This window comes from Aegilops tauschii, chromosome 2 (assembly GCF_002575655.3).
Source record: "Aegilops tauschii subsp. strangulata cultivar AL8/78 chromosome 2, Aet v6.0, whole genome shotgun sequence".
Classification (NCBI taxonomy): domain Eukaryota; kingdom Viridiplantae; phylum Streptophyta; class Magnoliopsida; order Poales; family Poaceae; genus Aegilops; species Aegilops tauschii.
The window spans coordinates 493,223,808-493,295,896 of NC_053036.3; the positions used below are offsets into that span (position 1 = coordinate 493,223,808).

The 72,089-nt window shown below is 46.2% G+C and overlaps 2 protein-coding genes across 3 annotated transcripts in view; one reads left to right on the top strand and one right to left on the bottom strand.

Moving 5' to 3' along the window:
* The first annotated feature begins 12,210 nt into the window (after nt 1-12,210).
* Nucleotides 12,211-37,091, top strand: LOC123497132 (uncharacterized). Its single transcript, XM_073507275.1, has 6 exons — nt 12,211-12,709; nt 12,794-12,907; nt 13,405-13,503; nt 14,218-14,304; nt 14,396-14,608; nt 37,017-37,091. Exons 1-6 carry the CDS (start codon nt 12,218-12,220, stop codon nt 37,089-37,091), a joined length of 1,080 nt encoding a protein of 359 aa, XP_073363376.1. The 5' UTR covers nt 12,211-12,217.
* Nucleotides 37,092-69,551: 32,460 nt separating this feature from the next.
* LOC109761838 (uncharacterized) overlaps nt 69,552-72,089 on the bottom strand; it is a 3,906-nt gene continuing 1,368 nt past the window's right edge. Inside the window, exons 2-4 of one of the 2 annotated variants that reach the window (XM_020320665.4) lie at nt 71,564-71,795; nt 70,458-70,534; nt 69,552-69,912 (exon numbers count right to left, since the gene is read on the bottom strand). In XM_020320665.4, the coding sequence (XP_020176254.1) occupies nt 69,877-69,912; nt 70,458-70,534; nt 71,564-71,795 (345 nt within the window). In that variant the 3' untranslated portion in view covers nt 69,552-69,876. Of the gene's footprint in view, nt 69,918-70,457; nt 70,535-71,563; nt 71,796-72,089 lie in introns of both variants that reach the window. The other variant, XM_020320664.4, reaches the window with a different exon arrangement.

Genomic DNA, 72,089 nt, shown 5'->3' on the forward strand with positions numbered 1-72,089 from the left:
TTTTTGAATTATGGCGTGGGTCTTAAGAAAATTATGTGAAAAGAATGTAATAAGAACTGTATATACATGTACTGATGTAAGTTTTCTCATTTTAAATGTTTTCCTTTCGGGTCTGTTAATCTAGAGAAGATATGTATCCTTTTCTTCTATAGCATTGTCCACATAGGATTAGGAACAGTGCCTGATATCGAGTCGCGAGTGGATTGTCCCACTACCAGAATAACTGCTTGCGCCGACGGCCTCATCTATGCCGACGGCCCCCGTTGGCATAGATGGACCTATGCCAATGGCCAAGGACAGGCCGTAGGCGTAGAAAAGCCGTCGGCATACATCCATCTATGCCGACGGGGCCGTCGGCATAGACGAGGCCGTCGGGACCGCTCGAGATACGCCTACGGAGACCGTCGGCATAGGCGCGGCCGTCGACATAGCCCGGGCCCACCTACCCGGTCAGCGCTGACCGTTTGACGGCATTGAAACTACGCCGACGGAAGGTAACGGCGGCCGTCGGCATATCTATGACAGAGGTATGCCTACGGCATAGCCGTCGGCATAGACCTGGCCCATGCCCCTCTGCCACGTCATCGATCCGTGCATATGTTTATTTAATTTTATTTTTAATTTTGCTTTATACTATCTATGGCAAAGGTATGCCTACGGCATAGCCGTCGGCATAGGCCCCTCTGCCACGTCATCGATCCGTGTGCCATGCCACATCATCGATCCGTGGGACTGCATCTCCGTGTGTGCACAGATATGCCGACGGCCTTGCCGTCGGCATACATTTATTTTACTTTATTTTTTTATTTTTACTTTATTTTTTATATTTACTTTATTTTAGATTTTGTTTTTGCATAAGATAATTATGCCTTATCTAAAAAACATACCCCGATGGTATATCGATTGCCCCTCGTTACGAACGTCGCTATCGCCGTGTCACGGAGGGGGGCAACGGTCGACACGGAGGGAATTCTGGTTGGTGGGGGGATTTGGGGTGTAGCTATGTCACCGAAACATCGCACGGGTCCCGATGCATATGTGAAAGTGTTCAGGCATGCGTAGACGCCCGTCTTGGGGCTCCACGGTGTGCCCCTCTGCACGCAAGGCAGTGTCACCGTCACTTGGAATGGGCCAAACCCCGGAGACGCGTGCCGCCTCTTCGGACATGCCACCACACCGTACGGCATGTATGAGGTCTCGGTGCGACGCTCGGGTGGCATTGCTACCCCCGTAGGCCCCCCGTCCCGCCTAACCCTGTAGCGTTTGACCACTGGATCTAGCCCTTTGACTTTGCACGGACGGGCTTTGAGAAGTGGACCTATCCACCCGGTTGTGTTAGGTCAGCCCATAGGAACACTTTGGAGCAACATCCGGGCCAGACCCACAGCAAGATTCCCTCCGTGTAGACCCGACGGGTCCGTTTCCCCCCTCCAGGTGCCGGCGACGGCGCCGTCCGTGAGGGGGGCACACCCCGGAGAAGCGTGCCGGGCGTTTGCACCCACCACAACACTTCCAGACTTGTGAGAGGCCGCCTACGCAAGATTTGGCAGCATGCTAGCCCCCGGAGGCCGCCGGCCACAGTCGTAGACACGCGAAGAGCAATCCGCGTAGAGGGAATTGTTTAGAGACTACTCCATCACGAACAATTATGAAAAATTACCATCAGTCTTACAGCACATGTGCCCACGTTGTGTAAAAAACTCATGATTTTATCGCGCTCCGAGTATTTAATAATATTCACGCCGCATCGTTACCGCAGAACGTCTACTACCGTGTCATCGCTGTCCGTGAGGGGGGGGGGGCACACCCCGGAGACGCGTGCCGCCTCTTCGGACATGCCACCACACCACCCCGCATGTATGAGGGCCCGGTGCGACGCTCGGGTGGCATTGCTACCCCCCAGGGCCCCCGTCCCGCCTAACCCTGTAGCGTTTGACCACGGGATCTAGCTCTTTGACTTTGCACGAACGGGCTTTGAGCAGTGGACCTATCCACCCGGTTGTGTTAGGTCAGCCCATAGGAACACTTTGGAGCAACATCCGGGCCAGACCCACAGTAAGATCCCCTCCGTGTAGACCCGACGCGTCCGTTTCCCCCCTCCAGGTGCCGGCGGCGGCGCCGTCCGTGAGGGAGGGCACACCCGGAGACGCGTGCCGGGCGTTTGCACCCGCCACAACACTTCCAGACTTGTGAGAGGCTGCCTACGCATGATTTGGCGGCATTGCTACCCTCCTGGGCCCCGTCCCGCCGTGTAGACCTCACGGGCGTCGCTGCCGCCATGTCTCGGAGGGGGGAAACGGCCACCACAGCTTACACACGACAAACTGACAAAAAGTAATAATTGAATTTATAAAAACACCGGCATCCATCATGGAAAATGGACTATCACGCTGAAACCTTCAGACCCGGGCACCGGGCTGGTAACTGAACATTTCACCGTAATTGTCCATTTTCTTAACAGAAGTCTAATGAATACCGGAGCTCACGTCGTATGGATTAGCCAACTATTTAAACAGGTCATGTTGCTTGTCTTTGGGCCAAGTGGGACTATTTTTTACGTTGTGCTGAGAGTCACACATATGCCGCAAAAAAAGGAAAGTATCTATGCCGACGGCTACGGCTTAGCCGTCGGCATAGCAGCGCACACGGCCACAGATCGATGGCGTGGCAAAGGGCCAGGCCTATGCCGACGGCCAGGCCGTCGGCATAGGTTGACCTTATCCGCTGCGGTTCGCCCCCGACCACCCATTCCCCATCTCCCCCTTTCCCCCGACCCACACCCGCGCCGCCGCCCACCACCTCCGCCGCCCGCCCTGAGCATGCCACCGGCGGCCCTGAGCCCGCCGCCGCCCGCGCCGCACCAACCCCGCGCCGCCCCGCACCGAACCCGCGCCGCCCCTCCCCGACCCCGCGCCGGCCGCCCGCACCGACCCTGCGTCGCCCCGCCCCGACCCCGCACCGCCCCTCCCCGACCCCGCGCCGGCCGCCCCGCCCCGACCCCGCGCCTCCCCGCCCCAACTCCGGCCGGCCCTCTCGAAGGTGAAAATTTTATGTATTTTTTAGTGTTTTTTAGTAATTTTGTAGCTAGTTAGATAGATAGTTAGATAGGTATTTAGGTAGGTATTTAGATAGGTATTTAGATAGTTAGATACATAGTTAGATAGATAGTTATATAGATAGTTAGATAGGTAGATAGTTAGATAGATAGTGAGATAGGTAGTAAAAAAAATTGGTTAGATGAGATGCTATATGTTGCATATCTTGAAACAAATTTGGTTCGATGAGATGAATCAATGATTATGACGAATAAGTGATAATGATGATGATGAATATGTGATGACGATGATGAATATATTGTTAATGTTGTTAGTTTTTTTGCCTACATGATGCAAAAATAAATGAATGCATGTTTAAATGTTTTAAATTTGCTCTATGAGTTGTGATGTTCTAATTTTTTGTAGCGATGGAATTTGCAGGCTTTGTGGTTTCGCATTTCATCGGAGTGACCATTGTCCGACGCCTTGGTCCCCCTGAGCATCCCTCTGCTGTTCGACTACTTCCTCTACAGCCAAGGGTGAGCTACAAGTCCATCTCCTCTATTTTTTCATATCACTAGATTTCATTCTCAAGTCAACTGGCGTAACCTAGGCGTCTCCCGTCCGAAAGGGTTGCATCGATAAATATGCATTCAATTGCATATTTATCACCGCAGCTCTTTCGGATTGTCCAGCGTTTTCCATGGACAGCCCGAGGATGTGTAGATTGGGTATGTTCTCCATGTTCTACCCCGTTCCGAGACAGGATTTCGGTGGCGCCTCCCCATTGTTCTCCGGAGCACATTCTCTCGGCTATTTGTCGAGACGTGTATCTGGAGAACAGCGGGGAGGTGCTGCCGAAATTTTGTCTCGGAACGGGGTAGAATGGAGAACGTACTCAATCTACACATCCTCGGGTGGGATTAGGACCCATCTTTACCTATTAGAGATGTAGGTGGATTCAACGCGGTAGAAACTGAAAATTTGATGTGATTAATTTAAGTGAATCCTTAATTATGTTGTGTGGCTTGCAAAAAAGCAGAGGATGGCAGATAATCAGTGGATGTACAGTGGTTTTATCCGTCGGAATCGAGTAACATCAGAGTGGATCGCGAAAACCGATGTGTATTTGAAGGAGATATTCCGTCGTCCAATGAGAATTATCCCACCATGCCCCTGTGCGAGATGTGCCAGATGTCACCGTAGAAATCAGACGGACATGGGTGAGCACCTTCGCACGCACGGATATATGCCAAACTTTGACATGTCGCCGATAAACATAGCCGAGCAGGACCGTGGTAGAGAGGAGGTGCTGCGACAACGCATTGATGGATATGAGGACGACGGGGTCAGGGACATGCTAGATGATGTCATTGTTGCAGAAATGGCAAATGCGACACCTTCAGAGAATGAGCCGGAGGAGCCGGAGGCAACCGCAAAGGCCTTCTTGGAGGTCTTGGCCTCGTCGAAGAAACCTCTTTATGCGGGTGCAAAAATATCTCAGCTGGATGCCATCTCGCAACTGATTGCAGTCAAGGCTGAGTACGGCTGTAGCCAGAAATGCTTCGAAGCATTCTTGGGAGTATGGGCTAACAGCCTCCCTGAGGGTCATGAACTGCCAAAAAGCATGTACGATACAAAGAAAATCATGAAGGCACTCTCTATGGATTATGAGAAAATAGATGTTTGCCCGAAGAATTGCCTTTTGTTTAGGCACGAGTATGCGGATGACAAGTACTGTAGGAAGTGCAGTTTGTCTCGGTACATTGAGGTGGTCGGTGAGGATGGTGAGAAAAAGCAGCTAACCATCCCCGTTAAGGTTCTTCGGTATCTTGATTTTATAAAAAGACTGCAGCGGCTTTTCATCACGAAGGAGTCTGCGAAAATGATGAAGTGGCACAAGGAAGGTATAAGGTACAATCCAAAAAAAGTCGTACATCCATCGGAAGGGGAAGCATGGAAGTCATTCGATGAAGAATACCCCGAGGAAGCAGCCGAGGCTGGGAATGTCAGAATAACCATATCAGGTGATGGGTTGAATCCATATGGTATGTCGTCCAATCAATACAGCTGTTGGCCCGTGTTTGTAATTCCGCTCAATCTTCCTCCCGGTGCCCTACTGCAACGGAAGACCATGTTCTTGTCGCTCATCATTCCGGGGCCTGAATACCCGGGGAAGCAATTGGGTGTGTTTATGCAGCCGCTGGTGGATGATTTGCACCATTCTTGGTACTTTCCGAGGTTGACATACGACCGGGATCTGCAGAGAAATTTCTTGATGAAAGTTTGGTTGCACTATTGCATGCATGACTTTCCCGGCTATGCTCTATTCTACGGATGGTGTACAAGTGGGAAGATGCCATGCCCAGTGTGCATGCAGGCTCTGCGAATGATTTGGCTGAGTAAGGGTGGAAGGTATGTAGCCTTTGACCTGCATCGACAGTTCCTCCCTCCAGACCATCCAGACAGGGAAGACAAGAAGAAATTCACGAAAGGCCGGGTTGTTCATGAAGTAATCGAGATTCCAACATTTTTGGGGGCAGATGTTCTTGCTCAGCTAAAAGCTCTCAAGCCTAAAGGCAAAGGCAAAGCCAAAGACAAAGCCAAAGGCTTCGAGGGATATGGTGAGACGCACAACTGGACTCACATTACCCCCTTCTCGCAGCTTCCCTATTTCAAGGACCTCAAACTTCCTTACAATATTGATGTGATGCACACCGAAAAGAATGTGGCAGAGTCCCTTTTCCACACGATCCTCAACATTCCTGATAAGACGAAGGATAACGTTAAAGCTAGAGCCGATCAACAGAGAATTTGTGATAGACCATTCCTGAACATGAAGCCTCCCACAGGCGGTCGAAAAAACTGGTTCAAGCCAGATGCTGACTTTGTCCTTAAACCGCTAGAAAAAAAAGGAAGTACTTATCTGGCTGAAACAAATTTTGAAGTTCACCGATGGTTATGCATCGAATATAAGTAAGGGAGTCAATCTTTCAACGGGAAAAGTGACCGGCCTGATGAGTCATGACTACCATGTATGGATTGAGCGGATAATGCCGGTGATGGTTCGAGGCTATGTCCCCGAGCATGTCTGGCGAGTGCTTGCCGAGCTTAGCCATTTCTTTCGCACGCTCTGTGCTAAAGAAGTAAGTAAAGAGGTGATTGAAAAATTGCATAAGAAGGCACCGGAGTTGATAGTCAAGCTAGAGAAGATCTTTCCGACAGGCTTCTTTACTCCGATGACACATCTCATTCTGCACCTCGCGAACAAGGTATTGTTGGGGGGGGGGGCTGTGCAGAATCGCTGGCAGTACGGCCCTGAGAGACAGAACAAGCATCTCCGACGGAAATGTGGAAACAAAGCTAAGGTTGAAGCTTCCATAGCTGAGGCAGTTATCCTAGAGGAGGTGTCAGACCTCAGGACAGCATACTATCCAGACCACGTTCCCCATCTGCATAACAAGGTGCCTCGATACAATATAGAAGAGCCCAAGTATCAACCCAGGCTCCATCTATTCAACGCGCAAGGTGGGAGGGCTGGGGCCTCGAAATCTTATAACATGCCACGACAAGAGTGGGAGGACCTCATGTTCTATATCTTACACAACATCAAGGAAGTTGAGGAAGTGTGGATGAGGTAATACCACTACACCATTCCTTTATGTCTTCCACATCATCATGTTCCATGTCACTTAGTCCCGGTCTAACACCGCTTTTTCTTTTTTAGTGATTTCGTTCAAGAGGAATGGACGGGAATGAATCCTCCTACTGAGGCGGAGGCACTTACTCTTCTCCGTCATGGAAACCCTGGACGTAAAAATTTTGTTGCTTGGTTCATGGAGAAAGTAATTTTCCACACTCCCCTATTAAATACCTAGTTCAACATTTATTAGTTAACCGAACTAATGCACGCAGCAATTTCAATTATACTTGTAGGGAAAAGATCCGAACATATCTATGGATGATGAATTGAGATGGGTTTCCATGGGTTTTGACCCTGCCGTCATGACATGGAAAAAGTATGATGTGAATGGGTATCGCTTCCATACAGAGGAGCACCAAAACAGCCGGCCCGATCCCAAAACTATAAATACCGGAGTGTACACCCCCGGTCAAAATTCAGTAGACTACTACGGAAGGGTACAAAATATATACGAGGTTAAATTCCGCTAGGGGCGTGAGACCCTAAGTCTGCCTGTGTTCAAATACCGATGGTTCGATCCGCGGGAGGGGGTAAAACATACGCCTTCCATTGTTTTGGTCGAAGTTAAACCATCAACCGTCTATGCCGGAGCCGATCTCTTCATTGCGGCTACCCAAGCTACACAAGTATATTATCTGCCTTACCGATGCCAGAAAGAGTATCTAAAGGGTTGGGAAGTTGTGTTCAAGGTGTCGCCACATGGTAAGCTACCGGACACGAATGAAGACGATTACTACAACATTAACCCCATGACATACGAGGGAGTGTTCTATCAAGAGCAACCTGATGATGATGATAATGATGTGGTTAGAAACGATGACGCTAGACCATTGGGTGATGATGATGTGGATCCAAACGTCGACGATGCACGGAATGATGGTGAGACCATTATCAATGAAAATGACATACTTATGCTAGAAAAGTTAAACGAAGACGCTGACGACGAGGAAGAGCCTCCACCTCCGTCAGACAACGAAGATGATATGATTGATAGTGATGATGAGACGGACCGAGAAAGAGGTTACAACAGTGATGATTCATATGGGTTCTAGCAGATGTACGTTTCAAGTCTTTTTTTTCTATAGTTTAGCAATATGCCTTTTTATGCATTTTTATTAATGTGTTTATTATCATGCCTTTTCCTTCATTTCATTAATTTACTAATTGCTTATTCTCTTTTCAATGCAGGTTCGTGGAACATGGGCAAGGGCAAGGCCGACGGCGTGGGTTTCCTACGCAAGGTCGTCGGCCTGCCTAGTCGGAGTGGTCGAGCACGTAATCCTCCCCCTCGGCTACTTGACGATGACTCCTCACAGGGAGGTCGAGGGAGAGGTGCCCCTATAGGAGGAGGGGGCGGGGGAGAGCCTCTAGAGGGCGAGGTGGTGGTGGGAGAGCCACTACAGGGGGTCGCGGCCAGAAAGAGCGCACCCTCACCGACTTAGGGGTGTTGTCTTCGAGGCCCTCCTCTAGTGAGGTACCCTCCTCTAGTGAGGTACCCTCTGGCGAGGAGGAGGACGAGGAGGAGGAGGAGGAGGTTCGGGATGGGGCCGAGGAGGAGGTGGAGGAGGAGGCATGCGAGGAGGAGGACGAGGAGGAGGAGGAGGAGGAGGTTGGGGAGGGGGAGGCAGGCGAGGAGGAGGGTGGTGGCGGGGATGATGGTGGTGACGGGAAGGGGGTTGACAACAAGGGGTGGCTGCGTGGTAACGCAAAGCTACCAAAGCAGGTTCCTGCTACTGAGGAGCAGAAGTGGCTCATTGAGCCCACGGGGAAAGAGTAAGTGCCACTTTATAATAATTTCATTATTTTGCTTGTCACATGCTTATTCTGGTTGTTATTTATTTTGCTTGTCACATGCTAATAGTTCATTCTTTTGCAGCAACTGGATATATTCTAAAGGGGTCCGTATTTCCAACGGCCTCATCACCGTCTTGCTGAAGTTATACTGGCCGGGGTTGTACTGTCCGGATCCAGTCAGGAACCCGGACCGTTGGGTTTTGGCCACGAGCTGGGACCACTGGGAAGCGGACCTCCAGCGGACCATGAGACCCATGCCAAGGCCGTGATCACTACTTTCTGGGTGAGTTCTCTTCAGAAGCACAAGTCCATTCTAGTTTCATGAATGATTTAACTCATGGCTTCTTCCATTCTTGTTTCATGCATGATTGTAGAAATTCTATCGAGTTCTTCCGGAGCACAGGGCCAGAGCGGACCAGATCGTGCTGCGCCAATGCAAGAAGAAGGCCCGCCAGATGCAGTACGAGGTGCGCTATGTGGCCATCTCGACATACTACCACGACTATCTTGGTGTGAAGATGACCAAGGAAGAAGCGCGGAGGATGGGCATTACCTTGGAGAGGGACGATTTCTTGGCGGTAAGTATAAAAGATTTTTCATTATGCTTTCATTACCTTGTGGTACATTTCACCGTTTCGTGTTGACATGCCATTATGCTTTTATTATGTAGGTGTGTCCAAATTGGTGTTATGGAAAAGACGAGTCCTGGGCGGCATTGGTGGATCTTTGGTGTGATGAGGCTGGAGCCTGGGCGGCTATGAGAATAAAAAATAAGGCTAACCGAGGGAAGGAGGGAGTACATGCTCAGGGAAACCGAAACCACTATCTCCACAAGGCAGTTAATGTATGACTAACCCCATTAAACATTCTTCTTCTTCTATTTACCATCACTTTCTTATGTATGACTAACCTCTGTTTGGTGGTGCAGGAGGAGAAACTGAAGTGGCCGCTCTCAGACATGCAAGCATGGGAGATCGCCCATACGCGGAAGGACCCCAAGCCTGGCGAGCCCAAGTACTATGGCGAGAAGACCGCGGGGAGGAAGAAGGCCTACTCCGAAGGGTATTTGAAGTTACATCCTGACACACTTGACCCCATTGCGGCGGATCTGGACGAGAGGGTGGTGGTGGGCATGGGGCCCAAGGAGCACGGTCGGGAGGCGGTTCTCGATGCTGTGATCACTCCTACTATCTCCTACACACAGCTCCGTCGGATCGACCCGAGCCTGAGCCAGCGCACGAGCCAACCAGTGACCAGTGCACAATCACAGTCCCTCTTTCAGGAGCAACAATCTGTAAGTATTTTCCCTCTTATCTTCATTGCTCACTTTATTTTCCGCATTTAGTAGTTTGATGAGTTCCATCATGTCATACCGTAGGCCTACCTGGAGTACACACGCCAGGAGACCATGGCGTGGCATGAGAGGCTTTATGAACACCAGGTGCAGAGGGATCGCCAGATGCAGCAGGCTTTTCAGGAAATGGCGGCCGGCAGGTGTCCTCAGTTGCAACCAGCACAATGTCCTCCAGCACGACCAGTGCTGCTGACCTTTGAGGAGTTTGTGGCACAGAACGCTGGCCCCTCGCCGGTTAGTTCATCCCCAATCTATTCACCCAAAGCATGTCATGCCTTTCAACACAGTCATATATCCCGTTAATATGTCTTTTCAACATCCAGGGAATAGGTGGATCTACCGTTGGTGGTGGTCTTCGCAGCACTCCCGAGACACGGAGCCCGACCACTCCGATCCACGGAGGCGGAGGCGGAGGTGGAGGCTGTCTTGGCGGTAGCGCTGCCGCTAGCAGTGACGACCTGGGCTTCGGCGGTCTTGGCGGTGACGACCTCCGCGGTGCTCGATGTCCTGGCGCTTAAGCCTTTGGGTCACATTGTGGCGGTCTTGGTGGTGATGATACTTATATGCTAGTGATGTTTCTTATTGTTGTTTGTGAGATTCTTATATGCTTTGGTGGTGATGATACTTATATGTTTATGCTTTGTGATGCTTATTATGATGTGTGATGATGAATTTGTTGTGTGATGCTGCTCCTTATTGTTATGTGATGCATATATTGTTGTGATCCTTATATATGCTGTATATATTCAAATGAATTGAGCTGAAACAAAACAGAAAAAGAAAAAGAAAAAGCAGACAGAAACTATGCCAACGGCTAGGCCGTCGGCATAGAGCTGGCGTGAGCTCCCAGTGGCTGACACGTGGCAGGTCTATGCCGACGGCCTAGCCGTCGGCACAGTTTCAAACTAAGCCGACGGCTAGGCCGTCGACATAGCCCTGCCCAAGGAGAGCCCAGTTGCTGCCACGTGGCAGGCCTATGCCGACGGCCTGGCTGTCGGCTTAGTTTGAAACTGTGCCGACGGCAAGGCCGTCGGCATAGACCTGCCCCAGGGGTGACGCCTGCTCACCACGTGGCAAGCCTATGCCGACGACCTAGCCGTCGGCATAGTTTCAAACTAAGCCGACGGCCAGGCCGTTGGCATAGGCCTGCCACGTGGCGAGCAGGCGTTGGTCAGCACTTGACGGCGGCCGCCGTTAGGAGGTAACGTTGCCGACGGCCCTGGCCGTCGGCATAGATGTACGGACACCGTCGGGATAGGTCCTATGCCGACGGCCTTTATATGCCGACGGCCACCCGGGCTACGCAGACGGATATGTTGCCGACGACCCAGTCAGGGCTATGCCGACGGCCCTGGCCGTCGGCATAGGGTGCGATTCCGGTAGTGTCCGTTCTGCCTAACAGCCGAACGAGAGACAAAAAGAGAGAAACAGATCGCCCAGCCCCAGCCCCCGATTCCTCCCCCTCTCCCTCTCCCTCGCCTGCCAATATTGACACAAACTACTAATACCATAGAATGATATATGATCATTAGGTGAAATTCATTATCTTCCTGTAGTTTCTTTCCCTACACTGAACCAGATATCGGCACCAGAAACACATGATCCCAAGAGGCTATCAATGAGATGACAGGGGATGACGCGCTAGAATCATACCTTTCATGCGACCAAAAACTGGAAGAATTGTTAGGTCATATAGAAAATGACAGCATCCCATAATGCGACCAAAAACTAGACGAATTCCAAGTTATTTGGTTTACACTAATAGATAGATTAGCACACCTGTGATTTCCAGCTAAAATGGTTGGCACAGGATGTTTTCTAGCTAAGAATTCGAAGTTATTTTGTAGTAGTACAATAGTAGATTTGATTTTATTCAATGCATTTATTTCGAAATAATTTCCAGCCAAAAATGGGCAGGCACTGAATGTATTTCCAGCTAAGAATACCAAGTTTATTTGCTTTTACACTAGTGGATTACTACTACTTTTTATTTGCTGCATTTATTTCAAAATGATTAGCACAATTATATCACGACTCTTCTATTGGATGCACTGCCAATGTCAGCCTTCCAGAAAAATCAACTGTAATTACGAATTAAAACTTGCTAAATACTGGGGTATATGCAAATATACTAGATTGGAGCACTATTCCGTCAATAAGCCGCCGTTGGATAGCTTCCCGACGTGGAGTGTTCCCATACCGACCGTCCAGTCAACACTCCCCTCTGGCGTCTCGCAAAATATTCGGCTGCCAAAAAAATACTTCAGATTTAGACGAGGCGCCTCTTCGTCCGTTTCCATTCGCTACCAACCCAGACACAAAGCCCCAACCATGCCATCACGGCCACGCGCTCCAGGTTCCACCGCCAACTCCATCGCCGCTGAGATGGGTGCCCAGGGAATCCCTGCCCGGGGCGGCTCCCCTCCCCCTCCCGTCACCACCAAGCACGACGCGTCCAGCACTGGCGAAGCCCAAAGCGGCCCCGTCCGCTCCCCGGCCCCGGAAGAAAGCGACCGCCCGGTGGAGGAGGAGAACTCCCCCGCGGAAATCCCTTGGTACGATAAAATTGAGAACATAGATGAGGAGTACCGCCTGTACTTGAGTTGCATGCGCGTGGTGAATGGCCACCAGATGGTGGTCGTGCCGGAGGGTGGGCTGGACGCGAAGCTGGTTCCACGGAAGAAGGATGGGAAGAGAGCAGCTTCCCGTGCTACTTCAGGGATTGGGAAGAAGGAGGAGGGGAAGGGGAAGGTGGCGGCGATCGCCGCGGGTGGGCATGCGCTGAAGTCTCCCGCGGGCGATTCCACTACGCATCCGCAAAAGGTAAAACCGCTTCCGTTTCCCCTCTCAACTGAGAAGTTGCCGCTCGCCTAATGCAGAGTAAGCACATGTTACCTGTGCGAACAGATTCAGAAGGAGAAGAAGAATGGATGGAGCAATGGTGCTAAGAAGATCAAAGTGGCGGAGAAAGAAGAGAACCCGTCGGCAGAGCCGCATCGGGAAAGACTCAACACTGCTTGGGTAAGAATTTCTTATGTTTTTTCAATTGTTTTTTCCGGCCAGCACTGTTTGTTAGTACTAGAGCTGTGGTTTGTGGTTTATATTTGTGCATGGTTGTGGGTAGACATGCAACATAAGAGTCTATAAGTATGCTAGAATAATACTCCCTCCGTCTCATAATACAAGACGTTTTTGACACTAGTGTAGTGTCAAGAAACGTCTTACAGGACGGAGGGAGTAGTTAATATAGTATGTCTTATACCAATGTGCCTAAATGATGTTGATGCAAACCTACAACATGTATGAAACTAAAAGTACTTAGGACCATGGCGTGTATTCATCAGGAATTAATCTGGTAGTTGCTGGTATCAATATAAAAGTACATACACCTATGAAGTACTTAACATACCTTGTCTCAGTAAGTAGCCGAGTTAGGATTTAAGACTATACTAAAGAAGATATACATTTCAAACTAAAAGAAAGAGAATTTATTTGGCTAAAAAGAATTATTTTTGGAGAAGGAGAAGGGGAATGTGGAGCCGAAGCTGCCTATGGAAACACTGAATACTGTGAAGAGGAAAAGGAAATCAAGTGATGTCCAAAACGCTACTGCTTCGGTGAGAATTTTCTATGCCTTTATGTTTTTCCCAGCCTGCACTATTTGTCAGTAGAGCTTTGGTTTATAACTTTATATATGTGGTTGTCGGTAGATGTATCTTGTACCACATAAGAGTCTACAAATATGCTAGAACAGTAGTATATCTTGTACCAGTGTGCCAAGCTGATATTGATGCTTCCTGCAACATGTGTGAAAAGTACAATACTGCATTCTAAATCACGTTAGTTATGAATAAATGAAATTTGTTGTATACTTGTTAAATATGGAGGGGCATTCATGGTCAATGTTGAATTTTGGATTGCGGACGGGCCTTATTCATTGGAACAAAGGGAGTATTAAAGAAGAGAAATGCATTTCAAACTAAAAATAAAAGACTTTTTTTGGCTAAATAGAATGAACTTAACTATTTTTTTTCTACTCTGTAATTTTTTTCCTCTTACATATTATCCACAAATTACAACCCTTTCCTAATACTGAAACAGTAAAGAAATGTTAGCATCAAGGATATGAAAACTAAAAGTATTTAGGAGCATGGTGTGTATCTGTTAATAATTATCTAGGGCTCATTGGTATCAATATTTAAAAGTACAGACACATATGGGGTACTTAACATACCTTGTCTCGGTAAGTAGCCCAGCCAGGATTAAGACTATATTAAAGAAGAGATGCATTTCAAACTAAAACAAAAAAAATTGCTAAATATTTTGTTTAGAAGGGGAAGGAGAAGGTACCGACGATCATCACGGGTGAGTCTGCGCGGAAGTCTCGTGTGTGCGATTCCACTACACATCAGCAACAGGTAAAATCAATTCCGCTTCCCATCTCCAGTTAAATATGTTGTCGTGTACTAAAGCAGAGTAAGCACATGTTACATACACATGTGCAAATAGGTTCAGAAGGAGAAGAATGGACGCAAAAATGGTTCTAAGAAGATGAAGTTGGTGGAGGAAGAAGGGAAGCCGTCGAAGGAGCTGCCTGTGGAAACACTGAATATTGTGAAGAGGAAAAGGAAATCAAGTAATGTACAAAATGCCGAGTCTCGTACTGCTTCGGTAAGAATTTCCTATGCATTCTTTTTCAGCCTGCACTATTTGTTAGTAGATGTAGATATGTGGTTTATAAATTTATATATGTGGTTGTCGGTAGACGTATCTGTTGGGGAACGTAGTAATTTCAAAAAAATTCCTACGCACACGCAAGATCATGGTGATGCATAGCAACGAGAGGGGAGAGTGTTGTCCACGTACCCTCGTAGACCGATAGCGGAAGCGTTAACACAACGCGGTTGATGTAGTCGTACGTCTTCACGATCCGACCGATCAAGTACCGAACGCACGGCACCTCCGAGTTCAGCACACGTTCAGCTCGATGACGTCCCTCGAACTCCGATCCAGCCGAGTGTTGAGGGAGAGTTTCGTCAGCACGACGGCGTGGTGACGATGATGATGTTCTACCGACGCAGGGCTTCGCCTAAGCACCGCTACGATATTATCGAGGTGTAATATGGTGGAAGGGGGCACCGCACACGGTTAAGAGATCAATAAATCAATTGTTTTGTCTATGGGGTGCCCCCTTGCCCCCGTATATAAAGGAGCAAGGGGAGGCCGCCGGCCAAGAAGGAGGGCGCGCCAAGGGGGGAGTCCTACTCCCACCGGGAGTAGGACTCCTCCTTTCCTTGTTGGAATAGGAGAAGGGAAGGGAGAAGGAGAAAGAAGGAAGGGGGCGCCCCCCCCCCCTCCCTAGTCCAATTCGGACTAGTCCATGGGGAGGGGTGCGGCCAACCTTTGGGGCCTTTCTCTCCTTTCCCGTATGGCCCATTAAGGCCCAATACGAATTCCCGTAACTCTCCGGTACTCCGAAAAATACCCGAATCACTCGGAACCTTTCCGAAGTCCGAATATAGTCGTCCAATATATCGATCTTTACGTCTCGGCCATTTCGAGACTCCTCGTCATGTCCCCGATCTCATCCGGGACTCCGAACTCCTTCGGTACATCAAAACACATAAACTCATAATATAACCGTCATCTAACTTTAAGCGTGCGGACCCTACGGGTTCGAGAACTATGTAGACATGACCGAGACACCTCTCCGGTCAATAACCAATAGCGGAACCTGGATGCTCATATTGGCTCCCACATATTCTACGAAGATCTTTATCGGTCAAACCGCATAACAACATACGTTGTTCCCTTTGTCATCGGTATGTTACTTGCCCGAGATTCGATCGTCGGTATCTCAATACCTAGTTCAATCTCGTTACCGGCAAGTCTCTTTACTCGTTCCGTAATACATCATCCCGCAACTAACTCATTAGTTACAATGCTTGCAAGGCTTATAGTGATGTGCATTACCGAGTGGGCCCAGAGATACCTCTCCGACAATCGGAGTGACAAATCCTAATCTCGAAATACGCCAACCCAACAAGTACCTTTGGAGACACCTGCAGAGCACCTTTATAATCACCCAGTTACGTTGTGACGTTTGGTAGCACACAAAGTGTTCCTCCGGTAAACGGGAGTTGCATAATCTCATAGTCATAGGAACATGTATAAGTCATGAAGAAAGCAATAGCAACATACTAAACGATCGAGTGCTAAGCTAACGGAATGGGTCAAGTCAATCACGTCATTCTCCTAATGAAGTGATCCCGTTAATCAAATGACAACTCATGTCTATGGCTAGGAAACATAACCATCTTTGATTAACGAGCTAGTCAAGTAGAGGCATACTAGTGACACTCTGTTTGTCTATGTATTCACACATGTATTATGTTTCCGGTTAATACAATTCTAGCATGAATAATAAACATTTATCATGATATAAGGAAATAAATAATACTTTATTATTACCTCTAGGGCATATTTCCTTCAGTCTCCCACTTGCACTAGAGTCAATAATCTAGTTCACATCGCCATGTGATTTAACATCAGTAGTTCACATCACCATGTGATTAACACCCATAGTTCACATCGTCATGTGACCAACACCCAAAGGGTTTACTAGAGTCAATAATCTAGTTCACATCGCTTATGTGATTAACACTCAAAGGGTACTAAGGTGTGATCATGTTTTGCTTGTGAGATAATTTTAGTCAACGGGTCTGTCACATTCAGATCCGTAAGTATTTTGCAAATTTCTATGTCTACAATGCTCTGCACGGAGCTACTCTAGCTAATTTCTCCCACTTTAAATATGTATCTATACCGAGACTTAGAGTCATCTAGATTAGTGTCAAAACTTGCATCGACGTAACCCTTTACGACGAACCTTTTGTCACTTCCATAATCGAGAAACATATCCTTATTCCACTAAGGATAATTTTGACCGCTGTCCAGTAATCTACTCCTAGATCACTATTGTACTCCCTTGCCAAAATCAGTGTAGGGTATACAATAGATCTGGTACACAGCATGGCATACTTTATAGAACCTATGGCCAAGGCATAGGGAATGACTTTCATTCTCTTTCTATCTTCTGCCGTGGTCGGGCTTTGAGTCTTACTCAATTTCACACATTGTAACACAGGCAAGAACTCTTTCTTTGACTGTTCTATTTTGAACTACTTCAAAATCTTGTTAAGGTATGTACTCATTGAAAAAACTTATCAAGCGTCTTGATCTATCTCTATAGATCTTGATGCTCAATATGTAAGCAGCTTCACCGAGGTCTTTCTTTGAAAAACTCCTTTCAAATACTCCTTTATGCTTTGCAGAATAATTCTACATTATTTCCGATCAACAATATGTCATTCATATATACTTATCAGAAATGCTGTAGTGCTCCCACTCACTTTCTTGTAAATACAGGCTTCACCGCAAGTCTGTATAAAACTATATCCTTTGATCAACTTATCAAAGCGTATATTCCAACTCCGAGATGCTTGCACCAGTCCATAGATGGATCGCTGGAGCTTGCATATTTCGTTAGCACTTTTAGGATTGACAAAACCTCCTGGTTGCATCATATACAACTCTTCTTTAATAAATCCATTAAGGAATGCAGTTTTGTTTATCCATTTGCCATATTTCATAAAATGCGGCAATTGCTAACATGATTCAGACAGACTTAAGCATAGATATGAGTGAGAAACTCTCATCGTAGTCAACACCTTGAACTTGTCGAAAACCTTTTTGCGACAATTCTAGCTTTGTAGACAGTAACACTACTATCACTGTCTGTCTTCCTCTTGAAGATCCATTTAATCTCAATGGCTCGCCGATCATTGGGCAAGTCAATCAAAGTCCATACTTTGTTCTCATATATGGATCTTATCTTAGATTTCATGGCCTCAAGCCATTTCGCGGAATCTGGGCTCATCATCGCTTCCTCATAGTTCGTAGGTTCGTCATGGTCAAATAACATGACCTCTAGAACAGGATTACCGTACCACTCTGGTGTGGATCTCACTCTGGTTTACCTACGAGGTTTGGTAGTAACTTGATCTGAAGTTACATGATCATCATCATTAACTTCCTCACTAATTGGTATAGGCGTCACAGAAACTGGTTTCTGCGATGAACTACTTTCCAATAAGGGAGCAGGTACAATTACCTCATCAAGTTCTACTTTCCTCCCACTCACTTCTTTCGAGAGAAACTCCTTCTCTAGAAAGGATCCATTCTTAGCAACGAATGTCTTGCCTTCGGATCTGTGATAGAAGGTGTACCCAACTGTCTCCTTTGGGTATCCTATGAAGACACATTTCTCCGATTTGGGTTTGAGCTTATCAGGATGAAACCTTTTCACATAAGCATCGCAACCCCAAACTTTAAGAAACGACAACTTTGGTTTCTTGCCAAACCACAGTTCATAAGATGTCGTCTCAACGGATTTAGATGGTACCCTATTTAACGTGAATGCATCTGTCTCTAATGCATAACCCCAAAACAATAGTGGTAGATCGGTAAGAGACATCATATATCGCACCATATCTAATAAAGTACGGTTACGATGTTCGGACACACCATTACACCGTGGTGTTCCAGGTGGCGTGAGTAGTGAAACTATTTCACATTGTTTTAACTGAAGGCCAAACTCATAACTCAAATATTCTCCTCCACGATCAGATCGTAGAAATTTTATTTTCTTGTTATGATGATTTTCAACTTCACTCTGAAATTCTTTGAACTTTTCAAATGTTTCAGACTTATGTTCATTAAGTAGATATACCCATATCTGCTCAAATCATCTGTGAAGGTGAGAAAATAACGATATCCGCCACGAGCCTCAATATTCATCGGACCACATACATCTGTATGTATGATTTCCAATAAATCTGTTGCTCTCTCCATAGTTCCGGAGAACGGTGTTTTAGTCATCTTGCCCATGAGGCACGGTCCGCAAGTACCAAGTGATTCATAATCAAGTGATTCCAAAAGTCCATTAGTATGGAGTTTCTTCATGCGCTTTACACCGATATGACCTAAACGGCAGTGCCACAAATAAGTTGCACTATCATTATTAACTTTGCATCTTTTGGCTTCATTATTATGAATATGTGTATCACTACGATCGAGATCCAACAAACCATTTTATTGGGTGTATGACCATAGAAGGTTTTATTCATGTAAACAGAACAACAATTATTCTCTAATTTAAATGAATAACCGTATTGCAACAAACATGATCAAATCATATTCATGCTCAACGCAAACACCAAATAACACTTATTTAGTTTCAACACTAATCCCGAAAGTAGAGGGAGTGTGCGATGATGATCATATTAATCTTGGAACTACTTCCAACACACATCGTCACCTCGCCTTTTACTAGTCTTTGTTTATTCTGCAACTCCCGTTTCGAGTTACTACTCTTAGCAACTGAACCAGTATCAAATACCGAGGGGTTGTTATAAACACTAGTAAAGTACACATCAATAACACGTATATCCAATATACCTTTATTCACTTTGCCATCCTTCTTATCCACCAAATAGTTGGGTAGTTCCGCTTCCAGTGACCAGTCCCTTTGCAGTAGAAGCACTTAGTCTCAGGCTTAGGACCAGACTTAGGCTTCTTCACTTGAGCAGCAACTTGCTTGGCGTTCTTCTTGAAGTTCCCCTTCTTCCCTTTGCCCTTTTCTTGAAACTAGTGGTCTCGTCAACCATCAACACTTGATGTTTTTCTTGATTTCTACCTTCGTCGATTTCAGCATCACGAAGAGCTCGGGAATTACTTTCGTCATCCCTTGCATACTATAGTTCATCACGAAGTTCTACTAAATTGGTGATGGTGACTAGAGAATTCTGTCAATCACTATTTTATCTAGAAGATTAACTCCCACTTGATTCAAGCGATTGTAGTACCCAGACAATCTGAGCACATGCTCACTGTTTGAGCTTATTCTCCTCCATCTTTTAGCTATAGAACTTGTTGGAGACTTCATATCTCTCAACTCGGGTATTTGCTTGAAATATTAACTTCAACTCCTGGAACATCTCATATGGTCCATGACGTTCAAAACGTCTTTGAAGTCCCGATTCTAAGCCGTTAAGCATGGTGCACTAAACTATCAAGTAGTCATCATATTGAGCTAGCCAAACGTTCATAACGTCTGCATCTGCTCCTGCAATAGGTCTGTTACCTAGCGGTGCATCAAGGACATAATTCTTCTGTGCAGCAATGAGGATAATCCTCAGATCACGGATCCAATCCGCATCTTTGCTACTAACATCTTTCAACATAATTTTTCTCTAGGAACATATCAAAAATAAACACAGGGAAGCAACAACGCGAGCTATTGATCTACAACATAATTTTCAAAATACTATCAGGACTAAGTTCATGATAAATTTAAGTTCAATTAATCATATTACTTAAGAACTCCCACTTAGATAGACATCCCTCTAATCCTCTAAGTGATCACGTGATCCATATCAACTAAACCATGTCCGGTCATCACGTGAGATGGAGTAGTTTCAACGGTGAACATCACTATGTATCTACTCTATGATTCACGCTCGACCTTTCGGTCTCCGTGTTCCGAGGCCATATTTGCATATGCTAGGCTCGTCAAGTTTAACCTGAGTATTCCGCGTGTGCAACTGTTTTGCACCCATTGTATTTGAACGTAGAGCCTATCACACCCGATCATCACGTGGTGTCTCAGCACGAAGAACTTTCGCAACGGTGCATACTCAGGGAGAACACTTTTATCTTGAAATTTTAGTGAGAGATCATCTTATAATGCTACCGTCAATCAAAGCAAGATAAGATGCATAAAAGATAAACATCACATGCAATCAATATAAGTGATATGATATCGCCATCATCATCTTGTGCTTGTGATCTCCATCTCCGATGCACCATCATGATCACCATCGTCACCGGCGCGACACCTTGATCTCCATCGTAGCATCGTTGTCGTCTTGCCAACTATTGCTTTTACGACTATCGCTACCGCTTAGTGATAAAGTAAAACAATTACATGGCGATTGCATTGCATACAATAAAGCGACAACCATATGGCTCCTGCCAGTTGCCGATAACTCGGTTACAAAACATGATCATCTCATACAATAAAATATAGCATCATGTCTTGACCATATCACATCACAACATGCCCTGCAAAAACAAGTTAGACGTCCTCTACTTTGTTGTTTCAAGTTTTACGTGGCTGCTACGGGCTTAGCAAGAACCGTTCTTACCTACGCATCAAAACCACAACGATAGTTTGTCAAGTTGGTGCTGTTTTAACCTTCGCAAGGACCGGGCGTAGCCACACTCGGTTCAACTAAAGTGAGAGAGACAGACACCCGCCGGTCACCTTTAAGCAACGAGTGCTCGCAACGGTGAAACCAGTCTCGCGTAAGCGTACGCGTAATGTCGGTCCGGGCCGCTTCATCTCACAATACCACTGAACCAAAATATGACATGCTGGTAAGCAGTATGACTTATATCGCCCACAACTCACTTGTGTTCTACTCGTGCATATTACATCAACGCATAAAACCAGGCTCGGATGCCACTGTTGGTGTTGAGGATATAACCCTTAGAGTCACCCGCCAGGAGGGGCCGGGTTACTCATAATGGTCATCACGCGAAGCCCAGTACCGAGCTTGAAGACGGTGGGTCAATGATGGTCCTAAGACCCGGAGATGGCTTAAGGCCCATAGTAATAAACCGCCGTATGGCAAGACTTTAGTGTAAGGCAAGAATAGTTAGGAGTCCGAGCGGCACACTATTATGAGCCGGCCGGGACTCTGAGGGCCGCTGGGCGTCAACCTCTCTATATAAAGGGACGACCCGGCGGCGGTTTAGGGACAAGTAAGATCTCGTCGAGAGCCAGGCATAGCAATTAAGCTCCCTGGTCATCGAAACCATAAGCAATACCACATTGACTGGACGTAGGCTTTTACCTTCACCGTAAGGGGCCGAACCAGTATAACCCCCATGTTCCTTGTCCCGTTTAACCCCTTTAAGCTTCCTAGTTGCGATGGCTCCACGACTAAGTCCTAGCACGAGGACATCTGCCGTGACAATTCCACGACAGGTGGTGCCCACCGTGGGGCCAGCGCATGGTGGATTTGAGTTCTTGAAGGGCAGCTTCGAAGGGCTCAAGGGATATGCTGTGGGCCGGATGACCAAGAGTCGTCGCGGCAAGCTCTACATCGACGTGCAACCTGGGGCCTCGACGCCGGCTCAATTGAGTACGGGTACCGGGTCCCCTTCGGCGGAATTCATGTCTTCATTGGCAAGATTGGTGAGCCGGGCCCTGAGCCGGATCTCTGCGCCGGTCTCATCGAGACGGCTCAGCGTGCACGACCCGCCCGGGCTCGATCTGCCTTGAAGCATGCTTTTGTGGGATGTGTTCATGGAGGACTCTCTGTAGGGTCTGGATCTGGTGATGAGACAGCCGCCGGTTCTGACGGCGAGTCGTCCACAGATGAGTCAAACTCGTTGTATCAACTTCAAGATGGTAGGCTCAGGGATTGTTCCGATGGTGACAGTATTCCGGACCCTTTTGAGCCGCCGAGCCGGGTTGGAATCTTCATGGCTGGTGCACAGCCTGTTCAAAACCCTGCCGCTGGGTCAGGAAACCCGGTACCCTCGCCGGCTCAGGTGCTGATGGATCTCACGGACAAGATGACGGCCCTGTTGACCGCCACGGTTGACCCGGCGGATCAGGCTCAGCATGACGCGGAGGTGGCGCAGTTAAAGTTAGATCTAGTGAAAGCCAAGGAGGATCTGGCGGCGGAAGGGATCAGGATGGCTGCGGAGAGGGCGGCTCTCGACGCCCAGACTCAGTTGATTCAGGCGCAGTCCTTCCGGCTCATGATGGATCAGAACGCGTCCAATGAGGTCATGAGAAGGAGGCATCAAAAGGCCCAATCTCGACTCCCTCCGGTCTACGATCCTCAAAACCTCTTCAACACGCCAGGTGCAGGGTCTAGTAACCCGCCGGAGATCATAGTACCCGGAGCTGGGACACCAATTCAGCCCCAAGTAATGGGACCTCCCTGGGTGAACCCTGCCCCGCCTCAGTACGTGCCAATACCACCGGGTCATTATGCCAACCCGCTGGAAAACATGGTTGCCGCGGCGGCACGGCTGGCGGCTCTCCCAATTGATGGTGATTCTCCAACGGCGGTTGAAACCCGCCGGGTCAGGGAGCTCCTTCAGACGGCTCTGGCGCAGCAAGAGGCGTACTCTTATAGCCGGGACAGGATCCATTCAACCCCTTGTCCAGGCCGGAGCCCGAGTTATAGCAGACACATGGTTTCAGCGACCGGCTCAAGTAATGTCCGACGCCATGACTTGCCACCTGGCCATGGCCCGGCTCATAACGGAGCCTTTCACGCGACAGACCAAGACAGAGCACGGCAAGAGGCAGAGCAGGTACCTCAGTTGACGGCTTACCAGACACCCCCGGCTTATCCGACGGCTTCCGTCGACGTGGGTATCCCTACAAGGACTGGAGGTGTCCCTTGTTTAGTGCCGGCTCTCCGCAACGAACGTCTAACCAAGGACTTCAAAGGGCCTAGGAAGGTGCCTAATTACACGGCTGATTTACAACCCGGGGCCTGGATCGAGAGTTACAAGATGGCCATGGAATTGCTGGAGGTCAGTGAAGCGGCGATGGCCAAGTACTTCACCATGATGTTAGATGGGACTGCCCGCATTTGGTTGAAAGGGCTGCCACCGAATTCCATCGGGTCTTGGGCTGAGCTAAAAGCCCGGTTCATCCAAAACTTCAAAGACACCTGTAGGCAGTCTATGTCAATTGTGGATTTGACTAACTGTAAACAGCAGGAGGGTGAGTCTACAACACATTGGGTTCGTCGGGTGAAAGAGATAATACATTCATCTGATAAGATGGATGCCGGCTCTGCAGTCTTAATGTTGGAACAGAATTGTCGTTTCTTGCCCCTGAAGATGAAACTCGGGCGGCTCAAGCGTGATTGTAATGATATGGGTACGCTGATGGCGGCTCTCGTCAAGTATGCCGACTCTGATAGTACCAAGGACCCCGCGTCGGATGATGAAAGGACAGGGAAGGGAAAGAAGAACGGCAATGGCAAGGGTCCTCAGCATAACCCGGTGAACCAAGGAGGTGGCAAGCGTAAGGCCGACGGCAGCCTAGAGTTCGTGGCCAACGCCAGCTCACAGGGTAATAACCAGCGACGCAAGGGGAGGCCACCTCCCCGAGCCGGCGGGTCAGGCCCGACGCTGGAGCAGCTGTTGAATGAGCCTTGTCCAAGGCATGGCTCTAGGGAGAAGCCAGCTACTCATCTATGGAAGGATTGCGCAATCATGAAGGCCTTTAAGAATTCCAATGCCTTTAATGGCAACAATGGCCTGGGCGGCGGCTCAGGCGCTGGCAGTTTTCATGGCCCGGGCGGCGGCTCAAATCCTAATCCTCAGAATGGTCAAGGGGGCTTTAATCAGCAGTCTGGCCAGGGTCATCAACAGCAGCAGGGGGGTTATCAGACCCATCCAAAGTAGCTTAACGGTGGACAGTATCACGTATTTACCACCAGTCTGTGTAAGCGAGATCAGAAGCTTCATAAGAGGGCTGTGAATGCTGTTGAGCCGGCGGTTCCACGCTATTTAAGATGGTCGGAGCAACCTATTGTGTGGAGTAGGGAGGATCACCCTCCCCGGGTTGATAATCTGGGTCACTTGGCCCTGGTGGTGGCTCCTCATGTGGGAGGATATAAGTTCACTAAGGTGCTTATGGATGGAGGCAGCAGCATCAACATCCTCTATTATGAGACTTTCCGTCGTATGGGGTTGATTGATAAGAACCTCAGCCAGTCCAATACTGTTTTCCATGGCGTGGTGCCTGGTAAGTCGGCTTATCCAGTTGGTAACATCGAATTGGAAGTGGCCTTTGGAGACGAGTACAACTACAGGGTGGAAAAATTGACCTTTGAGGTGGTCAAGATAAGAAGTCTGTATCATGCCATATTTGGGCGGCCGGCTTACGCCAAGTTCATGGCACGGCCGTGTTACGTGTATTTGCAGCTCAAGATGCCGGGTCACAATGGGACCATTACGGTTCATGGCAGCCGGAAGGTGGCCTTGGAGTGTGAGGAAGGCGATGCGGCTTATGCAGAATCTGTTTGTGCAACGGAGGAGTTGAAGTTTTACAAGGACAATGTTGACCCAACAGATATGACCTCTCTGAAAAAGCCGACTACGGAGCATGAGCCGGCAATGAAATTTAAGTCAGCTGATGAGACTAAACTTGTTGATTTCGTTCCAGGTGACTCGTCTCAGCAGTTCAGCATCAGTGCCAATTTGGATCCGAAATAGGAAAGCGCGCTCATCGAGTTCATCCGTGAGAACAGGGACATCTTTGCATGGAAACCTTCTGACATGCCAGGTGTACCTAGAGAACTCGCTGAGCACACTCTCAATGTTGATCCGAAATTTAAGCCGGTCAGGCAATTCCTTCGACGGTTTAATGAAGAGAGGCGGAAAGCCATTGGTGAGGAGGTGGCCCGGCTCTTGGCGGCCGGGTTTATTGTTGAAGTCTTTCACCCAGAGTGGTTAGCTAACCCGGTGCTCGTGCTCAAGAAGAATGGCACCTGGCGGATGTGTGTGGACTACACGGACTTAAACAAGGCATGTCCGGCTGATCCTTTCGCTCTCCCTCGTATTGATCAAATCATTGATGCCACGGCGGGTTGTGAGCGTTTAAGTTTCTTGGATGCATATTCTGGATACCATCAGATCAAAATGGCAGTTAAGGACCAGGAGAAGACGGCGTTCATCACTCCCTTTGGAGCCTTCTGTTATGTGTCTATGCCTTTTGGACTCAAGAGTGCACAGGCGACTTATCAGCGTTGCGTGCAGAACTGTCTTCATAACCAGATTGGGCGCAATGTTCATGCCTATGTGGATGATATTGTGGTTAAGTCCAGGGAGAAGGAAACCTTGATAGATGATCTGAGGGAAACCTTTGATAATCTCCGGATCTACAAGATGATGCTTAACCCAGCCAAGTGTGTTTTTGCTGTTCCTGCAGGCAAGCTCTTGGGTTTCCTGGTTTCTAACATAGGCATTGAAGCTAACCCGGAAAAAATCAAGGCAATCACCTCTCTGGCTAAGCCGGCGTGCATAAACAATGTCCAGCGCCTGGCGGGTCGTATCGCTGCTTTAAGCCGGTTTATAAGCCGTTTGGGTGAGAAGGCCATGCCGCTGTACCAGTTGATGAAGAAAACTGATGACTTTATCTGGAATGATGCCGCTAATGCTGCTTTTGCGGATTTGAAGAGACAGCTGGCTGAGCCCCCAGTTCTTGCTGCTCCGGTTGATAAGGAGCCCTTATTACTGTATGTAGCTGCTAACACACGAGCCGTCAGCGTGGCTGTGGTGGTGGAGCGCAAGGAAGAGGGTAAAGAGTATCCGGTTCAGCGGCCGGTTTATTACGTCACCGAAGTGCTCATCGAGTCCAAACAGCGGTATCCACATTGGCAGAAGCTTGTTTATGGTGTGTTCATGGCAAGCCGGAAGCTTAAGCATTATTTTCAGGGTCACCCTATCACTGTGGTTAGTTCTGCCCCCCTTGGAGATATCATCCAAAACAGAGAGGCCACAGGGAGAGTGGCTAAGTGGGTTATAGAACTTGGGCCTCATGGTCTGAAATACGTGCCACGCACTACTGTTAAATCTCAAGCTTTGGTGGATTTCATCAACGATTGGACAGAACTACAGGTGCCTGAAGAAAAGCCGGATAATACATATTGGACCATTCACTTTGATGGGTCTAGGCAATTGGAGGGCTCGGGGGCTGGAGTTGTATTGGCTTCCCCTAAAGGTGACAAGTTTCATTATGTGCTACGGTTGATGTTTCCTTGCACTAATAATGCGGCTGAGTACGAGGCCTTGCTCCATGGTCTTCGGATGGCTAAGGAGATGAGCTTGAGCCGGGTAAGGTGCTTCGGCGACTCAGACTTAGTGGCTCAACAAGTATCAGGCAAGTGGGATTCCAAGGACCCTCTCATGGCGGCTTATCGCCGTGAAGTTGATGCCATTGCTGGACACTTTCAGGGTTACCAAGTAGAGCACATCGATCGCAGGAAGAACGAGGCGGCTGATGCATTAAGCCGGCTGGGCTCTCAGCGAAAACCGGTGCCGCCTAATACTTTCCTGGACATCTTGCATAACCCTTCTGTTAAGGTACCTACAGAGGAAGATTTGGTTGTCCCTGACCCGGGGGCATAGTTGGTAGCGGCTCTCCACATCACCCCGGACTGGACGGTGCCATACTTGGCTTACGTGACCCGGGGAGATTTGCCTGAGGATGAAACTTTGGCCAAACAAATAACCCGGCGGTCTAAATCAATGGTTGTTATCAATGGTGAGCTGCATCGCCGCAGTGTTACGGGAGCGTTCCAGCGTTGTGTCTCCCCTGAGGAAGGTCATGAAATCTTGCGTGAGATTCGCGAAGGGGATTGTGGCCATCATGCCGGCTCAAAATCCCTTGTGGCCAAGGCTTTTCGTCATGGTTTTTATTGGCTGACGGCTCATGCTGATGCGGAGGACTTGGTCAGTAAATGTGATGGTTGCCAGAGGTTCTTGCGACGGGCTCATGTGCCGGCTCAGGAGCTGAGGATGATACCAATCACTTGGCCATTTGCGGTCTGGGGGCTTGATATGGTTGGGCCTTTTAAAAGGTCCAAGGATAAGAAGACTCACCTTTTGGTGGCAGTTGACAAGTTCACAAAGTGGGTTGAGGCAGAGCCCGTTAGCAAGTGTGACGCAGCCACAGCGGTTCAGTTCATGAAAAGGGTGATTTTTCGCTTTGGTTTTCCGCACAGCATTATAACTGACAATGGGACTAATCTGTCTAAAGGCGCCATGGAGGAGTTTTGTCAACGTGAGCATATTCGACTTGACGTTTCCTCAGTGGCTCACCCTCAATCCAATGGTCAAGCTGAGAGGGCTAATCAGGAGATTTTGAAGGGTATCAAGCCCCGGCTTTTGGTCCCTTTGCAACGGACGCCGGGTTGTTGGGTGGAGGAGCTACCCTCCGTGTTATGGAGCATCAATACTACTCCTAACAGGTCTACGGGTTACATGCCTTTCTTCATGGTTTATGGAGCGGAAGCAGTCCTCCCCAGTGACATCCGTCATGACTCGCCTCGAGTGGCGGCTTATGTTGAGGCGGATAATGAACAGGCGCGCCAAGATGCTCTTGACTTGTTGGACGAACATCGTGATGTGGCAGCAGCTCGCTCAGCGATTTACCAACAAGACCTGCGCCGTTATCACAGTCGCCGAGTCAAGTCCCGGGTCTTCCAGGAAGGTGATCTGGTGCTCCGGCTCATCCAAGATCAAACAGATGCACACAAGTTATCCCCGCCTTGGGAAGGACCCTTTGTGGTCAGCAAGAACTTGCACAACGGGTCATACTACCTTATTGACGTTCGGGAGCATAAAGATTCACGCAAGTCGGAAGAGGAGACCCGTCGGCCGTGGAACATAGCTTAGCTTCGGCCTTATTACACTTGAGCCGCCGGCTCTCATAATGTACATATTTCTATAGCCATGTGTATATTATGTTAAATAATAAAGCAGGACTTCTGTCCTTTTCTCCTCCAAAGGTAAAAGTGTTGTTTCCATTACACCATCCCATGGTCACTTGGAGGTGGATCCGGCTTATGCATCGTATTCGAATCTAGCCGTACGCAATATAATCACTTGGGGGCTTCCTGTTCAAACATAGGTCGTATTCGAACCAAAGAGAACATAGCTGTCGATACCCACTTGATTGGCACACTGCCGAGCTCATTGGGGAGTTTTCTTGATCATATTTGAATCATAGTTTAACCCCCTTTGGGAACCGACGTGGATCGTATTCGAATCAGTGTCGTTAAACAACTTTTAAGGTCATTTGGGGGCTTCCTGTTCAAACATGGGTCGTATTCGAACCAAAGAGAACATAGCTGTCGGTACCCTCTTGATCGGCATCGCCAAACCCACTGGGGGCTATATGATCGCATTCGAATCTTAGCTTAACCCCTTTGGGACGGGTCTCTGGTCATATTCGAACTGGAAGCCCCTAAGTTTTGATTTTCTGATTTACAACAAGTTCTTCTGGTTGTATCAACAGTGTACACGGCGGTTCTTATTCCGCCGACTTAACTTTGATTCACAGTGTTCGTCACACACAATAAGCATTATCAAAACTGGTAAACCGGAGTTGAGGTATCAACCTTATTATCCGGGTTACATAAACCGGACGTATACTTGAAGGCCTGTAAGTATGCTATTATGGTTACATCAAGGATATAATTGAGGACCAGTCTGTGGTGACTTAGATTCATATTCCGGGTTATCTGTATGAGACTATGATTCTCAGTGCGGTAAGCCGCCTAGAGACTTGTGACTTGTTTTTCTATGCAGGATGGTTAAAGACAGCTATTTGAGCTTAAGGAAAATAAATGATCAATTGTGACCCGGAGAAGTATAAGGAAGCAACTTCAATGGAGTTAACCATTCAACACGTGCACGATGGCACGACAAAGTTAAAATGTTGGTCCTACTCTATTACAAGACTCCCCGAGTCCAAAAGGGTGAAGCATTGTTTAACAAGCATAATCATGGGCCGCCTAAAGAGTCAAGATGCCTGCCGGGTCGAAGCTTCCGGCTCATCCCTCTCCGCTCCTCCGGCTGTTCCTATGACCTGGAAAGTTGACGATTTCCAGTCAATGCCGCTCAAAGCTTCAAATTGAGCCTCCTCGTCAATTAACCCGGCCGGGTCAACTTCCGGGGCGAAGGTATGCTTACGAGTCGGAGGGATCAAGCTGATTGCTTCGTAGCGTGGAGTGGGGATCCTCTGATTCTCCGAGTCATAACCCGGCTGATACTTGGTGAGGTCGGTGTCATTCCCAATTAAGGTAGCCACTGGGCGCATACTCTTCACACAATCAGCAAAATCTTTTTGGTCAAAGGGAGTGCCGTCTTCCTTCAGACTGGGATATCCAAGCGCGAACTCTGCCGGGTCTAGCTCCGGGAGGAAAGCCTTGGCCCGGCTCAGAGCGGCTATGGCTCCGGCTCTTGCAGAGGCCCGTCGCAGCTCTTGAAAACGTTGAGGAAGAACGGCAAGCCGGCGAAGCACGTCCGCCAGGTGAGTCGGAACCTCATTGGACAGGGCCACAATGGCCAAGGCGCGTTGTGACCCGGTGTAGAGTTGTTCCACCAGAGTGTACACGGCCTTCAGTTTGGTCAACACATTTTGGTTGAGGTTGGCGCTTCTAGGACCTGTTTTACAACATTAGGTAAGCCGCTAGTAATGATGGGAATTATGAGACATAGAGAATGTAAACTTGTTGAAAGTCGGCAGAATGACTTACCGAAGATTGCGGCGACCATCTGTGACACATGGCGCTTTAAGCCGGAGAGTTCGGCGGTTCTCTCCGTCAGAGCCTTCTCCGCCTGTTCGGCCCGGCTTACCAGAGCAGCCTTCTCTTCGGCCCAAGTCTTCCTTTCAGCTTCAAACTTCTTCTTCAGCTTCTCTTGAGCAGCAACACTGGATTCAAATTTGGCGTTGGCCTTCCGGGTCTCAATTTCCTGAGTCTTCAGGCGGTTCTTCAGCTCAGAGATATCAGCCTCAAATTTCTTGCAAGCAGCATATACAATTTCCGGGTTATAGTATGAATAATTATTATGCAACTTTAAAGTCCCAAGCATTTTCCAAGCAAAGACACTTGGCACTTGGGGGCTAATGCATGTCAAAAGTTTCTATCTACAAATTACCGGTTCATGGAAGTAAGCCGGAAGTTAAGTCTACAACATATTCTATCATAAGTAGTAGACTTGGGGGCTAGTATGGTAAAGATGACTATGTGGTAAGCAATAGAGTGGTACCTCAGACTTCTGCTGTATCTGCTTCACCATGTCAATCTCCAGGTCCTGGCTGCTGTGCACCTGATTGACATAGCCGGAGATGATATCTCCGATGCTCAAGTTAGCGTAGTTGGTGATGTCCAGCCTGGCCCTGCGGCACTCTAGCAACTCTTCCTTGGCAGAGCACTTAGCCAGCACAGTGGGTCTCCCCGGCTCGACAAACTCCGTCCGGGTGATTACCACATCCGGGTCATCGGCCGGCTGAGCCGGGCTGGAGATCTCCGGGTTAGCAGAAGTCTCTGTGATTGGCTCGCCGGTTGGAGCGGTGGCTTCAGGAGCAGAGGCAGCGGGCGGCTCTTGAGCTGAAGCCTCCGGTTCAGTCAGGACCGGCTCTTCGACCGGGTTATTCTTCTTCGCTCTTTTACTGAGCTTTGCTTGAGCACTGAAAGGACAAAAGGTTAGTACAAAAGCATGAGTAAGATAAGTACAACATAAGATGATTATCATTACCCGGGCGCGGTCTTGAAAGCCGGCAGGGTAGATTGCATAGAATCACCAGAGGAAGGTGAAGTTTCCTGATAATTGGAATCAGACGAATTGAGCGGTTGACGAGTGACACCCACTAAAGGATGACAAGGGTATAAGTTGGAGATAACCTCAGTCCGGCGCTTTCTTGATGCCTCAGGTAAGCCGGAGGAGAGGTCTGCATCCTTGCTGGCCCGGGTTTGCCTCCGGCTCTCATGAATCTGTTACTTCAAAAGAAATTGAGGATCTTGATAAGCTAAAGGATGCGAAAAGCTTACTTTCCGGGTTACTCTTCGGACTTCCAGCCTTGGCAAGGGGTCCGAGTCGGAGGAAAGTATAGTTACCTCTTCAGTTACCGGGTTACTTGCTCCGGTGTCATCCTGTGGATAATCAAGTTAATAAGGTGGTCAAAAGACAGATGAAAAGCGGAAACAAAAGAAGAGTCTAAGAAATTAAGGATTACCTCTGACTCGGAGCTATCATCCAGCTGAAGCAGCTCTGAGGCGGTAGGCTTGCTTCCCTTTTTTCGGGGAGCGGCTCTCCTAGCGGCTTTCTTAGCCTTTCTGGCTTTTTTAGCCGCCTCATGGTCATACTTGACCTTCCAGAACTTATCATCAGCCTGAAAAATACAATGAAGACTTCTTAAGGTTCAGATGAAAACTATCTAAGGAGAAAATAAGGTGTTCAGATCAGTGGCTTACCGCTGGGGCCGGGTTAGTCTTGCAGAAGGGGCTTAAGCCGGTCCTCCCGCAGTCTGTCAAGCTCTCATTCAAGAGGGACTTGGTCATGTCGTCAACAACGTCTTCAGGAAGATCATTGCGGCTGTGTCGCAGAGGGTCATCTTTCCGGCCCGTGTAATCACACATTAAGCCGGGGCGGCGGCTTAAGGGGATCACCCGCCAAGAGATCCAGACCCGGACCAGATCAATGCCGTTGAGGCCATTTCCCAGGAGATCCTTAATTTTGTTGATGGTGGGGATCAGAGGTTGACGCTCGGCTTGAGTTAGTTTATCCGGCAGGGAGTGACTTGGCTCCAGACGCAGGGCACGAAAGCCTTATCCTGGCAGTAGAACCATGTCTGGTTCCAGTCCTTTGGATGGCTGGGCGGCTCAGCGTAAGGAAAGAGGCAGTCTCTACGGCGTTGAATAAAGATTCCACCAAGTTCCAGGCTCGGCCCGTTGGCGCACTCGTTTTGGCGGTTCAGATAAAATAGCTCTCTAAAGAGCAGCAGACTGGGCTCTTCTCCAAGATAGACTTCGCAGAATACTTGAAAGTTGCAAATATTCGACACGGAATTGGGTCCTATGTCTTGCGGCCGCAGATCAAAGAAATTCAGCACATCTCTAAAGAATTTTGAGCCGGGCGGTGCGAAGCCCCGGCTCATGTGATCAGCAAATATCACCACCTCACCATCCCTTGGTTGCGGTCTCTCCTCCAACGGGTCAGGGGCACGGTAAGACATGACATCCTTCTTGGGCAGGTAACCCGTCTTCACGAAGTCCGCTAAGGTTTCGTCAGTAACACTGGATCTCATCCAGTTGCACGTGATGGGTGCCTTGGGAGCTTTGGGTGGCATTGTGAAAGACGGAAGCCTATGATAAAAGGAAATGTCCGGTTCAATTATAAGCCGGAGGAAGTTTACAGTTAAATGTTTAAAGTGGCGGCTTATGAAGGGGCCTAATGACATATGGCTAAGTGCATCGGGTTATCTAAGCCGTTGAGGGCGTCGTCAGTAATTCCAGTTGTCTAAAGCCCTATTATGAATGAGCCGGAAATTTCTACAGCGTGTGGCCTCTTTTAAGCCGGAGATATGAGCCGCCATAGCTAAACAGATGCAATTTTTGACTAAGTGTGGCGCAAACAAGTTTCACAGATCACAGTAATTATTCTGGATCAAACGATCGACTGGAAAGGGAAAGTTTCTAGACCTAAAACAGACGCAGAAGAAGTTAATAGGTTTGAATGGAGCCTTTATGCAATGAGAAGGGATCTATGTACATTGGGAGCGGGTGTGAAACAACTACCGCAACAGTTCTATACAGTCCAAAGATCAAGAAAGGGTGGTAATAATGAAATCTATCAAGAACTCGCGATGAACGGCGAAGAACACGGGAAGAACAGCAAAGAACCCTAATGTGGATCTACTCTATGGAGTGGCAAGGGCTTACGGGTGCTGGTGAGTCGCGGAGGTTGCCGCCGTTTTCTCTGGACACGTCAGGTTGATGCAGCGGCCGGAGTTGGTGAGGACGAGGAGATCCGCGGCGGCGGGGGAGCTCGGGCGACAGCACAGTGGCGAGAGGAGGAAGAAGATGGAGGCGACGAGTGACTGAGAGACTCATGGGCCGGGCTATTTATAAGGTGAAGCTCATAAGTGGGCGCGAGAAACAAGGAGGTCACGGCGTGATTATCTCGCCCCAGAGGCGCCTCGATTTTCGGGATAACCATTAAGGATAAGATCCGTTGGGATTTAATGGAATAAAGAAATGAACTTAATGGAAGATGACGTCATGGCGGGTTATCAGGAATCCAGAAGATGACGTCACGGCGGGTTAAAACCTTCGCACAGATGTAAGCCGGAGAATTTTCTTTCAAGGGGATTGAAGATTGACATGAGCCGGCTCAAATCAATCTGGGGCCTAATGTTGAGGATATAACCCTTAGAGTCACCCGCCTGGAGGGGCCGGGTTACTCATAATGGTCATCACGCGAAGCCCAGTACCGAGCTTGAAGACGACGGGTCAATGATGGGCCTAAGACCCGGAGATGGCTTAAGGCCCGTAGTAATAAACCGTCATATGGCAAGACTTGTAGTGTAAGACAAGAATAGTTAGGAGTCCGAGCGGGACACTATTATGAGCCGACCGGGACTCTGAGGGCCGCTGGGCGTCAACCTCTCTATATAAAGGGACGACCCGGCGGCGGTTTAGGGACAAGTAAGATCTCGTCGAGAGCCAGGCATAGCAATTAAGCTCCCTGGTCATCGAAACCATAAGCAATACCACATTGACTGGACGTAGGCTTTTACCTTCACCGTAAGGGGCCGAACCAGTATAACCCCCGTGTTCCTTGTCCCGTTTAACCCCTTTAAGCTTCCTAGTTGCGATGGCTCCACGACTAAGTCCTAGCACGAGGACATCTGCCGTGACAATTCCACGACAGTTGGGGAACGTAGTAATTTCAAAAAAAATCCTACGCACACGCAAGATCATGGTGATGCATAGCAACGAGACGGGAGAGTGTTGTCCACGTACCCTCGTAGACCGATAGCGGAACCGTTAACACAACGCGGTTGATGTAGTCGTACATCTTCACGATCCGACCGATCAAGTACCGAACGCACGGCACCTCCGAGTTCAGCACACGTTCAGCTCGATGACGTACCTCGAACTCCGATCCAGCCGAGTGTTGAGGGAGAGTTTCGTCAGCACGACGGCATGGTGACGATGATGATTTTCTACCGACGCAGGGCTTCGCCTAAGCACCGCTACGATATTATCGAGGTGTAATATGGTGGAAGGGGGCACCGCACACGGCTAAGAGATCAATAGATCAATTGTTGTGTCTATGGGGTGCCCCCTTGCCCCCGTATATAAAGGAGCAAGGGGGAGGCCGCCGGCCAAGGAGGAGGGCGTGCCAAGGGGGGAGTCCTACTCCCACCGGGAGTAGGAGAAGGAGAAAGAAGGAAGGGGGCGCCCCCCTCCCTAGTCCAATTCGGACTAGCCATGGGGAGGGGTTCGGCCACCCTTTGGGGCCTTTCTCTCCTTTCCCGTATGGCCCATTAAGGCCCAATACGAATTCCCGTAACTCTCCGGTACTCCGAAAAATACCCGAATCACTCGGAACCTTTCCGAAGTCCGAATATAGTCATCCAATATATTGATCTTTACGCCTCGGCCATTTCGAGACTCCTCGTCATGTCCCCGATCTCATCCGGGACTCCGAACTCCTTCGATACATCAAAACACATAAACTCATAATATAACCGTCATCTAACTTTAAGCGTGCGGACCCTACGGGTTCGAGAACTATGTAGACATGACCGAGACACCTCTCCGGTCAATAACCAATAGCGGAACCTGGATGCTCATATTGGATCCCACATATTCTATGAAGATCTTTATCGGTCAAACCGCATAACAACATACGTTGTTCCCTTTGTCATCGGTATGTTACTTGCCCGAGATTCGATCGTCGGTATCTCAATACCTAGTTCAATCTCGTTACCGGCAAGTCTCTTTACTCGTTCCGTAATACATCATCCCGCAACTAACTCATTAGTTACAATGCTTGCAAGGCTTATAGTGATGTGCATTACCGAGTGGGCCCAGAGATACCTCTCCGACAATCGGAGTGACAAATCCTAATCTCGAAATACGCTAACCCAACAAGTACCTTTGGAGACACCTGTAGAGCACCTTTATAATCACCCAGTTACGTTGTGACGTTTGGTAGCACACAAAGTGTTCCTCCAGTAAACGGGGGTTGCATAATCTCATAGTCATAGGAACATGTATAAGTCATGAAGAAAGCAATAGCAACATACTAAACGATCGAGTGCTAAGCTAACGGAATGGGTCAAGTCAATCACGTCATTCTCCTAATGAAGTGATCCCGTTAATCAAATGACAACTCATGTCTATGGCTAGGAAACATAACCATCTTTGATTAACAAGCTAGTCAAGTAGAGGCATACTAGTGACACTCTGTTTGTCTATGTATTCACACATGTATTATGTTTCCGGTTAATACAATTCTAGCATGAATAATAAACATTTATCATGATATAAGGAAATAAATAATACTTTATTATTGCCTCTAGGGCATATTTCCTTCAGTATCTTGGACCACATAAGAGTCGATCAATGTGTATATCTTGTACCAATGTGCTAGCTGATATTGATGCTTCCTACAACATGTCTGAAAACTACAACACTGCATTTTAAATTACGTAAATATGGAGCGTCATTCATGGTCAAAGTTGCATTTTGGATTGCGTGTGGGCCTTATTCATTGGAACGAAGAGAGATGCATTTCAAACTAAAACTAAAAGACAATTATTTGGCTAAATAGAATTCATTTGACTATTTTTTTTCTACTTTGTATTTTTCTCCTCTTATACATATATCAACACATGACAACTCTTTAAAGCAGTAAAGAAATGTTAGCATCAAGGATCTGTTTAATGATGTTTTCACTTGCTGCCTTTGGTGCAAGCGTGGATCGTTGTTATATATACCTCAAGAAAGTGATCTATGGAGGGAGGACTGGCATGAGCCATGTCATGCTTTGAGCTGCCTCGAATAAATATCATGCAACTATGTTAGTGCTGATCTGGATGGAGCAAAATAGCGTCCAGCCAGGCCCAACGAAGCCGGCACACTCGCTTTCATCACAGTTTGTTGTTTAGTGATCCAACAGATGATCTCTCTAGTATCCTAGTAAACATATTAAACTCATGGTGCTTTGCATCTTTCGGCACACTTTGACTAGGCAAGTAGGGCAAGTAGAATTTTTTTAGACGAATCAAAAACTAGAGTTGTGTTTCTGATGGAATTCTAAAACATATTACATGTCTGCTTCTAACCAATCTGCATTTTTATGACATAGTCGTGTGGTTTCCTTTTTCTTCTCTCAAAGTTTCAAGTAATGAATTAATATGTGATCCTGATTTTTGTCGCACTTCCAGACTGACAACAGAAAGCCACAACTTCGGAGATCTGCTCGACTTATGCTCAGTCCACCTGAAAATGATCATAAGTAGACTTTAGAGTAACGTCTATTTTGGGAGAATCAAAATAGATTGCTTTATTCAAAATACTTTCCTTTATCTTGTTGTTTGGAATTCTTCGGATACATTCCATGTATATGTTGGTTCTTGAATTTTACAAGCGCCTAGTCAGACTATCTAGTAGTCTATTGGATATGGTAGTTTTTTCAAGTAATTGGCAATAGTGTCGCCTTTCAATTACAAGAACATGGTTGTTTTACAACTGCTTGTACAAGCGACTATTTTGGGAAGTATAGTTGAGGCATGTGGACTACTCGTGAAGGAGGTAACTACAAGAATTTTGCACGGATATCTGCTAGGGCTAGGTGCGCCACCACCAGATAAATCATTCTCTGTCCATTGAAAACCCGGCAATTCCTCTTTTTCCAGGCATTCCATAGGGTGTAGATCAAATTCCTGTTTTGCACCTTCCATACTGACAACAGAAAGCCACAAAAAGCAGATCTCCGAACTTAACTATTTTTTCTACTCTGTAATTTTTTTCCTCTTACATAATATCCACACATTACAACCCTTTCCTGATACTAAAACAGTGAAGAGATGTTAGCATCAAGGATATGAAAACTAAAAGTATTTAGGAGCATGGTGTGTATCTGTTAATAATTATCTAGGGCTCATTGGTATCAATATTTAAAATTACAGACACATATGGGGTACTTAACATACCTTGTCTCGGTAAGTAGCCCAGCCAGGATTAAGACTGTATTAAAGAAGAGATGCATTTCAAACTAAAACAAAAAAATTGCTAAATATTTTGTTTAGAAGGGGAAGGAGAAGGTACCGACGATCATCACGGGTGAGTTTGCGCGGAAGTCTCGTGTGCGCGATTCCACTGCACATCAGCAACAGGTAAAATCAATTCCGCTTCCCATCTCCAGTTAAATATGTTGCCGTGTGCTAAAGCAGAGCAAACAGGGTCAGAAGGAGAAGAATGGAGGCAAAAATGGTGCTAAGATGATGAAGGTGGTGGAGGAAGAAGGGATTGCGTTGAAGGAGCTGCCTATGGAAACACTGAATATTGTGAATAGAAAAAGGAAATCAAGTGATGTACCAAATGTCGATTCCTACACTGCTTCGGTGAGAATTTCCTATGCATTTTATGTTGTTTTTTCAGCTTGCACAATTTTTCAGTAGATGTAGATATGTGGTTCTATCAATATGCTAGAACAGCATTACATCATGTACTACCAATGTGCCTAGCTAATGTTGATGCTTCCTGCAACATGTCTGAAAACTATAATACTACATTTTAAATCTCGTTAGTTCTGAATAAATGATTTTTTCTATACCTGTTAAATATGGAGGGGACTTCATGATCAAAGTTCAATTTTGAATTGTGTGCGGGCCTTATTCATTGGAATGGAGGGTGTACTAAAAAAGAGAGATGCATTTCAAACTAAAATTAAAAGAATTTTTTAGGCTATATAGAATTCATTTAACTACTTTTTTCTACTTTGTATTTTTTTCCTCTTATACATAATACACATATTACAACCCTTTCCTAATGTTTTAAAACATTAAAGAAATGTTAGCATCAAGGATCTGTTTAATGATGTTTTCACGTGTTGCCTTCGGTGCAATCGTTGTTGGTTGTTATATATACCTCAAGAAAGTGGTCTAGGGAGGGAGGACTGGCATGAGCCATGCCATGCTTTTAGCTGCCTCGAATAAATATCATGCAACTATATATGTGCTGATTTGGATGGAGCAAAATAGCATTGAGCCAGGCTCAATGAAGCCTGCACGCTCGCTTTCATCACATTTTGTTGTTTAGTGATCCAACGTACGATTTCTCTAGTATCCTAGTAAACATATTGAATCCATGGTGCTTTGCATCTTTCAGCACACTCTGACTAGGCAAATACGGCGAGTTGAATTTTGTAGAAAAATATAAAAGTAGAGTTCTATTTCTTATGGAATTCTTAAACATATTACATGTCTATTTCTGACCAATCTGCATCTTTATGCATAGTCATGTGGTTTCCTTTTTCTTCTCTTAAAGTTTCAAGTAATGAATTAATATGTGATTCTGCTTTTTGTCGCGCTTCCAGACTGACAACAGAAAGCCACAACTTCGGAGATCTGCTCGACTTATGCTTAGTCCGCCTGAAAATGATCATAAGTAGACTATAGAGTAACGTCTCTTTTTGGAGAATCAAAATAGATTGCTTCATTCCAAAAATTCCTTTTAACTTGTTGTTTGGAATTCTTCGAATACATACATGGATATGTTGGTTCTCGGATTTTACAAGAACCTAGTTAGACCATCTATTAGTCTATTGGATATGGTATTTTTTCCTGAGTAATTGGAAAGATTGTCGCCTTTCAATTAGAAGAACATGGTTGTGTTACAGTTGTTTTTATAAGCGACTATTTTGGGAGGTATAGTCAAGAAACCTATCGCATGGCATGCGGACTACTCGCGAAGGAGGCAACTACAAGAATTTTGCATGGATATTTTCCAGAGCTAGGTGCACCACCTCCTGATAAATCATTCTCTGTCCATTGGAAACCCGACGATTCCTCTCTTTCCAGGCATTCCATAGTGTGTAGATCAAATTCCCATTTTGCACCTTCAAACTTTGCTCCCAAGGGATAGCCAGGTAGGCCTCCCACCAATGGTTGACAGATTAACCACGATTTGTCATCATCAGCGGGGGCATGGAAATCCTGGCATTCACCGCCTTCCATACCTCCTTCGAGAAGGGACAATCCTTGCAAAGGTGGCACAGTGCCTCATTTGTCGGTTAGCATTAGTGAGAAACCAAGCTATAGGGCAAATCCTATTTGCTAGGTTCTCTGTCATCAGGATTCTACCATGCAACACGAGCCAGACGAAGAGCTTGCGTTTGGGAACGATTGTTTCCTTCCAATCCTTCCCAGGACAACAAGGTTGCACATGGGCAAGGGTATCTTATACACGAATTTGGTCAAGAATTAACCTGAGGCCATGGATGGTGTCCACGCGGTTAGGGTCGATGTTGGTGTTCTGCAGAAGCTCCAAATGTCAACAAATTCTCGCAGTGGATAGGGGTGCTGAGACATGCGACAACTCTTATCCAGTTACCCCCCCCCCCCCCGGAGATCCTGGTTTGTCCTCCAATTCTTCCTAGTTGCGATCTTGAAAAGCTCTGGTGCATGGTACAAAGTGTGGAATACCAAATCCAGTAGTCTTGTCAGAAACTTGTCTGCTGCCATCGCCAACGGTGATTGTGATAGAGGCACGAAATGGATCCATGTCCGAGTCGCCACAAGGCAGGTCTGAACCCACCCAAGGGTGCTCCGGATCATTCCATTGGAACCAAGGCTAGCGCGGGCGCAAGGCTCCGTCGAAGCGGTCAAGGTCAGCATAACATGGGTTGTTGGCATGCATACATGGATGGGGCTGCTGGCAGGGCCAGCCTTGAGCATGTGCAACCGGTACGGTTGCATAGGCCCCCCACAGCTCAGGGGGGCCAACCCATGTCAAAATTGTATACTACTATACTAATATTATATGCTTATATAGTTGATCGGCCTGCTATTTAATTTCCAGCCCACGCCCATGATGCAGCCTCCACCACACAACAACGCTCTTAAGCCCAAAATGAAAGAGAGCAATGGGCCCTTGAGTCTTACACATGGCAAGCTTTCGATTGTGTGATCCTAAAAACAGTGCAACAAGCGTTGACCAACCAGTCCAACCATAAGGGTGTCTTTGTTAAAGTTTTCTCTTTACCTAAAAAAAGTTAACATTTCCTCTATTATTTATGGAATAAAAAATTGCCTGGAAATGAAAAATGCAAAAGGAGAGAACAAGTAAAGGATTTGATAGAAGTTTTCAACCAGCCGTTCCAAGTGTTATATATATGCTTATTCGCAAAAAAAGTGTTTTTATGCTTGGATGCAATAGTAATTATTACTTTGATATTGATTAACAATTGAAATACAAAGAAAATATGCTAGTATTTCATAATTTTGTTGTGTGTGTAAAAGGTCTCTCTTTGTTATCTTGCGCCGGGGCCCCTCACATGCCAGGGCCTACCGGTGATAATCATGCTTAGATAACTATACAAAACTACATACAATGCATTGAAAATGAACTTTCATGTCCTGGTGATAAACTCTAGCTTTACTATTTGATTAACATATTACCTATCAACACACATACACAAACTTATCGTAGCCCCTTACTTCCTATGCACGCTAAGGCCATCATGAATACAAGGGATGGCTTATACTTGTGGTTATGTGCTCACGTACTGCAACATGGGTAGGATCTGATCGATAAACATTGTCATGGGGCCATCATGAGCGGAGGTTATGTGCGGCCCTCAAGGTAGGGATCGGTTACGTGGTTCCAAAGCTCCTTTTTGGATTCTTTCCGTGGGACCCTTTTGTTGGAAATATGCCCTAGAGGCAATAATAAATGGTTATTATTATATTTCTTTGTTCATGGTAATTGTCTATTGTTCATGCTATAATTGTATTGTCCGGAAATCGTAATACATGTGTGAATACATAGACCACAAAGTGTCCCTAGTAAGCCTCTAGTTGACTAGCTCGTTGATCAACAGATAGTCATGGTTTCCTGACTATAGACATTGGATGTCATTGATAACGGGATCACATCATTAGGAGAATGATGTGATGGACAAGACCCAATCCTAAGCATAGCATAAAAGATCGTGTAGTTTCGTTTGCTAGAGCTTTTCCAATGTCAAGTATCTTTTCCTTAGACCATGAGATCGTGCAACTCCCGGATACCGTAGGAGTGCTTTGGGTGTGCCAAACGTCACAACGTAACTGGGTGACTATAAAGGTGCACTACGGGTATCTCCGAAAGTGTCTGTTGGGTTGGCACGGATCGAGACTAGGATTTGTCACTCCGTGTGACGGAGAGGTATCTCTGGGCCCACTCGGTAATGCATCATCATAATGAGCTCAATGTGACTAAGGCGTTAGTCACGGGATCATGCATTACGGTACGAGTAAAGAGACTTGCCGGTAACGAGATTGAACAAGGTATTGGGATACCGACGATCGAATCTCGGGCAAGTAACATACCGATTGACAAAGGGAATTGCATACGGATTGATTGAATCCTCGACACCGTGGTTCATCCGATGAGATCATCATGGAGCATGTGGGAGCCAACATGGGTATCTAGATCCCGTTGTTGGTTATTGACCGGAGAGGCGTCTCGGTCATGTCTGCATGTCTCCCGAACCCGTAGGGTCTACACACTTAAGGTCCGGTAACGCTAGGGTTGTAGAGATATATGTATGCGGAAACCCGAAAGTTGTTTGGAGTCCCGGATGAGATCCCGGACGTCACGAGAGGTTCCGGAATGGTCCGGAGGTGAAGAATTATATATAGGAAGTCAAGTTTCGGCCACCGGGAAAGTTTCGGGGGTTACCGGTATTGTACCGGGACCACCGGAAGGGTCCCGGGGGTCCACCGGGTGGGGCCACCTATCCCGGAGGGCCCCATGGGCTGAAAGTGGAAGGGAACCAGCCCTTAGTGGGCTGGGGCGCCCCCCTTGGGCCTCCCCCCCTGCGCCTAGGGTTGGGAACCCTAGGGTGGGGGGGCTTTCCCCTTGCCTTGGGGGGCAAGCAACCCCTTTCCACCCCTTGGCCGCCGCCCCCCAACCCTAGATGAGTTTTGGCCGCCCCCCCCCCCTCCCAAGGGGGCCTATATAAAGGGGGGAGGGAGGGCAGCAACCTACAGCCTTGGGCGCCTCCCTCCTCCCCTGCAACACCTCTCTCTCTCTCGCAGAAGCTCGGCGAAGCCCTGCCGGAGACCCGCTACATCCACCACCACGCCGTCGTGCTGCTGGATCTCCATCAACCTCTCCTTCCCCCTTGCTGGATCAAGAAGGAGGAGACGTCGCCGCACCGTACGTGTGTTGAACGCGGAGGTGCCGTCCGTTCGGCACTCGGTCATCGGTGATTTGGATCACGGCGAGTACGACTCCGTCATCCACGTTCATTGGAACGCTTCCGCTCGCGATCTACAAGGGTATGTAGATGCACTCCTTTCCCCTCGTTGCTAGTAGACTCCATAGATGCATCTTGGTGAGCGTAGGAAAATTTTAAATTATGCTACGATTCCCAACAGTGGCATCATGAGCCAGGCCTATGCGTAGTTACTATGCACGAGTAGAACACAAAGCAGTTGTGGGCGTTGAGTTTGCCAATTCTTCTTGCCGCTACTAGTCTTATCTTGTTTCGGCGGCATTGTGGGATGAAGCGGCCCGGACCGACCTTACACGTACGCTTACGTGAGACAGGTTCCACCGACTGACATGCACTAGTTGCATAAGGTGGCTAGCGGGTGTCTGTCTCTCCTACTTTAGTCGGAACGGATTCAATGAAAAGGGTCCTTATGAAGGGTAAATAGAAATTGGCAAATCACGTTGTGGTCATACGTAGGTAAGAAACGTTCTTGCTAGAAACCTACAAACCACGTAAAAACTTGCAACAACAATTAGAGGACGTCTAACTTGTTTTTGCAGCAAGTGATATATGTGATATGATATAGCCAGAAGATGTGATGAATGATAAATGTGATGTATGAGATTGATCATATTCTTGTAATAGGAATCACGACTTGCATGTCGATGAGTATGACAACCGGCAGGAGCCATAGGAGTTGTCTTTATTATTTTGCATGACCTGCGTGTCATTGAATAACACCATGTAAATTACTTTACTTTGTTGCTAAACGCGTTAGCCATAGAAGTAGAAGTAATCGTTGGCGTGACGACTTCATGAAGACACAATGATGGAGATCATGGTGTCATGCCGGTGACGAAGATGATCATGGTGCCCCGAAGATGGAGATCAAAGGAGCATAATGATATTGGCCATATCATGTCACTATTTGATTGCATGTGATGTTTATCATGTTTTTGCATCTTATTTGCTTAGAACGACGGTAGTAAGTAAGATGATCCCTTATAATAATTTCAAGAAAGTGTTCACCCTAACTGTGCACCGTTGCGAAGGTTCGTTGTTTCGAAGCACCACGTGATGATCGGGTGTGATAGATTCTAACGTTCGAATACAACGGGTGTTGACGAGCCTAGCATGTACAGACATGGCCTCGGAACACACGCAATACACTTAGGTTGACTTGACGAGCCTAGCATGTACAGACATGGCCTCGGAACACAGAGGACCGAAAGGTCGAGCATGAGTCGTATAGAAGATATGATCAACATGGAGATGTTCACCGATCTTGACTAGTCCGTCTCACGTGATGATCGGACACGGCCTAGTTAAACTCGGATCATGTTTCACTTAGATGACAAGAGGGATGTCTATCTGAGTGGGAGTTCATTAAATAATTTGATTAGATGAACTTAATTATCATGAACTTAGTCTAAAATCTTTACACCATGTCTTGTAGATCAAATGGCCAACGTTGTCCTCAATTTCAACGCGTTCCTAGAGAAAACCAAGCTGAAAGATGATGGCAGCAACTATACGGACTGGGTCCGGAACCTGAGGCTCATCCTCATAGTAGCCAAGAAAGATTATGTCTTAGAAGCACCGCTAGGTGATGCACCAATCCCACAGAACCAAGACGTTATGAACGCTTGGCAATCACGTGCTGATGATTACTCCCTCGTTCAGTGCGGCATGCTTTACAGCTTAGAACCGGGTCTCCAAAAGCGTTTTGAGAAACATGGAGCATATGAGATGTTCGAGGAGCTGAAACTGATTTTTCAAGCTCATGCCCGGGTCGAGAGATATGATGTCTCCGACAAGTTCTTTAGCTGTAAAATGAAGGAGAACAGTTATGTTAGTGAGCACATACTCAGAATGTCTGGGTTGCACAACCGCTTGTCTCAGCTGGGAGTTAATCTCCCGGATGACACGGTCATTGACAGAATCCTCCAGTTGCTTCCACCAAGCTACAAGAGCTTTGTGATGAACTACAATATGCAGGGGATGGAAAAGGCCATTCCCGAGGTATATTCAATGCTGAAATCAGCGGAAGGGGAGATCAGAAAAGAACATCAAGTGTTGATGGTGAATAAAACCACCAAGTTCAAGAAGGGCAAGGGTAAGAAGAACTTCAAGAAGGACGGCAAGGGAGTTGCCGCGCCCGGTAAACCAGTTACTGGGAAGAAGTCAAAGAATGGACCCAAGCCCGAGACTGAGTGCTTTTATTGCAAGGGAAGTGGTCACTGGAAGCGGAACTGCCCCAAATACTTAGCGGACAAGAAGAAGGCCGGCAACACCAAAGGTATATGTGATATACATGTAATTGATGTGTACCTTACCAGTACTCGTAGTAGCTCCTGGGTATTTGATACCGGTGCGGTTGCTCATATTTGTAACTCAAAACAGGAACTACGGAATAAACGGAGACTGGCGAAAGACGAGGTGACGATGCGCGTCGGGAATGGTTCCAAGGTCGATGTGATCGCCGTCGGCATGCTGCCTCTGCATCTACCTACGGGATTAGTTTTAAACCTCAATAATTGTTATTTAGTGCCAGCTTTGAGCATGAACATTGTATCTGGATCTCGTTTAATTCGAGATGGCTACTCATTTAAATCCGAGAATAATGGTTGTTCTATTTATTTGAGAGATATGTTTTATGGTCATGCCCCGCTGGTCAATGGTTTATTTTTGATGAATCTCGAACGTGATGTTACACATGTTCATAGTGTGAATACCAAAAGATGTAAAGTTGATAATGATAGTCCCACATACTTGTGGCACTGCCGCCTTGGTCACATTGGTGTCAAGCGCATGAAGAAGCTCCATGCAGATGGACTTTTGGAGTCTCTTGATTACGAATCATTTGACACGTGCGAACCATGCCTCATGGGTAAGATGACCAAGACTCCGTTCTCCGGAACAATGGAGCGAGCAACCAACTTATTGGAAATCATACATACCGATGTGTGTGGTCCAATGAGTGTTGAGGCTCGCGGAGGATATCGTTATGTTCTCACTCTCACTGATGATTTAAGTAGATATGGATATGTCTACCTAATGAAACACAAGTCTGAAACCTTTGAAAAGTTCAAGGAATTTCAGAGTGAAGTAGAGAATCAACGTGACAGAAAAATAAAATTCTTACAATCAGATCGTGGTGGAGAATATTTAAGTCACGAATTTGGTACACACTTAAGGAAATGTGGAATAGTTTCACAACTCACGCCGCCTGGAACACCTCAGAGAAATGGTGTGTCCGAACGTCGTAATCGCACTCTATTGGATATGGTGCGATCTATGATGTCTCTTACCGATTTACCGCTCTCATTTTGGGGTTATGCTTTAGAGACTGCCGCATTCACTTTAAATAGGGCTCCGTCTAAATCTGTTGAGACGACACCGTATGAATTATGGTTTGGGAAGAAACCTAAGCTGTCGTTTCTGAAAGTTTGGGGATGCGATGCTTATGTCAAGAAAGTTCAACCTGAAAAGCTCGAACCCAAATCGGAAAAATGCGTCTTCATAGGATACCCTAAGGAAACTATTGGGTACACCTTCTACCTCAGATCCGAAGGCAAGATCTTCGTTGCCAAGAACGGGTCCTTTCTAGAGAAGGAGTTTCTCTCGAAAGAATTGAGTGGGAGGAAAGTGGAACTTGATGAGGTGATAGTCACCCCTTCCGAACCGGAAAGTAGCGCAGCGCGGGAAAGTGTTCCTGTGGTGCCTACACCGACTGGGGAGGAAGTTAATGATGATGATCATGAAGCTTCGGATCAAGTTACTGAACTTCGTAGGTCCACAAGGACACGTTCCGCACCAGAGTGGTACGGCAACCCTGTCCTGGAAATCATGTTGTTAGACAACGGTGAACCTTCGAACTATGAAGAAGCGATGGCGGGCCCGGATTCCGACAAATGGCTAGAAGCCATGAAATCCGAGATAGAATCCATGTATGAAAACAAAGTATGGACTTTGACTGACTTGCCCGATGAGCGGCGAGCCATAGAAAACAAATGGATATTTAAGAAGAAGACGGACGCGGATGGTAATGTGACCATCTACAAAGCTCGACTTGTCGCTAAGTGTTATCGACAAGTTCAAGGGGTTGACTACGATGAGACTTTCTCACCCGTAGCGAAGCTGAAGTCCGTCCGAATCATGTTAGCAATTGTCGCATACTATGATCATGAGATATGGCAGATGGACGTCAAAACGGCATTCCTTAATGGCTTCCTTAAGGAAGAGTTGTATATGATGCAGCCGGAAGGTTTTGTCGATCCTAAGAATGCTAACAAAGTATGCAAGCTCCAGCGCTCAATCTATGGGCTGGTGCAAGCATCTCGGAGTTGGAACATTCGCTTTGATGAGATGATCAAAGCGTTTGGGTTTACACAGACTTATGGAGAAGCCTGTGTTTACAAGAAAGTGAGTGGGAGCTCCGTAGCATTTCTCATATTATATGTGGATGACATACTATTGATGGGAAATGATATAGAATTCTTGGAAAGTATAAAGGCCTATTTGAATAAGTGTTTTTCAATGAAGTACCTTGGAGAAGCTGCTTATATATTAGGCATCAAGATCTATAGAGATAGATCAAGACGCCTCATTGGTCTTTCACAGAGTACATACCTTGACAAGATATTGAAGAAGTTCAGTATGGATCAGTCCAAGAAGGGGTTCTTGCTTGTATTGCAAGGTGTGCAATTGAGCACGGCTCAATGCCCGACCACGGCAGAAGATATAGAAGAGATGAGTGTCATCCCCTATGCCTCGGCCATAGGGTCTATTATGTATGCCATGCTGTGTACCAGACCTGATGTAAACCTTGCCGTAAGTTTGGTAGGAAGGTACCAAAGTAATCCCGGCAAGGAACACTGGACAGCGGTCAAGAATATCCTGAAGTACCTGAAGAGGACTAAGGATATGTTTCTCGTTTATGGAGGTGACGAAGAGCTCGTCGTAAAGGGTTACGTCGACGCTAGCTTCGATACAGATCTGGATGACTCGAAGTCACAGACCGGATACGTGTATATTTTGAATGGAGGAGCAGTAAGCTGGTGCAGTTGCAAGCAAAGCGTCGTGGCGGGATCTACATGTGAAGCGGAGTACATGGCAGCCTCGGAGGCAGCACAGGAAGCAGTCTGGATGAAGGAGTTCATTACCGACCTAGGGGTGATTCCCAATGCGTCGGGCCCAATGACTCTCTTCTGTGACAACACTGGAGCTATTGCCCTTGCGAAGGAGCCCAGGTTTCACAGGAAGACCAGGCATATCAAGCGTCGCTTCAACTCCATTCGTGAAAGTGTTCAAAATGGAGACATAGATATTTGTAAAGTACATACGGACCTGAATGTAGCAGATCCGTTGGCTAAACCTCTCCCTAGAGCAAAACATGATCAACACCAAGACGCAATGGGTGTTCGATTCATCACAATGTAACTAGATTATTGACTCTAGTGCAAGTGGGAGACTGTTGGAAATATGCCCTAGAGGCAATAATAAATGGTTATTATTATATTTCTTTGTTCATGGTAATTGTCTATTGTTCATGCTATAATTGTATTGTCCGGAAATCGTAATACATGTGTGAATACATAGACCACAAAGTGTCCCTAGTAAGCCTCTAGTTGACTAGCTCGTTGATCAACAGATAGTCATGGTTTCCTGACTATAGACATTGGATGTCATTGATAACGGGATCACATCATTAGGAGACAATGATGTGATGGACAAGACCCAATCCTAAGCATAGCATAAAAGATCGTGTAGTTTCGTTTGCTAGAGCTTTTCCAATGTCAAGTATCTTTTCCTTGGACCATGAGATCGTGCAACTCCCGGATACCGTAGGAGTGCTTTGGGTGTGCCAAACGTCACAACGTAACTGGGTGACTATAAAGGTGCACTACGGGTATCTCCGAAAGTGTCTGTTGGGTTGGCACGGATCGAGACTAGGATTTGTCACTCCGTGTGACGGAGAGGTATCTCTGGGCCCACTCGGTAATGCATCATCATAATGAGCTCAATGTGACTAAGGCGTTAGTCACGGGATCATGCATTGCGGTACGAGTAAAGAGACTTGCCGGTAACGAGATTGAACAAGGTATTGGGATACCGACGATCGAATCTCGGGCAAGTAACATACCGATTGACAAAGGGAATTGCATACGGATTGATTGAATCCTCGACACCGTGGTTCATACGATGAGATCATCGTGGAGCATGTGGGAGCCAACATGGGTATCCAGATCCCGCTGTTGGTTATTGACCGAAGAGGCGTCTCGGTCATGTCTGCATGTCTCCCGAACCCGTAGGGTCTACACACTTAAGGTCCGGTAACGCTAGGGTTGTAGAGATATATGTATGCGGAAACCCGAAAGTTGTTCGGAGTCCCGGATGAGATCCCGGACGTCACGAGAGGTTCCGGAATGGTCCGGAGGTGAAGAATTATATATAGGAAGTCAAGTTTCGGCCACCGGGAAAGTTTCGGGGGTTACCGGTATTGTACCGGGACCACCGGAAGGGTCCCGGGGGTCCACCGGGTGGGGCCACCTATCCCGGAGGGCCCCATGGGCTGAAAGTGGAAGGGAACCAGCCCTTAGTGGGCTGGGGCGCCCCCCTTGGGCCTCCCCCCTGCGCCTAGGGTTGGGAACCCTAGGGTGGGGGGCCTTTCCCCTTGCCTTGGGGGGCAAGCAACCCCTTTCCACCCCTTGGCCGCCGCCCCCCCAACCCTAGATGGGTTTTGGCCGCCCCCCCCCTCCCAAGGGGGCCTATATAAAGGGGGGAGGGCAGCAACCTACAGCCTTGGGCACCTCCCTCCTCCCCTGCAACACCTCTCTCTCTCTCTCGCAGAAGCTCGGCGAAGCCCTGCCGGAGACCCGCTACATCCACCACCACGCCGTCGTGCTGCTGGATCTCCATCAACCTCTCCTTCCCCCTTGCTGGATCAAGAAGGAGGAGACGTCGCCGCACCGTACGTGTGTTGAACGCGGAGGTGCCGTCCGTTCGGCACTCGGTCATCGGTGATTTGGATCACGGCGAGTACGACTCCGTCATCCACGTTCATTGGAACGCTTCCGCTCGCGATCTACAAGGGTATGTAGATGCACTCCTTTCCCCTCGTTGCTAGTAGACTCCATAGATGCATCTTGGTGAGCGTAGGAAAATTTTAAATTATGCTACGATTCCCAACACCTTTTCCAAACAAAGGTGTTGATTAGTTTGATGCTAAAGATTGTTCAGTTATGGCCTCATAAGGCAGAACTGGCTAGTAATTAACTATTTTACATGTACCATGTTTTTGTATGATTGTTCTCGCGATCTCATACACTTCATTGTTCATACCTTTTTTGGGCGAAATGATGCTTCACAACTCTCATCTCCGTGTTATGATTGTAGCAATGTTGGCATAAATATGAAGGGCCAAATCAAAAAATCTTGAGAGTGGCTCCTTGACTATTGTTACTTCCACAATTTAGGGGCTAAGGCTACAATGTTGATGGAAACAGACCCTAAGTCCATACCATAATGCACCATAGACAAAGGAACATATTAATTTTAGGCACATGAAATAATTAATCTCCCAGTCCTCCATTTAAGTTGATATAATTTTTTACCATTAAATCCACCCATACAATTGCACTTCCATAAGATGTCACTCTAAGGTACAAGAAAGTTACCTCACCGCCCAAGAGGCGTAAACCCTATCCCCGGAGATATATATCAATTATTCATCTTGTGCCGCTCAAATTATGCCGATATTTGTAATGCTCACTAAAAGTAGTCCTCAGCATGCACTATATGACTTGAAAACCTTCATCATTCCTTCCTAAATCCCTTGCCTAGAAGGTCTAACTAGTAGTCAACTATCCGGTAGGGAAGGGATTTTACTCGACTTCGAAAGAACTGCAGTCACCCATGTTTGAGTCCTTGGACCCCCCCCCCCCCTTGGGTATGCATCTTCTTAATTACGAAGTACTAGAGCTCTGACCCAATTGTCCACGAATAAAATTATAATGTCACTGTTGGAAATGCCTCGTGGTAGATTAGCTTTTGATCCATTCCCTATTTGGTCTCATAGGTTCCTACCATGGCCTTTGCTGCCAAGTTATCACTTGCTTATACCGTTATATGATTGCTTAGTTATTTCCCATGCTCCATGGGGAATTTAAGGCCGCAACACCAATCATTTGGGGGCGTGACAACAAATTGGTAGTTTTTGATGGAATCGAGACAGCTTTGGATACATTATTACAAAGTCTATACCGATCCATGTATTATGAGTGAATATACGCATAAATAACAACATAGTTGTTTGTTGAATACGGAAATCTGGACATTTACTGCCACCATGTACCTACAACATTCACTCATGTTAGGACTCGGCGCGAGTTTGAATTCAGGAATGGCAAAAAGGACATATGTTTTTCCAATGGTAAAGACGAGCACACTAACATTAAAATAGACAAAATAATGGAAAATTATCCATAGATACCATATTATGCATATCAGGTTTGCTGAGAAAGCGTATATGGTTCGGTTTAAAATCTTTGGGTTTAAATCATCCTTCAAATATTTTATTATATTGTTGGTTTTAGTTATTATTATGAGAACTTTTAAAATAATAATTCTCACATTCAAAACTCTCATGAATCATGATAAATTCATTGTTTCACAGGAATTACATGGTGTCGGTGTTGTATGGCCTACTCATATCTTGGAGAAGCCAGATTCAGAATTCAAGGAAAAGTTGATGCGTCTTCTCCTTCTCCGCAAACCATTTAGCCAGGGAGAATACATTGCGCTGATGGACAAGGCTACGACTCGCCTTCCGGCAACAAAGAAAAAGCAAACACGCGGTGGCGTGAAGTACTACAACTCTAAACATGAAAGGAAACCATCACATTTTGATTCTCACCCAGGTATACTTGCTTTTATACTACGTATACATAACTTTTTTTTGTTCATTGGACTTATGTTATGTACTATTCCCCTTATTATTTTCTGTGTTGAAATATCTTTTTGGGAATTATTGCGATCACATGGCTAAAGTAACTTTTATACATAATGATTATAGGATCAAAATCATTTTCCATGCTTAATGAACACTCTGCCTTGTTATTTATGAAACAATTTGTGCTTGTTTTTTCTCGTAATTTTCATTTTCCTTTTGAACCTTGCAACTTGGAAGCCAACATTGTGTTTTTTCGGTGATATATTGGTTTACAAGACTATTAAATCTATGTCAAAATAGCTTTCTTGAATCTAGGTGAACATACGCTTTCTATAGATACACTTGAAACCCCTGCACGCTTAGGTTAGCAGGACTTTAGAACAACAAGCACTGTGGCATTTTCATAATTGTGTTGCACAAATTGTCATGTAATTCTTATTTTCTTCTTTGATAAAATACAAAGCTTGCATCTGGATGAATTGGTAGAAGAGAAGTGGTTGTACTAGCCTTAGCGAGGCCACAGCTTTACCCATGCAACACAACACAATTACATTATGTCGGCGCAGAAATCCAGCTGCCCTGTGAGGGAATGTGGAGGAATTTTAACAAATATCTAAAATGGAAATAGTTTGCTGTGGAGTACTATATACTGATAATGGGTTGTGTTTGACTTAAAACTTGACTAACCTTAACTTTCAGCGTATTTGCAAAGGTCATCAACATGATGGCAGTCCAAAATTAAACTCCAGCAGGTTTATGTTATTTGCTATAATAAATGGCTTTTTTTTGCTTGAGAAGTTACCTTTCCCAATAAGACGAGAAAGTAGTAGCAAATCATATTGGTATCTGGTTTGAAGTAATGTGGTATGTGGCAGTTCAAAAAACACTGATTCTTACATGGCGTAGTATTAATCAACACGTGTTTTATATTTATAACTCCAGATCTTGCGGAACAAGTAGAAAGCACCAGCAAACCCAATCAGCTAGCTCTGTTGCGTGGATTTTTCTTCTGGATGGAGGTAACCTCATTCATACCATTTCTTTGTTTTTTGTTAATAACCTTTTTTTGCAAATAAATTGCATGCCAGCATGGTCTCAAGCCTCGAACAGTAATGGCTCTAATGGCTCCACCTGTTGTTAAAGAACTGAAGTGATATTTTTTTTTACCTGTTCCCAGTTAGAGCAAATATATTTCTTTTTTTTTGCGAGGATATATTTCTTTTGGTTTAGATTATTTTTTATTAATGGAAGCAGCCCAATATTGTCCTGTTGAAGATCACGTTGGTATGATATCAACCGTAGTTAATAAGTTTATTTGCAGCAAAGTACTAACAGCCACGGTGCATCAGTATCAGTTTTTCTTGTTGCCAATTTTGAAAATTCATGGCAGAAAGGAGTAGTTCAAAATGGAGTAACTACCGTGTGATTTCTTCATATTGCTTGATTGTTAATAGCATGTGCCAACTTCTTATATATTACCTCTGTTCCGAAATATAAGTTGCTGGGGGAGTTCAGTTTATACTCCCCCAACAACATATATTTAGGTACGGAGAGAGTAGATGGATTTTACTAACGGATGGCCAATTCCCTAGCAATATTAAATTTTCCCTTATTTGGTTAGTTAGGCCGACTGCCCGCCGACCTGTGTCCTAACAATTTACTCTCTTCCTTTGTAGAATATTTTGCATCAGGACCAATTCATTCCATGGATAGATGATTTCAAAAGTACAAAGTTACTATCATAGAAATAGATTGAGATCACCTGTAGAATTACAGAAGAGTTTGTCATTTCTCGATTGGAGTGGGAAAGCTCCAGTTTCTCCTTGTTGAATTAGTTTGGTCTCCAGTGTGCATCTTACACTGGTCGCTATTGTTATTTTATATGCAAAAACGTAGAGGTGATGCTACGAGAAACTAGTAGCATATCTCAGTACTCAGGACTCCCCAAAATAATTTATCTTCAGACAGGGGTATACCCTATTTTGCTCAGCTTTTCTTTCAGACAGAAGGTTTATGGACGACAATGATGTTGTCAACAGACAATGTATTGTTTTTATATGTGCAACTGCAGTCATAACTTTGGAATATTCTGGTTCATGCTTCTTTCTATGGAACAACAAGTGTGTACCACTCGTCAGCTAGCAGAGTTGTATTTTACATCTAGGATCTGGCTGCTTCTGAATTTGACGCGGGGTTTGCCCATGCTGAAATTGAGCACTTTGAGAAAAAGGTTTTCCCTCGCTTTATATTATAAAGCAACGGACCAAACATCCAACACATCAGTACACAGTAAGAACAAGCACTAGTAGAAAACAGGGCTTTGGTTCGGCCAGAAAAGAGCATTAATCCCGGTTGCATTACGAACCGGGACTAATGTGAGCATTAGTCCCGGTTCGAGCGGCTAGGGCACCGTACAGGCATTAGTCCCGGTTCAAATGGGACCTTTAGTCCCGGTTGGTGCCACGAACCGGGACTAAAGGGTGCGATGCCCATTAGTACCGGTTCGTGGCACCAACCGGTACTAAAGGTTAGACCTTTAGTCCCGGTTCGAGCCACCAACCAGTACTACTGGTGTTTGAGGCATTAGTACCGGTTCATGGCACGAACCGGTACTAAAGATCCCATTTTCAAACTCTACCCCCCCCCCCCCCCCCCCCCCCGCGATCGCCTTTTCAGTTTTGTAAAAACTAAAAGAAAATGATAAAAACTTCAAAAATTAAAATCCTTCCAGATGTAGTTATGTTACTACATGTACTAGTTAGGAAAATTTAAAAACTTAAATTTGGACATGTTTTGCAAAAAGTGTAGGGAAAATGTAAAACGGCTATAACTTTTGCATACGATGTCAGAAAAAACGTATAATATATCAAAATGTTCAGCACGAAAATCCGCATCCGATTTTGACGTCCTACGGCTGGTTTGCAAATTTTTAGAATCGTCAAATTCTAAAAGGAAAAAATGTTATGCTCAAATTTCTGTTTTTTTTTTGAATTTTTGTTAAATCTGGTCAAACTACTTATTCAAGAAGTATTAGTGTTACTAAATAATTATTCAAGAATATTAGTGTTACTAAATAATTATTTCAGTTTTTTTGAATTTTGGTCAAATCTGGTCAAAATGTGGTCAAACTATGGTCAAACAATGGTCAAACTAATTATTCAAGAAATATTAGTGTTACTAAATAATTATTTCAGTTTTTTGAATTTTGGTCAAATCTGGTCAAAATGTGGTCAAACTACTTATTCAAGAAATATTAGTGTTACTAAATAATTATTGTTTTTTAGAACAATAGTTTCAAACTCAAACAGTGAAATGTGTGACTTCATGCTCAAGCTAAATTCCTGAGGGTTAATAGGATTGACATCTTACTATTGTCAGGAAAACAACAAGTGCAGGCTTAGAAACGAGGGAGAATAGAACCCGGAAGTTAAGCGTGCTCAGGCTGGAGTAGTGAGAGGATGGGTGACCGTCCAGGAAGTTAGATGATTTGGAATGATGAGGGGTGATTAGAGATTAGAGGTTAAATTGAGCAGTGCTGAGGGGTGATTAGAGATTAGAGGTTAAAATAATTCAGAAATTTGAAAATAAAAAAAATTCAAAAAAATTATAAAATTTCCTTTAGTACCGGTTGGTGTTACCAACCGAGACTAAAGGTGGACCTCCAGGCAGCGGCCACGTGGAGGGCCTTTAGTCCCGGTTCCAGAACCGGGACTAAAGGCCCTTATGAACCGGGACTAAAGGGGGGGGGCTTTAGTAACGACCCTTTAGTCCCGGTTCCAAAACCGGGACTAAAGGCCCTTATGAACCGGGACTAAAGGCCCTTTTTCTACTAGTGAAGGTACAAAGTCATGCTGGGGGCACAGCCGAACAAGCCCCAAAGAAATCTAAAAAAGAGCTAATCCGGCTCGGGGGTGGTGGAGGTGGCGGTGGAGCGAAAGCCGATGCCGCGGAACGAAGACCTGCCATAATGTTGTCGATAACGTCACGGTCACACCGCTTGCTAAGCGGTCTCCAGAGCTGCAAGAAGCCACACATTTTATAGATTGCATCAGTCACACGGCATGGAATGACATGCTTGATGACTAGTTTATTGCGGGAACACCAAAGGGTCCAAGCAAGGTGCCCAAAGCCACCCAAATTGGGGGGCGGCTAGAACCGGGGAGCCTAAGGGCCTCCCCAAATAGGTCCGGGAGGTTGTCGTGGCACCAATTGCCGCCAGCCACCTCCCGGAAGAAGCTCCAAAGGAACTGCGCTACAGGGCACCGGAAGAAAATGTGGTTACAGTCTTCCGCGACCAAACAAATGGGACAGAGGCCATCCCCAGGGCCGTTACGTTTCCTGACCTCCATCCCCGACGGGAGACGGCCTCGGACCCATTGCCAGAGAAAGATGCGTATCTTCAAGGGGAGTTTGATCTCCCAGATCACCGATAGTTCCACCGGGCCAGGGGTGGGAACGATCGCCTGGTAAAGAGACCTAGTCGAGAATCTGCCATTTGGCTCCAGGTGCCAAGAGAGCGAGTCGGGCTCAAGGGCGGGGGGATGGAGGGCAATACACTCGAGCATTTCGTCCCATTGCTCGAGCTCTACCGCCCCGAAGGTACGGCGGAAGGCAATGGCGCCCAAGTCAGCTAAAAGCCACAGCTACAGAGAGCTGTGGTCGGACACAGATCGAGAATAACGCGTAGAAGCGTTCCGCAAATGGGCGAGGCCCTGCCCATCGATCGAGCCAGAATAATGTGCCAGACCCAGAGCCAACTTTAATAGAGGTCCCTATGCGCAAGACCGGCATCAGACGGATCACCGATTGCCAGAATTGGGATCCTCCAGATCTGGGGGCGAATGCCAATGGCTGCCCGTGAAGATACTTCGCGCGGATAATCTCAAGCCACAGGCCTCCCGCATCGGTCTGAATACGCCAGAGCCATTTGGAGAGGAGGGCAATATTCATCCGCTTGGATGAAATGACTCCCAGGCCGCCCTGGTCCTTAGGCTTGCATATCTCGGACCACTTCACCATGTGGTACTTTTGTTTATTGTTTTCTCCCGCCCAGAAGAATCTAGACAGGAGTTTGGTGACTTCATGATGGAGGGATTCATGTAAACTATAGAATCCCATGATGTACATCAAAAGGCTAATGAAGGAGGAGTTCATCAAAATGACTCGAGCGGCTTTAGACAGCCATCTCCCCTGCCAAGGTTCCATCCTAGGTTGGAGCTTGGCGATTATTGGGCGAAAGTCCTTCTCCAATAGACGCGTATCACTAATTGGCATGCCAAGGTAAGTAGTCGGGAAGGATCCCAATCGACAATTCAAGCGATTGACGATTCGCTGAGCTTCCACCTGGGAGTATCCCAGGACCATCACCTCGCTCTTGGCGAAATTGATCGTGAGACCCGACATCTCCTGGAAGCAGAGGAGGAGGAACTTGAGGTTCCGAATATCGACGTCCGATCCTTCCACCATCATAATGGTATCATCTGCATACTGGAGGTGGGTCATGTTGCGGAACGTAGTAATTTCAAAAAAAATCCTACGCACACGCAAGATCATGGTGATGCATAGCAACGAGAGGGGAGAGTGTCGTCTACATACCCTCGTAGACCGTAAGCGGAAGCATTATAACAACGCGGTTGATGTAGTCGTACGTCTTCACGATCGACCGATCCTCAGCACCGAACGTACGGCACCTCCGCGTTCAGCACACGTTCAGCTCGGTGACGTCCCGCGAACTCACGATCCAGTAGAGCTTCTGGGAAGAGCTTCGTCAGCACCACGACGTGGTGATGGTGATGATGATGCTACCGATGCAGGGCTTCGCCTAAGCACCGCTACGATATGACCGAGGTGGATTATGGTGGAGGGGGGCACCACACACGGCTAAGAGATCAATGATCAATTGTTGTGTCTTGGGGTGCCCCCTGCCCCCGTATATAAAGGAGCTAGGGGGAGGCGGCAGGCCAAGGAGGAGGGCGCGCCAAGGGGGGAGTCCTACTCCCGGTGGGAGTAGGACTCCTTTCCTAGTAGGAGTAGGAGAAGGGGGAAGGGAAGGAGAGAGGAGGAAGGAAAGGGGGCGCCCCCCCCCTCCTTGTCCAATTCGGACTAGAGGGGGAGGGGGCGCGCGGCCTGCCCTAGCCGCCCCTCCTCTTCTCCACTAAGGCCCAATAGGCCCATTACACTCCCCGAGGGGTTCCGGTAACCCCCGGTACTCCGGTATATGTCTGAAACCTCCCGAAACACTTCTGGTGTCCGAACATAGTCGTCCAATATATCGATCTTTACGTCTCAACCATTTCGAGACTCCTCGTCATGTCCGTGATCATATCCGGGACTCCGAACTACCTTCGGTACATCAAAACACAAAAACGCATAATACCGATCGTCACAAAACTTTAAGCGTGTGGACCCTACGGGTTCGAGAACTATGTAGACATGACCGAGACATGTCTCCGGTCAATAACCAATAGCGGAACCTGGATGCTCATATTGGTTCCTACATATTCTACGAAGATCTTTATCGGTCAAACCGCATAACAGCATACATTGTTCCCTTTGTCATCGGTATGTTACTTGCCCGAGATTCGATCGTCGGTATCTCAATACCTAGCTCAATCTCGTTACCGGCAAGTCTCTTTACTCATTCCGTAATGCATCATCCCGCAACTAACTCATTAGTTACATTGCTTGCAAGGCTTATAGTGATGTGCATTACCGAGAGGGCCCAGAGATTCCTCTCCGACAATTGGACTGACAAATCCTAATCTCGATCTATGCCAACTCAACAAGTACCATCGGAGACACCTGTAGAGCACCTTTATAATCACCCAGTTATGTTGTGACGTTTGGTAGCACACAAAGTGTTCCTCCGGTATTCGGGAGTTGCATAATCTCATAGTCATAGTAACATGTATAAGTCATGAAGAAAGCAATAGCAACATACTAAACGATCAAGTGCTAAGCTAACGGAATGGGTTAAGTCAATCACATCATTCTCTAATGATGTGATCTCGTTAATCAAATGACAACTCATGTCTATGGCTAGGAAACTTAACCATCTTTGATTCAACGAGCTAGTCAAGTAGAGGCATACTAGCTAGTGACACTCTGTTTGTCTATGTATTCACACATGTATCAAGTTTCCGGTTAATACAATTCTAGCATGAATAATAAACATTTATCATGAAATAAGGAAATAAATAATAACTTTCTTATTGCCTCTAGGGCATATTTTCTTCAGTCTCCCACTTGCACTAGAGTCAATAATCTAGTTCACATCGCCATGTGATTTAACACCAATAGTTCACATCACCATGTGATTAACACCCATAGTTTCACATCGTCATGTGACCAACACCCAAAGGGTTTACTAGAGTCAATAATCCTGGTTCACATCGCTATGTGATTAACACCCAAAGAGTACTAAGGTGTGATCATGTTTTGCTTGTGAGAGAAGTTTAGTCAACGGGTCTGCCACATTCAGATCCGTATGTATTTTGCAAATTTCTATGTCAACAATGCTCTGCACGGAGCTACTCTAGCTAATTGCTCCCACTTTCAATATGTATCTAGATTGAGACTTAGAGTCATCTGGATCAGTGTCAAAACTTGCATCGACGTAACCCTTTACGCCGAACCTTTTGTCACCTCCATAATCGAGAAACATATCCTTATTCCACTAAGGATAATTTTGACCGCTGTCCAGTGATCTATTCCTAGATCACTATTGTACTCCCTTGCCAAACTCGGTGTAGGGTATACAATAGATCTGGTACACAGCATGGCATACTTTATAGAACATATGGTTGAGGCATAGGGAATGACTTTCATTCTCTTTCTATCTTCTGCCGTGGTCGGGCTTTGAGTCTTACTCAATTTCACACCTTGTAACATAGGCAAGAACTCTTTCTTTGACTGTTCCATTTTGAACTACTTCAAAATCTTGTTAAGGTATGTACTCATTGAAAAAACTTATCAAGCATCTTGATCTATCTCTGTAGATCTTGATGCTCAATATGTAAGTAGCTTCACCGAGGTCTTTCTTTGAAAAACTCCTTTCAAATACTCCTTTATGCTTTCGAGAAAATTCTACATTATTTCCGATCAACAATATGTCATTCACATATATTTATCAGAAATGTTGTAGTGCTCCCACTCACTTTCGTGTAAATACAGGCTTCACCGCAAGTCTGTATAAAACTATATGCTTTGATCAACTCATCAAAGTGCATATTCTAACTCCGAGATGCTTGCACCAGTCCATACATGGATCGCTGGAGCTTGCACATTTTGTTAGAACCTTTAGGATCAACAAAACCTTCTGGTTGCATCATATAAAACTCTTCTTTAAGAAATTCATTAAGGAATGTAGTTTTGACATCCATTTGCCAGATTTCATAAAATGTGGCAATTTGCTAACATGATTCGTACAGACTTAAGCATCGCTACGAGTGAGAAAATCTCATCGTATTCAACATCTTGAACTTTGTCAAAAACCTTTTTCGACAAGTCTAGCTTTGTAGATAGTAACACTACTATCAGCGTCTGTCTTCCTCTTGAAGATCCATTTATTTTCTATGGCTTGCCGATCATCGGGCAAGTCAACCAAAGTCCACACTTTGTTCTCATACATGGATCCCATCTCAGATTTCATGGCCTCAAGCCATTTTGCGGAATCTGGGCTCATCATCGCTTTCTCATAGTTCGTAGGTTCGTCATGGTCAAGTAACATGACCTCCAGAACAGGATTACCGTACTACTCTGGTGCGGATCTCACTCTGGTTGACCTACGAGGTTCGGTAGTAACTTGATCTGAAGTTACATGATCTTCATCATTAGCTTCCTCACTAATTGGTGTAGGAGTCACAGGAACAGATTTCTGTGATGAACTACTTTCCAATAAGGGAGCAGGTACAGTTACCTCATCAAGTTCTACTTTCCTCCTACTCACTTCTTTCGAGAGAAACTCCTTCTCTAGAAAGGATCCATTCTTAGCAACGAATGTCTTGCCTTCGAATCTGTGATAGAAGGTGTACCCAACTGTCTTCTTTGGGTATCCTATGAAGACACATTTCTCTGATTTGGGTTTGAGCTTATCAGGATGAAACTTTTTCACATAAGCATCGCAACCCCAAACTTTAAGAAACGACAACTTTGGTTTCTTGCCAAACCACAGTTCATATGGTGTCGTCTCAACGGATTTAGATGGTGCCCTATTTAACGTGAATGCAGTTGTCTCTAATGCATAACCCCAAAACGATAGTGGTAAATCGGTAAGAGACATCATATATTGCACCATATCTAATAAAGTACGGTTACGATGTTTGGACACACCATTACGCTATGGTGTTCCAGGTGGCGTGAGTTGCGAAACTATTCCGCATTGTTTCAAATGAATACCAAACTCGTAACTCAAATATCTCCTCCACGATCAGATCGTAGAAACTTTATTTTCTTGTTACGATGATTTTCCACTTCACTCTGAAATTATATGAACTTTTCAAATGTTCCGGACTTATGTTTCATCAAGTAGATATACCCATATCTGCTCAAATCATCTGTGAAGGTCAGAAAATAACGATACCCGCCGCGAGCCTCAACACTCATTGGATCGCATACATCAGTATGTATTATTTCCAATAAGTTAGTTGCTCGCTCCATTGTTTCGGAGAACGGAGTCTTATCATCTTGCCCATAAGGCATGGTTCGCAAGCATCAAGTGATTCGTAATCAAGTGATTCCAAAATCCCATCAGCATGGAGTTTCTTCATGCGCTTTACACCAATATGACCTAAACGGCAGTGCCACAAATAAATTGCACTATCATTATTAACTTTGCATCTTTTGGCTTCAATATTATGAATATGTGTATCACTACGATCGAGATCCAACAAACCATTTTCATTGGGTGTATGACCATAGAAGGTTTTATTCATGTAAACAGAACAACAATTATTCTCTAACTTAAATGAATAACCGTATTGCAATAAACATGATCAAATCATATTCATGCTCAACGCAAACACCAAATAACACTTATTTAGGTTCAACACTAATCCCGAAAGTATAGGGAGTGTGCGATGATGATCATATCAATCTTGGAACTACTTCCAACACACATCGTCACCTCTCCCTTAACTAGTTTCTGTTCATTCTGCAACTCCCGTTTCGAGTTACTACTCTTAGTAACTGAACTAGTATCAAATGCCGAGGGGTTGCTATAAACACTAGTAAAGTACACATCAATAACATGTGTATCCAATATACCTTTGTTCACTTTGCCATCCTTCTTATCCGCCAAGTATCTAGGGCAGTTCCACCTCCAGTGACCATTTCCTTTGCAGTAGAAGCACTCAGTTTCAAGCTTGGGTCTAGCTTTGGGCTTCTTCACGGGAGCGGCAACTTGCTTGTCGTTCTTTTTGAAGTTCCCCTTTGCCCTTTTCTTGAAACTAGTGGTCTTGTCAACCATCAACACTTGATGCTTTTCTTGATTTCTACCTTCGTCGATTTCAGCATCACGAAGAGCTTGGGAATCGTTTCCGTTATCCCTTACATATTATAGTTCATCACGAAGTTCTAGTAACTTTGGTGATAGTGACTAGAGAACTCTGTCAATCACTATCTTATCTGGAAGATTAACTCCCACTTGATTCAAGTAATTGTAGTACTCAGACATTCTGAGCACATGCTCACTGGCTGAGCTATTCTCCTCCATCTTGTAGGCAAAGTACTTGTCAAAGGTCTCATACCTTTCGACATGGGCATGAGTCTGAAATACTAATTTCAACTCTTGGAACATCTCATATGCCCTGTGGCGTTTCAAAAACGTCTTTGAAGCCCCGATTCTAAGTCGTAAAGCATGGTGCACTAAACTATCAAGTAGTCATCATATCGAGCTTGCCAAACGTTCATAACGTCTGCATTTGCTCCTGCAATCAGTCTGTCACCTAGCGGTGCATCAAGGACATAATTCTTCTGTCTGCAGTAATGAGGATAATCCTCATATCACGGATCCAATCCGCATCATTGCTACTAACATCTTTCAACTTAGTTTTCTCTAGGAACATATCAAAAATAAAACAGGGGAGCTAAACGCGAGCTATTGATCTACAACATAGATATGCTAATACTACCAGGACTAAGTTCATGATAAATTCAAGTTCAATTAATCATATTACTTAAGAACTCCCACTTATATAAACATCCCTCTAATCATCTAAGTGATCACGTGATCCATATCAACTAAACCATAACCGATCATCACGTGAGATGGAGTAGTTTTCAATGGTGAACATCACTATGTTGATCGTATCTACTATATGATTCACGCTCGACCTTTCGGTCTCAGTGTTCCGAGGTCATATCTGCATATGCTAGGCTCGTCAAGTTTAACCCGAGTATTCTGCGTGTGCAGAACTGTCTTACACCCGTTGTAGATGAACGTTGAGCTTATCACACCCGATCATGACGTGGTGTCTCCGCACGACGAACTTTGGCAACGGTGCATACTCAGGGAGAACACTTTTACCTTGAAATTTAGTGAGAGATCATCTTATAATGTTACCGTCAAACAAAGCAGAATAAGATGCATAAAGGATAAACATCACATGCAATCAATATAAGTGATATGATATGGCCATCATCATCTTGTGCCTTTGATCTCCATCTCCAAAGCACCGTCATGATCACCATCGTCACCGGCGCGACACCTTGATCTCCATCGTAGCATCGTTGTCGTCTCGCCAACTATTGCTTCTACGACTATCACTACCACTTAGTGATAAAGTAAAGCAATTATAGGGCGATTGCATTGCATACAATAAAGCGACAACCATATGGCTCCTGCCAGTTGCCGATAACTCTGTTACAAAACATGATCATCTCATACAATAAAATATAGCATCATGTCTTGACCATATCACATCACAACATGCCCTGCAAAAACAAGTTAGACGTCCTCTACTTTGTTGTTGCAAGTTTTACGTGGCTGCTACGGGCTGAGCAAGAACCGTTCTTACCTACGCATCAAAACCACAACTATAGTTCATCAAGTTAGTGTTGTTTTAACCTTCTCAAGGACCGGGCGTAGTCACACTCGGTTCAACTAAAGTTGGAGAAACTGACACCCGCCAGCCACCTGTGTGCGAAGCTTGTCGGTAGAACCAGTCTCGCGTAAGCGTGCGCGTAATGTCGGTCCGGGCCGCTTCATCCAACAATACCTCCGAACCAAAGTATGACATGCTGGTAAGCAGTATGACTTGTATCGCCCACAACTCACTTGTGTTCTACTCGTGCATATAACATCTACGCATAACCTGGCTCGGATGCCACTGTTGCGGAACGTAGTAATTTCAAAAAAAATCCTACGCACACGCAAGATCATGGTGATGCATAGTAACGAGAGGGGAGAGTGTCATCTACACACCCTCGTAGACCGTAAGCGGAAGCGTTATAACAACGCGGTTGATGTAGTCGTACGTCTTCACGATCGACCGATCCTCAGCACCGAACGTACGGCACCTCCGCGTTCAGCACACGTTCAGCTCGGTGACGCCCCGCGAACTCACGATCCAGTAGAGCTTCCGGGAAGAGCTTCATCAGCACGACGACGTGGTGACGGTGATGATGATGCTACCGATGCAGGGCTTCGCCTAAGCACCGCTACGATATGACTGAGGTGGATTATGGTGGAAGGGGGCACCGCACACGGCTAAGAGATTAATGATCAATTGTTGTGTCTTGGGGTGCCCCCTGCGCCCGTATATAAAGGAGCTAGGGGGGAGGCGGTTGGCCAAGGAGGAGGGCGCGCCAAGGGGGGAGTCCTACTCCCACTGGGAGTAGGACTCCTTTCCTAGTAGGAGTAGGAAAAGGGGGAAGGGAAGGAGAGAGGAGGAAGGAAAGGGGGGCGCCGCCCCCCCCCCCCCGCGCGCTCCTTGTCCAATTCGGACTAGAGGGGGAGGGGCGCGCTGCCTGCCCTGACCGCCCCTCCTCTTCTCCACTAAGTCCCAATAGGCCCATTACACTCCCCGAGGGGTTCCGGTAACCCCCCGGTACTCCGGTATATGTCCGAAACCTCCCGAAACACTTCCGGTGTCCGAACATAGTCGTCCAATATATCGATCTTTACGTCTCGACCATTCGAGACTCCTCGTCATGTCCGTGATCATATCCGGGACTCCGAACTACCTTCGGTACATCAAAACACAAAAACTCATAATACCGATCATCACAGAACTTTAAGCGTGCGGACCCTACGGGTTCGAGAACTATGTAGACATGACCGAGACATGTCTCCGGTCAATAACCAATAGCGGAACCTGGATGCTCATATTGGTTCCAACATATTCTACGAAGATCTTTATCGGTCAAACCGCATAACAGCATACATTGTTCCCTTTGTCATCGGTATGTTACTTGCCCAAGATTCGATCGTCGGTATCTCAATACCTAGCTCAATCTCGTTACCGGCAAGTCTCTTTACTCGTTCCGTGCATCATCTCGCAACTAACTCATTAGTTACATTGCTTGCAAGGCTTATAGTGATGTGCATTACCGAGAGGGCCCAAAGATACCGACAATTGGAGTGACAAATCCTAATCTCGATCTATGCCAAATTAACAAGTACCATCGGAGACACCTGTAGAGCACCTTTATAATCACCCAGTTACGTTGTGACGTTTGGTAGCACACAAAGTGTTCCTCCGGTATTTGGGAGTTGCATAATCTCATAGTCATAGGAACATGTATAAGTCATGAAGAAAGCAATAGCAACATACTAAACGATCAAGTGCTAAGCTAACGGAATGGGTCAAGTCAATCACATCATTCTCTAATGATGTGATCCCGTTAATCAAATGACAACTCATGTCTATGGCTAGGAAACTTAACCATCTTTGATTCAATGAGCTAGTCAAGTAGAGGCATACTAGCTAGTGACACTCTGTTTGTCTATGTATTCACACATGTATCAAGTTTCCGGTTAATACAATTCTAGCATGAATAATAAATATTTATCATGAAATAAGGAAATAAATAATAACTTTATTATTGCCTCTAGGGCATATTTCCTTCAGGTCAAACCTCCATTGGCCACAAGATGGGGGCAAATCCCCCGAATGTGGCCGGCTCGTTTGGCCAAATGTAGGATCGAGGCCAAAGCATCAACCACAAGGTTGAAAAGAAATGGGGAAATCGGATCCCCTTGCCGAACGCCTTGGCCAGTCAAGAAGTAAGGCCCAATCCTCCGAATGGGTTGAAAAGAAATTGAGCACTTTAGAGCAACTCTAGCAGACCCCGTATTTTGCCGACCTGTAAAATGTGTTTGCAGGTCGCACGGGGGCGGTTATGCAGGCCGGATTTTGCGGCAGCAGACTAGAAACCGCAAACAAACCCCTAAATTTAAAAAAAAATTGTTTCACGCGAGAAATTTAAGCAGGAGCTCGCCGGAGCTCGCTCGCATAGATGGTTCTTCTTCGCATAATAAGTTCATACACGCCACATACATACATAAAGGTTAGATATGCTAGACAGGGCCTACGCTACCGCACGACTACAACAAAATTGAGCTCACCGGAGCTCCTGCGGTAGCTGCACACCGGCGGCGATCAGTCGGAGTCGGAGGAGTCGGAGTCGAGGTCGATGTAGAGCTTCGCCTGCTCCGCCTTCATCACGCACAGGTCGGCCTCCTTCGATGCGTGCGCCTGCGATGCCGTGAGGCCCATCTCGAGGAAGAGCCGCTCGTACTCGAGCTCGCGCCGGATGCGCTCTTCCATCTTCTCCTGATCCCTCGCCGACCGCTCGAGGACGACACGCTCGAGGAGCTCCTCCTGCCCCGGTGGGAGGTAGTTCTCGGGTCCGATGACGCCTCGGCGTGGCGGCGCATCGGGCACGGCCTCCTCCGGCTCCCTCTTCACCGGAACGAGCCGCGAGCTCGATGCGCCCGCGGATGAGCACCCCGCGGACCCGTAGCCGGATGAGCTCCCCGCGGACCAGTTGCCAGAGGAGGCGCGGCGCCGACGGGCGCGCTCGAGCTCGAACTCGTCGAGCTCGCGCCGGTTGAATGCCGGCGGCGGCCGGGCACCGTGGTTGAGCCACCGACGCGCCCCCCGCTTGCGCGGTGGCGGCGCTCCGCCTCATCCCCCGAGTCGGCCATGGTGGTTCAAGGCTCGCCGGCGGCGAGAAATCGAGCGGCGCGGTGGGGAATTGGAGGGGAACGCAGCTGCGGGAGGATAGGGTTTTGACCCGCATCTGCCCCGCAAACCCGCAGTTATAGTGGCTCGGGGGTTGCGTTTGCGGGCTGCGGCAAAAAAATTTACGGGCCGGACACCGATGCGGGCTCTGGTCTGACAAGAAAAATGGACCGAGCCCGTATAATCGCCAGAATTATACGGGTTTGCGCCGGATGTGGGGTCTGCTAGATTTGCTCTTAGACCTCATGTTGTACTTTTTTTGACAGAACCTAGCCAAGAGGGCAGAGTGCTCCTGAAGAAGAATATAGTTGGCTCGATTATAGAAAACTAGGGCCAAAGAAGCATACAACGGCATGTTTGATTGAGGGACAAGCATGCGAAAAACCGACAATAAAAGGAAACAAGAAAGATCAACAATGCCGATACCGGCCAAACTTGACCTCCACCGCCAACATTTTTTTTAACCGGGCGTACCCCTTTCCATTTGTATTAAACGGAAATACAATAGTTCACATAACCAGGAAGAAAGGTAAGAGGGTAGCGAGTTCAACGCACTGCCAGGAAACCCACTATGCCCGTCCGCCATTGAAACGAGCACTATGGGACGAAAACCTGACAGCACCACTCAGTATTAACAGATTACAGAACCAGACACAAAATAAGAGGAAAACTAGACATATTTCAGCAAAGACGTCTGAACCAGGAAGCCATGACGAAGCGCAACCGAATCAATCACCAAGGGAGCACTTCTCCAGTGCCTCCACCGCCAACATGGATTTATTCAGGGCCTCAACCACCAACACAATTGGCAATGGAGCGAAGGCGCTATTCTGGCATGACAACTGGAGCAGTAAGGCCCCCCTCAAGGCCTATGCCCCGGAGCTCTTCAAGATCGGAACCAGAAAAAATAGGACGATTATGAATGAGGTGCAAGATTAGAATTGGAACAAGGTCAAAGAAAAGATTAGAATTGGATCCGTGGCCTTGTCTGTCTTCATTCCCCGGCTCAGCTCTGCAACTTCGTCCACCTTTTAGTCTAAAAAAAACTCCGTCCACCTTTGGATGATGCTATCCCATAACAGCCTTGCTCCGGGCCAAGGACGACCGCATGTCTTGGAACTGGACATCCAACGACATTTACTCCCGGTAGATAGTCTGGGCCAGGACCACCGCATGTCTTGGCACTGGACATCCAATGACATTTACTCGCTCTAGGCTACCATTTCCCATCTTCCACTCGCGCAAAGTGTCGCGGTCCTTGTGGACAAGTGCCGATGTGAGGAGGGATTTGTTCTTGAAGGTCCTCCTATTTCTCGAGCCAAATGCAATGGGAGGGTGCAAATGATGACTGAATTGATCCCTTTTTTCATCTTGGGAGGGATCGTCTGCTACCATGAAGACCACCACCACAGGAGAATGTGATCAATCGAAGAGGGCACGAGCTGGATGATGCCAAGCTAGTGGAGCACACCAAACCAGACTTGGCGGGCGTAAACACACCGAAGAAGAAGGTGTTGGATCGTTTCATCACACTGGTTGCAAAGGTGGCAAGAGGGCTGATGGGGGAGTCCTTTTGCACAATCCGCGCCAGCCCACAAGAAGCCTTGTCTCCCGCCTTGAGAAACCATGGCGGGAGATCTAAAGACCGCCGCATTTTTATGGCACCTTTTCAAGTGCCCGGCATTGGCTTTCGAGGACATTAAGCAGTGTGACTGGCTTATGGCCACGCCAAAGCCAAGCCAACGAGGGCATTGGCTAGCTTTTGACCGGTTTTTAGTTTGCCATATAGAGTTTCCATGAGTTCCCTTCAAAAATTTGTCATCGCTGTACATAAGCCCCTTCTTTTTGTCTAATGAAAAGTTCCTCGTAAATAACAAGTTTGGACTAAACTCTAGCTCCAAACTACAAAGAGGACAAACAATTTTCATCAGTTTTTACTTCTGCTTCGGGAATCAAATTCTCTAGCACCACAGCAAGAAATGCTTAAGGCCTTGTTCGGTTGCGTGTGGATCCGAAGGGAATGAAGGGGTTTGAGGGGGATTTAAACCTCTTATAAGTTAAAATACACCCCTCCAATCCTCTTGGGAGGAGGATTAACCGAACAAGCCCTAACAGAGTTGTGCCCTGATGACACCAAAGATGAAAGTGACATTGCAAGGGTGCAGCACGACTATACCAGATCCATTTTCAGAGTACATAATCAAGTTTAATTAGGTCATTAATTAACGCTACGTCATGTGATGCATTGTGATGCGGACATAAAGTAGAATGTGAGATTCAATTCCCTCAATTTCAATACGAGAAATGCATCAACTGATCAATAGCAGCTAGAATTATATACATCCGTATGTAGTCCGTATTGAAATCTCTAAAAAGGCTTATATTTAGAATCGGAGGGAGTAGATCCCAGTTGTATCCTAGAATGTATGCAATTTCACAGGGAATGATTTCTCCTTTCAACAGTTGAGCAATATATACATTTATTCTCCCAAGAGAAAGAACCACACAAGCAGACTGCCCCAGCACTTATTCGCACACTCCATATATAAAATGATAAAAATCAAATATTCTCTACTGAGAATGATTTCGCCCTTTAAGAATTATCTCCACAAAAGAGAATATGAGTGAACTAAGGCAATGGGTAATCTAAGTCCATCAATGGAATAACATCTTGATCTTTCAGATCATCTGTCCATGGCCTGAATTGATCCTCGTGTGCACTATTCTGCAAAAAAAAAGTGTAAACTTCACAGTTTGCAAATATCTCCATGCTACCAAGGTACGTACTCCCTCCGTAAAGAAATATAAGAGCGTTTAGATCACTAAAGTAGTGATCTAAATGCTCTTATATTTCTTTACAGAAGGAGTATGTGATAGCATATGCGTAGTAGTATAGAAGAAGCATGCGATGAAGATAGTGTATACACTAATGCTGCAAACTACAGATTTCGTTATGATTGGTATCAAGCCCCCCCCCCCCCCCCCCCCCCCCTAACCTGATCTTGAAATGGCAATATTTGAGCTGCATTGCAAACTAATAGTCTATCCATGACACATCTCCTTCTAATTCTACCAAAAGAATACATGTCCTCCAGCTGTGACAAACTTATTTGAGTATATAAAAAGTACTGTAGTTTATTGCAGATGACCTAGAAGATTTAAGGGTTTGGGACTTTGGGTTTAGATGGAAATGTGAACATTGCAGACATGACCACAATTAGTGCAGATATATTATTATCAGACGTAAATTAGTATTAAAGGATACCTGTAACCAGAAGAAAAATCCACGCATCAGAGCTAAACCCTTGGAAAAGCTAGTGTTTGTAACTTGTTCGACGAGATCTGAAGTTAAATAAACGAAGAGTGTTAATTAGCGGAAATTCAATTCGGCTCCCAGAGCACGTGCTCCCAGGCCCAAAAATAATTTTTGAAATGTCAAAAAAATCAAGACAAAAATTTTATGTGTTCTTAGTCACGTCCAAATGTTACCTGCAAATTTTGAGGCAAAAATGTTAAGCATTTTGGCCTGTGCAAAAAAAAAATGAACACCAAATGTTACCCCCAAATTTGTTTTATTCACCAACGAAGCACTGCTGCTCCGTTTCGCATGAAAATTGTCAAGCATGCTTGCGACACTAACACGAACATCCACAAAAAATTTCAGAAATTTTTTAGAACATCTACTATTTTTTCCACATTAATTAGTACTATAAGCACAACAACTCAGAACTGTTAAAGCAAAAACAGCATCCTTCATCAAACTGTTACAAAGTAGCTCACATTAACAAACCCTGGGATCAATATTTCTAATATTCTCGAGGGGGCAAGTATCAACGTGTTGTGCTACTAGTTTATACTTAAGTTCACTGCAATACCAAGGACTGCTTAGTGACTTGTCAGAGGGAACGAAAGCTTCTCAAGCAAAAGGAAATTACAATTGTACAGTAATAGAATCTAGAGAATGAGTACCTGACTATGGCACATCAACAGTCTTAGAATAAAGAACAAATTATGTTCAAATGTTTGATTGCTATTTGAGCTGCCCATCAAAAGTATAGAGTACTCCACACCATACTAATACATACATTTACAATGATGGATAGCCCATACTGCACTGGAATTTCAGCACTGCGGGATAATTAGCAATACCGAGGATTATTAGAACAACACAGCAGTGTGTCGTCAAGCTCAGTACAGAAAAGTTCATGAAGGGTAAAAAATACAGTTCAGCAGAATTTACTTTACCCAGTTGATTTATTACAATAACAATAAGAAACAAATTTCTGAAGGGAAAGATGGCAAAAGGCAGTACTATAAAAAAGGTGACACAAAAGATACTGTACTTGTCAGTGTAAACACATGATAGCATACCTGGGTAATGATCAAAATACGAATTGCCCATCTCCTCGGTAGGGTAGAATTTTGCATCATTGCGCACCTGTCGCAACTTCACTAAAGGAGTACGAATAGAAGCCATGTCAAACAGCTTAATATATTCTTTCCGGCTAAATGGCTTCTGAAGAGCATCCATCAATCTTCGCTTGAAGTCTGAATCTGGCCTACGGTTGATATGTGGGGGCCATATAGCACCTGATCTATGTGACTGCAAATTTGTAGGAAGCAAAAAGGAGAAGTAAATCACTTATTGTAGTTGACATGGAGAATGGAAAAAGATAGCCACTACACACATGTAGTGATGTACACCTTACGAACTTTGGCTGAATCTTTCTAATTTTATTATGAAGTTCATAGATGATGCTTAATGCCAATTGACAATGTCTCAATTACAAAATGTAGATTAGCTTAACATTTTTCAAGAAAAAACTTAAATTAACATACTCCTAGACTGTTCCACAGGTAGATAGAGTGAATGACTATTGCGTTATATCAAGTGACA

Excerpts from the sequence above, each read along its gene's own strand:
- LOC123497132 (XM_073507275.1), top strand. The coding sequence starts at position 12,218 with ATGCCATCACGGCCACGCGCTCCAGGTTCCACCGCCAACTCCATCGCC. Across the intron at positions 12,710-12,793 it reads CCACTACGCATCCGCAAAAG|ATTCAGAAGGAGAAGAAGAA; the intron begins GTAAAACCGCTT and ends CTGTGCGAACAG. Across the intron at positions 12,908-13,404 it reads AAAGACTCAACACTGCTTGG|AAGGAGAAGGGGAATGTGGA; the intron begins GTAAGAATTTCT and ends TTATTTTTGGAG.